The sequence below is a fragment of the Cupressus sempervirens genome, chromosome 5 (assembly GCF_028749045.1).
Source record: "Cupressus sempervirens isolate cs-2001-9-10 chromosome 5, ASM2874904v1, whole genome shotgun sequence".
In the NCBI taxonomy this organism is placed as follows: Eukaryota; Viridiplantae; Streptophyta; class Pinopsida; order Cupressales; family Cupressaceae; genus Cupressus; species Cupressus sempervirens.
Genome location: NC_143122.1, coordinates 70284688 through 70356776, shown reverse-complemented (window position 1 = coordinate 70356776; position 72089 = coordinate 70284688). Strand labels below are relative to the sequence as shown.

Below are 72089 nucleotides of genomic sequence, written 5' to 3'. Positions count from 1 at the left end.
TATGCGGTCTAGGACTGAGAATAAAAAAAGACTTCCTCTCATTGCGTGAGACTTTATTTGCAAGCCCAAGAATATTAGAGGGTTGGGTATTAAACCTATCAGAGAAATGAATAAATCCCTCCTAGCTAAACAAGGTTGGAGAGTTTTCAATGATGATAGAGATTGGAGCAAAATCTAGAATAGTAAATATCTTCAATACTCTCCCTCTCTGAATGATTTTCTATCTATTGATAACTTAGATAATGTGTCCTCCATTTGGAAAGTCATCCAAGATTCAAAGAATTCTCTAACTTAAGGTTGCAAATGGAAGTTGGTGTTAGAGTAAATAATTAATATTTAATTATTTATTCTATTTTGCTTAAGCTTACTTAGGTCATGCATTTATTTAATATTTTATATTTAATGCATGTTGTGGTTAGTTGGTGACAACACGGGAGTTTGTTCCCTTCTAGTTGTCACACTTATCTTCTACCACCTTCCAGCTTGTTCTACAAGCTTCCATGAGCTCTTTATATTCGGGCTCTCTCTCATTGTATTTTCACAACAACATCACATCATTTCTTATTGTAAATACATTTCTTCTTGTGTTTGCATTCATGGTGTCTCTCATGTCCGTTTAGGGTTTTTTGCCCGTGCTCCATGCTCTTCCCTTCTATGGCTTCTCTTTGACAGGTTTCGCATGCAGGTGATCTTGGCGTCTTCGGAGTTGGCTTTCCTCAACTTCAACATGGTATCAGAGCCTTCCTGCTGCAGCTTCGTTGAAGAAATTTTGAAGCCGTGATTTGAAGTCACAAACCCTAGTTTGTTTGTGCAATTTTTCTTCAAATTAGGGGATCAGCAAATTTTTGGAGCACTTTCAGCCCAAACGGACATCACCAATGGATCCGGAAGGCCGTTTGCAGTCAGGATTCATATAAAGCTTTTCATTTTTGGACACAGGGCAATTTTGGCAATTTTTTGAGGCCTCCAGGGTCGCTGCCGTACGGATCGTACGGACGCAGGGCTTGAGAAAAACAAAAAAAAAAAAAAAATTTGGGGCGCACCTCCGCGCAGCAGCCGCAGCAGGCAGTGCCGCTCGCGCTCCACCGCGGCCCGGCCGCTACCCTCCGCTGGCGGCTCCTCCGTGTTTGCCGCCCTACGGCCACCTCCTCCCAGCTCCGCCGCCTCCGCCCGCCGCTCCGCTCTGCGTCAACGGCTCCTGCGTCAGCGACAGTTCAGCCGTCCAGTCAGCGCTTGTCCAACTCAGTCATTTTCTGCACAGTCAGCGCCAGTCTGCGCTTGACACGTGGCACGGGCGCCACGTGGCACTTTGTCACGTGGCCCCTGCCACGTCATCCACCGTACTGCCATGTGGCATCTTGTTTTGCGGCGACGGTTGATGGGCCGTCAAATTTAAACCTCTGATTTTATGACGTCAGCATGATGTCATCGCTGCATCATCCATCCTTGCACCTCTCTTGTGGTCATTTTGGACCTACCTTTGGTTTTTTGGCCATAACTTTTGCATACAGAGGTATTTTTCCGATCTTAAAGAAGTGTCGGAAAGCTGGTTCCGAGACAAAGATTTCAATGTAGGTATTTTTTGGTTTTGATGCTTTTTTATTGCCCTTTTTTTTTGTTAAAGTCCAGAGTCCTATTTTTGACTCCGACATGCATATCTTTTGCGTCCCATGTCAGTTTTTTGAAAACTTTATATTTCTGGAAAGCTGGTTCTGTATACTTTTCAGAAAAGTAGTCCTTTTTTTTTTTTTTTGGCCTCTGCTCTTTCTATCATAGTTTTGGCATTTTTGCTCTATGGTTGATATTTTGAGTGTTTTAGGCCCGAGGATCGTTTTCCTAGCATGGTTTGCTTTCTTTTCGGCTGTACTTTCTTTTGGTTTAGCTCTTTTTTAGTTCTGATCATTGTAGCTATCATTTTGAAGCACTTTCTATTTTGCACTGAGATAAACTGTCACTTTTGCATTTTGGGAGTCACGAATGTTGTTTTGGGTCAGTTGTACTTGCATTATTTCATAAAGCACCATGGGGGGGATCTTTGTTTTTTGTTTTAGGCATTCTCCCTTTGTCAAGTGAGTGTCCCTTCCACGACATTAGCCCCATGTAGAGTCAGTTAGACTGTGTCTTTATCGGTGTTTGTACCTCTTTCCCTCTCTCCTCGTTCTTGGTTCGTTTGCAGGAGATTTTGGTTCACTTTCTCAGTTGCCTGTCATCACACCCCGTCTACATTAAGGGGGGGTTATGCTATTGTTCTAATGCATCCGTGGTTCGATGGTTTGATAGTGTGAACTATGTATTCAGTGGTTGATCCTATATACAAGGCGATTGCAGTGGCTGGCTACCTATGCATTTCGGTGAGATGGATCATCTACCATATAGACATGCTCGGTTTGTGCCTTCTTCTTCCATGGAGGTTCTTCAGATCAGCAGTTTGGCAGATTTGCGGCTTCTTCTTGCTTCAGTGATGCTGCTTTACATGATCACTTCTTGTTCCTATTTTAGGGGACAATTTCCCTAGTTGGAGACTTCTTCAGCTCTTCACTAGGTTCTTACCTCTTTTTGGGGGAGGGTTTTTCCCACGTGGTTTTCTCTCTTTCCTCACTTACAGAGGTTTCATTCTTCTTGCATTGTACTTGGGTACCTAAAATGGCCTCGTTGCCGGGACCCATTATGCATTTCATCTTTGTTTTGTGAGCTTAAGGCATTTCCCTAAGTTGCACTTAAGGGGGGGTGTTAGAGTAAATAATTAATATTTAATTATTTATTCTATTTTGCTTAAGCTTACTTAGGTCATGCATTTATTTAATATTTTATATTTAATGCATGTTGTGGTTAGTTGGTGACAACACGGGAGTTTGTTCCCTTCTAGTTGTCACACTTATCTTCTACCACCTTCCAGCTTGTTCTACAAGCTTCCATGAGCTCTTTATATTCGGGCTCTCTCTCATTGTATTTTCACAACAACATCACATCATTTCTTATTGTAAATACATTTCTTCTTGTGTTTGCATTCATGGTGTCTCTCATGTCCGTTTAGAGTTTTTTGCCCGTGCTCCATGCTCTTCCCTTCTATGGCTTCTCTTTGACAGGTTTCGCATGCAGGTGATCTTGGCGTCTTCGGAGTTGGCTTTCCTCAACTTCAACAATTGGGTGATGGTAAATTTTTTTTTTTTGGGAGGATAGCTAGTTATGGGACTCTCCCCTAATTTTTTTTATAATAATGACCAGATTATTGGGCATTGCAAAGCCACGTTTGGTGTTAAAATCAATAACTATTGGGTTAACAATAGATGTTGATGCTTCCTGAATGGGGGAGTATCTAGTATGCTCTGATTCATAAAGGACTCTTGGTAATTTGTATTGAATAGTGTCTTTGGACACACGAGCTAGTTGATGATTTGAGCAGTTGATTTGCAATTGGTATTATGATTGACACCTTTGACATTGATGTCAATGGGAGAGAAAATGTACATGAAAAACATATTGAGAGAATGTACATAAGAAATGGGAAGAGAAGAACTAGTTGAGATGGAAATGGGGGAGATTTATCCCTTTAGGGAGATTTAGAAAGATTCATGTAAGGGCGCAAAAGGAAATTCAAGTGCGTAGAAGGAAATGTAAGTGCGTAGTCAGAAGTGTAAGTGCATATGTAGCTAGAAAGTATTGTAAGTTGTTTACTGTAAACAACTATTGCTGATCCTAAAAGAAGAAGAAGAATAATACAATTTTCTAGAGGATTTCAGATTTCAAATTGATGAAGAGGAGTTGAGAAGATGACAGTAGCAGAGTACAATTTGGTATTCTTGGAACTTAGATATTTTTCATCTACATTACCATCAATACCAAAGGGGGAGATTGTTAGCATGAATTTTGATGACACTACATTGGGGGAGTATCCTAAGTATTGTAGAGTATTGATATGTTGCATTCATGATTGTATATGTCATTGATGTCAACATATTAGTAATTCTATCAGGACTGGAAGAATAGCAGTCAATAATCTTAGTATGCGTAGAAGCTGAGGATGCTTTAGATGATGCACAGTGGAGAACATGTTCTTGAGGTTGTTCTAATGATGTGGTTAAAAGGACTAAGTCTAATTCAATCGTGTATGGAAGTTACACTTGATTTACTAGAAGTAGTATAGAAACATAACATTTGTTTGAGAGTTTTTGATGTTTGCATTATATCTTTTAGCCAAGATATAATGAGTTGATTTTTAGTTAGCCAAAGACAGAAGATAGTCGTGTGATGATGCCAAGTGTGTGCAAGACATGGTTTCACATGTGTGAATTTGTGTATAGATTGTGAGTCGACAATACTATTGTAAGTAGGAGATGATTTCCACAGCTAGTCAAATTGTGATGTGAATATCAGGATTTAACTGTGTGATTTTGAGTCAAACTCCATTTATTCTCATGAGAGATGGATTCATGTTGAATCACTACTCATGAAACATGGGTCATCGAGTTTGACTCAAAATCACACAGTTAAATCCTAATATTCACATCACAATACTATTGTAATTGTGAATTAATTAATTATCTTATTTTCATTAATTGGAAAAGCCTCGAGGACAACTCCAGGAATTATTATGAAGATACGGTGTAAAGGAAAGTTGGTTTCCTTGTTTGTAAGGAGATATGGATTTAAAGGATAAATTGGAATGCAAAGTATTAGTGTGCAATACGAGAAGGAGCATAATGCTTATTGAATGCATATAAGTGATCCAAGGGATCATTGGATGTACAATATGAGATCTAGTTACAAGATCTAAAGAAGCAGAAATCTGGTTAATAGGACAGAGATAGAGGAAGGAAGTACATTTTAGTTCTATTATTCTATAAGGAATAATACAAAGATCATTTGGATAGTAGGTTCTTTGATCTTAACCTTAAAGTCATTTGGGCAGTGGGTCTAGCTATCATCCACAACTCCTAACAAGGTCGACACAACTCCTAACAGGGTCGACACAACTCCTAACAGGGTTGGGATCTCTTAACAGAGATTCAAAGTCTCCTAACAGGGACTCATATGTACTAAATGTTTTAACAAACTCCTAATAGGGTCTATCCTCTGACAAGGAATATTTATATTTGTACATCATCTTGTGGGTACTAACCCCATTGGGGTTTTCCCTTTGATCAGCGGTTTCCCTAGTTAACATATCTGGTGTTAAGTGTCTATAAGTATCTTGTTGTGGTTTCAGTTAATATTACTCATATGGTTAAGATTGTTTAAAGATAATGATTGTGATAATAGTTGGATAACAGATTCACCCCCCCTAGTTATATCAATGGACTATATATTGTAACAAGTGGTATCAGAGCTTGGTTATAGGTTTGAATCTCCTTGGGTAACGCCAAGGGGGGGGATTGTTGGACTAACTGCCAATGTTCCCCTTTAAGATTCATGACATGGCTTAACCACCGCCTATGTTCTATAAGTCTAATGGTTGTATTGGGCATTCATAGGTTGATCTTTTGGTGCAACAACAACTCTAGCTTGTAATAGGGTGGACCTTACTTCTTTCGATATCAATCTTCGCCCTATTCAACTCTATCTTTTTTCTTCTTGTATCAATCTCAACTCTAAAGACATGATCATCTGGGCTCTTCACCCGAGTGGTAATTTCAAAGTTTCTACCCTTTTTGAAGAAAAGAGAAATGATCTCCCATGGGTTAAAGCTTGGACCAAAGGTTTAACCCCTAAGATTGACATTTTCTTTTGGATTGCTCTACATAACAAAATTCTCACTATAGATAATCTGAGAAAAAGAGGGATGATCTTAACCAACTAGTGTTGTCTCTGCAGAAACGATATGGAATATGTTAACCATATTTTTCTTTATTGTTGTTGTGCTAGGGATGTTTGGAAGGCAATTTTGAATTTATGGGATATGCAATGGAATTTTTAGAAGAATCTTTTTGACAGTCTTTTAAGCTGGAGTAGCCCCTTCAAAGGAGAACATGTTTGCACCCTCTGGCAATATTCTTTTCCCCACGTCTATTGGGGCTTGTGGAAATAAATGAATGACAAAATATTTAGAGATACTAGCACCCCCTCATGGGTCATTGGTAAAAGAATTATTATAAACATAAAGGAGAATTTTATATTACATTTAGGCCCCTCTAATAATCTCAACTTGGAGCACCCTAGTCAAAGTAGTAAAGTTAAAAAGGATAACTTGAGGGAGAATGCCATTTGGTTATCCCCTCCCAATGGCTGGACAAAGGCTAATTTTGATGGTGTTTCCAAAGGGAACCCATACAAGTTTGGATATGGGGGAGTCATTAAGTATTGTAATTGCAACATCATCAGGGCTCAGGCTATTCCTCTTGGAATTACTTCTAGCCATAAAGCTGAGATGGTTAGAGCATATTATATGATCAAGCTGGCTAAGGATACTTTTTGGAGGAACCTTTAGCTGGAAGGGGACTCCAAAAATATTGTCAATATTCTTAATAATGAAAATGACCCTGCCTAGAATATTTCAAACCTTCTTTGGGAAAGCAAAGAAGACCTCAATTTTTTTCAAAAAGTGTTCATTTCTCATAACTACCATGAGACGAACATGTTGGTCAATTGGATGGCCAACTTGATAGTTCAAAGAAATGAAATTATCATGTGGACTGATCAGCTAAGCATGGATGACGATTTAAAAGCTAAGTGTAATTACAAAAGAAACATATCTTGAGAAGGGAAAAAAAAAATATTTGATATGCTCGTTGCCTCCACTTATCAAATCATCACTACTTCCATTTATTGCTTTAAATAGAACAGTTTCCATGCTTGCATGTTTGTCATAACTTCACACAGATTGTGGGTGCATTTTGGGCTTTCAAGTGGTAATATGTTGAACCTTTCTTGGGGTATTTCTCTTATCTCTCACTCACATTCTATAGTGTGGGTTTCTTTCTGTGATTATGGGAGGGGAAGTGAAAAAGTTAGAACTTGAGAAGTGCCACTAGTGGAAAAAGAATAAGGAAGTTTGGCACTAGCTCGAGAAAGGGAAGGTGACCAGCTATATCAAAAAACTTCATGGTTACAAACCTCATGTGATAGACAGTTTCTACAAAGCTTGGTTTGGTGACATAATGACACTCTATGGTAGGTAGTTTATCGTGAATGTTGATTTCATTATTGAGGTTATTGGGCTGCCTAATGAAGGTATGAGATTTTTCAAGCAAAAAAAAGCTTTGGAAGAGGTGGTCAAGTGCTTTCTCAAAAATGACTAGGAGGAAGCGAAACTAGTGATGGTTGATAACTTCTATGATCTTGCTCAAATTAAGGACATTTGGTGGGAAGTTCTTACGTGTGTGCGGATGTATTTCATTTTGGATGGTAGGGTTTCAAGGGTTCACTAATACCACTTTGTTTTTTCAAATCACTTTCATTATAAGAAAAGAATCTCCTTTCCTTACTATTTGACACATTCTCTCCTCTATGGGCTTAAAGCCCGTAAGCATAAGGATTCTAGACCTATCGTTCATGAGGGTCTTATACTTCTTATTACTAAGTTTTTTTTGAAACAACACCCCTGCTCACTTTGTTTCTAGCAACAAATAGAAAAGGGAAGGGGAAGACATTCTTGGTGGAAATGAGACTATTGGTTATTCTTAAATGAAAAACACAAATAGCTGCAAGCGAGCTCTAGCTATGGAAACAAACTTTGATCAGAGCTCAGATGATTTGAAGGATGATGCTACCCCCTTGGATGATGACTTGTCCCTTACTGTGAGTGATGGGTGTTCTTCTAAGACCAATGATACTGCTCTCAGCATGGATGATATCTCTACCCATGATTCTCCACTTTTCTCCCCCAATACTATTAGCAAGAGAGGTAAGCCCTCTTCTAATAAGGGTAAAGCTAAGGATAATGTCCCTTCCTCGAAGCATAAAAGAAAAAATAGGATTAATACTAGCCTTGAGAGGAAGGGTATTATCATTAAAGAGGACAGTGGAAAGATGGTGAATATGGAGATCTTGCATGTTAAAAATGATAGGAAGGAGAAGAGTAGTAATGACAAAGATGGGCAAATCAACTTGATTACCAATATGCTAGATACATAATGTGTTAATAACTCCCCTATTAATGATATCCTTTCCCTTGATCTAGTGTCAATGGATGCTTCTTTGGCCAAATGTGGTCATTAAGACATTAATCTTGGTATAAACAATAAGCCCAATACCCAAAACCAAGACTTTAAGGAAAAGCTAGAAAAAAATAATAATCCTAAGAATGATGATTTTGAGGGTAATAATATTGTTTAAGAATTTCTAAATAAAGCCAAAGATAGAGCTAATATTAGGATGTTGATGGACAACTGGATGTATAATGAAATTAAAAAGCTTCACTTATCTATTTCTTCCTTGCAAGAGAAGTCCCTATTTTTACAGGTTAAGTTGGATGAGGAAAGTAAGAAGTGGAGGGAGCTAGAATCTTTGGTCGAGAACATCCTAGTTAAAATTCAAGATTATGAAGCTTCCCTTAAAAATTTGATTAAGGATAGTGAGATGGGTGTTACCCCGTCCATCCTGGTTGTTGCAGCTTCTATTGGTAAAGCTTCTTAGGATGAAGCTAATTTGATTAGTCATGCACCATTGTTGGTTGGTGGTTTGAGTAGAAGAACTAGATAGAGCACTAAGAAAGTGGACCTCTAACTTTCTGTGAAGAATATTCAAGACTCTCTCAAAGAGGTTGTTGTTTTAGGCACATCTATTACTGGTGCTATTAAAGAACTAATCTAAGTTTTTTCTTGGTTTTATCTGGACTTTTGGTCCCTGTAGTTTTTTTGTTTTATGTTGGTTGTTGGTCCCTATAAAACCAATTTGACTTGGTTGCTAGTCCTTGTAAAACCAACCTTTGAATTTTACTATGATATTCTGGGTTGTTGGTCCCTATAAAACTAACTCCTAACTTTGGTTCTTTTTTGTTTGGGTTTTCAAGTCCCCTTCAAACTGCTTTTACCTAATCAAAAAATTTGTTGATCTTCATTGTAATAACCAAATCAACAAAACTAGACACTGCACAATATATTGTCTACAACAACAAATAATATGTTGACATCAATAACAAAATAGTAATATTAACATACCTCATCAATGCTCATCAAATATTTATTCAACATCTAACACTCTCCTCAATATGTACCATCAACATCTAACAATATCCCCCTTTGGCATTGGTGACAACACATGAAGTAAAAAAATGATCAATACATAGTCAAAATATATCCATTTCATCAATATGAATATCCATCTCAATAATATCTCCTCCCCATTCATAATGTATCCATATATTCCACACATATCTCTCTAAATAGAATTTTTATGTTTCACACATATCTCTCCCCCTTTGACATCAATGGTGAAGAGGATAAGGATATAAAAAAGAAGCTATCATCTAACCTCAAAATTCTAACTCATAATATATAGAACCAAACCATACAAGTTCTATACCCCCTAAGGATAAATTGCCAACACACCAATCCAAAAAATATGTCTTGATAATGCATTAGATTGATGTCATTCCAAACATCTTATTTCTAACTAGGAGGGGATATGATCCCAACTTTACGTCAAAGATACTAAAATATATCCTTCAATAAGGGATTTGTGAAAATACATGTAATCTTGTTTTTAGTAGGTACATAATCCAATCTAACTTCCTTCTCATTTACTTTGTCTCTCACTAAATGATACTTATTTAAAATATGCTCCAGCCTTGAATGATATCACATATTCTGTGAAATATCACCATGAACATGGAACAAAAACTAAGATCTTGTGAAAGTCTATGAGTTGAAAGATATGATCTTCTTAAAATGACCACCTATAGGTGAACAACTAAAAATGAAAATAATCTAAATAAGTTGCATTCAAATTTGGCTTTGAAAACTTATCAAACAATTCGTTCATGATTAAAAACTTGGAATATATATTCACAATCATGTAGACAATACAAAGAAATGTTAGAAAGTAAAGCCCACCAAGATAAGTGAGAGTTGGGGGGGGGGGGGGGTGTGAATTAGTTATCAAATCAATATTAATTTTATCAACCTTATTAAACTTCAAACATGTGATCAATATAAACAACAACCATAGGAAGATACACATACACAATAACACCAGATATGTTAACTAGGGAAACCCTTGATCGGAGGGAAAATCCTGGTGAGGATGGTACCCACAAAATGATGTACTTATATATAAGTTCCTTGTAAGAGGATGAAATTTTTTAGGAGCCAATACAATACATTAAGTACATATTAGTTCTTGTTAGGAGACTTTAAATCCTTGGATGAGATTACAACCCCGTTAGGAGTTGTAGAATGTAGAAGGACCCACTATCCAAACAACTTCAAGGGCAAGACCACCAAACTCAATATCAAATTGGTCTCTATATTATTCCTTTCATAATAATAGAAAAATAATTGATCTCTACAACTCAAATACTTGCTCTATCCTCTTACAATACCTCTTATGCACCAAAAAACTTCTCAGATCTTAATATCAGATCTGCAAACTCGAATCACAATGATCCCTTTGATTGCTTACTCACATTTATCAAATACACTTCAAATCCAATATAATACACTTATGACCAAGGAAATAATCCTTCTTTTAGTCCTCAAAATAATTCATCGAGTCAGTTTTGACGCTTTCCCAATTACAATTACAATAGAACCTCATTAAGATAACATACTGTATTACATCTTTTCAAAATTACATAATATAGTTGGCTCACAATCTTCAAAACTTATCACATGTGTGATCTCTAACTTTGTGTCTCATTAACATCATCATCGAGATGTCTTCTTTCTCTATCTAACTGCACTTTACCAGATTCTATCCTTGTTAAAAGATATAATCCAATTACCAGGAACCACTTCTTAGGAACTCTATCTACAAATTATCTTCTATAAATATTAAATAACTACTACCAATCTTTGACTTTCTACACACACTCTTAGCGACTAAATCATGACATTCTGTAGAACATGTCCCCAACTACACTTGACTTCATCTTCAATATTTGATTTGTAAGACCTCAATCTTTGTTTGCTACTCTACCAATCTTCACAGTATGCTAACATCAATGACAAGCATAGTCAAGTAGACACTCAATCCTCATACTAATGATGAAAGCCCCTATAGATATATATGACTTGACACCTAATCCTTGTACTGGGCTAACAAGCATAACAACTACTCGGTATCGATCTAGATCTTACTTTGATGTAGGGTATGAAATGGATGCTTTTGGATAAAAATTGGCTATGCTCCTAGTAATACACTGTCATGCTACCAATCTTCCCAATGCTATAACAATGCTAGGATACTCCCCCATAAGAATATCTTCAACATTCATGCTAACAAGAAATAATTAAAAACTCACGACAAACAACTAGTCAAATTGTAAAAACTCTTAGTAATTTCAGCAATTCACAACTAGGGAATTAGAATAAATTGCTAATGGAATTACAATTGCAAATTGGGCAAATAGATTCAAAAGGATTTGGAAATGCATATAGGGGATATTTGTGATGTATATAATGTACACATACACTTGGATTGCACTAATCAATCATAGGTCCTAAAATATAAGGCCTTAAAGTAGGCTATTTAAATTTTTGGAATAATGCAAAATACAAATTTACACGAAACACCTTTAACTACACATATGCAATATAGGTCAAACTAACTATTAAGAGTCAAAACTTGAAATATATACTACTTGATACACATTGAATGCATCTATAAGTTAGTATCTCATGAAAATTAGTAGAGCTCAAGATATTCAATCACAAAGTAAGCATGTTCAACTTGTTTTACATAGAAAAACATTCAGATTGACGAACTAGGTAGAATTTGCACTTTACAAAACCATTCAATCAGCAAGCTAGGGGATAGAAATGGATAGCTGAGATGAATCTAAAGATGGAAATATACCTTTCAATTTATGCAACATGAAACTTCCAAGGTATTTGAATGCTTGAAAGCAAAATTGGGGCACTCATAAAGTCTACAGATGACACCTTCACAATTTTTTTGACAGTGGTAATCTCAAGAATTTGAGACCACTAACAACCCTAATTAAATTGAATTCATTCTACTAAGAAACTCTACAAGGACAATAACTTCTAAAAGTATCAATGTATTCATTGTAGGCTCCCCTAGCTGAAGTCCCCATGCCATGATCATAGAATAATCGTTTGTGTTTATCTTATGTCTATTTGTAATTTTATTGAACATGTCCCCCAGAACAAGCGTAACCCACTTGGTGAGCCAAGCATCATAAAATATAAACATGCCATCCAATCACTTATTTGAAACCATACCATAAAATGGGCTTTTTTGCTTCGTTGCAGTGAAGGTGAACAATGTCCCCATCTCCTCTTTGTATAGCCATAACAAACCTTTCAAACTTTACTTTCCTCCAAAATTATGAGCTTTAAGTGATAAGATTTATAAATATTTTCAATCATCTCCCATAATTAAAGTCATGTCCTCTCTTAAGGCTCATTGTCTTTTGATAAGCTCATAAATATTTACTCCCTTTTCCCATACACCACTATTGTTACCAACAAGCCACTTTAGCCATTTCTAATCAACAACATAAAATGCTCATTTTAGATGTTGTGAAATTCTACAGTATTCAATATAAATGTCACCTTTATTTATAAATGTTAAAGCACAATTCAACAAAAAATCTACCTCTTTATTTCCACTCCTTTTCACATGCATTATTCTTAGCTCTTTAATCAAAGCTAAACCCTAATAAGATCTACGTACTTTTGCAAATGCCACACATCTAATGTACCCTTAATTACTACCTGAATGATATTGAGAGAGTCCCCTTCAAGATGCAATCTCCTAACCCCTAAAATCTTTGTCGCCTTGATTGCTGCTAAATCTACCTCTGCTTCTGCTACATTGTTTGTTTAATCTTCTAACATATTTCCTCCTATAGTAGTAGTATGTCCTTTCCAATGTTGAATTATAAAATGTACACTTGACGGTACTAAACTGGCCTTAGAAGCCCCAACAAAATTCAACCGCCACTACCTATTCTCCAATTTTGTCCAAACAGTAGGTTTCCAAAACACCCAACATTAAACTAACCCAATTTTACCCATTAACAAGTACAATTAGATAAATTTTTATTAATATACAAATTAACTAATTAGTTGATAGGGTTTTTTTTGGGTATAACGTCCTACATCCTCTCGTCTCATGCTTTGTTTGATGGTCAACTTCTTTTTTGCATTGCCTTTTGTTGCTAATGTTCACAAAACTTGGTGGGTTTGTCTTTATTAGTGTCCCTACAGTAATAACAAAATAAAATCAGAGATGACATTTTATGGTAAAAAAATGTTGGAGGGGACATGCTAAGTGTAAAAAAACATTAGGTGTCAATTAGTGAAAAATTGAAACCAACGTAGCACGACCTAGAATACAAAACACCTTAGGGTAATTTTAAATAGTCTTCACAACCTTCAAAACCTCATGTGACAATGACAATTTTTTGGGGAGACAATAGAGATATTGAACAATTTTTTGAGCAATTCAAAAAGGGAGAATCGCTGTGATAGCTTGTAGTAGCGCCTTAGAGATAACCAAATCCAAGTTTCGTTTACTAATCTCCTAATTTTCTCCCTTTAAATCTTGAATTTAATTTGTTTCATGAACACCTACTTCACATCTTTGCCATTGACTGTAATCTTCAATGCCTTCCATTTTGGCTTCACATTCAATTTTGGTTAATGTTTGTGATTTTGTAATTATTAATTTCTTTCCTTCGTTGGTTCATTCCATTGGCAGACATTAATATTTACTTTAGCAACAATACAATCTCAACGACTATGTCCATCAAATAGAATTAAATGACACGATATCATGATGATTTTTTCACAAACTAGTTATCCTCAAATTGTAGTCCACTGAACACATCAAAATGAAATACAAATTGCTCAAACGATAAGAATCATATATTTATTCCTCCAAATTCCAAGTATGACAAGTCTAAACAAAGATCCTTGCAACTAGAAGGTTTATATAAATCTCAGAATTAATTCAATTTCTTTGGCCTAATCGAGGCCCCCTCCCCTCTTCCTTTCACGCACTATCTTCCAGTATTACTATTTTTTCCCCACATGGTGGCTATCTGAATACTCACACCAACCTCTCCTTTTGTTCATTCATTCCAATCCTCGTTATCTTCTCAGCTACACATTTTGTCAAATTCCTTTTATCTTTTCAACTCCAAAATCACAATAAAACTTATTTTTTTCTTTTCCTTTATTTATTAATTGAATGAAATAAAAGAACATAAAACATACAACTAAATCAAGTCTAAATTTATATTTACATTAGATTGAACCAAAAAAATCTTCACCTCGATGCTCTAACAACAATACACAAATTGTCAACCTCTATTAAGGTTCTAGGAAAATGTAAGGAAACTATCACACTTAAAACACATATGATAATAAATATGCTTTTGTACTGTAGCCCTGTGTACAAAAATATTAAGAAATTTTACAATAAAAGAAAAAGATAAACCATAAAAATTGTAGAATAATTAACAACAACACAAGACATAAGGGTTGAGTTTGATTAAAATAACTCATCTTTGGTGGCATAGCTCCATGTTGAGGATGTTTAGTAAGTGTAAAATTGAGTTAATTTAACCCATGTTGTGTGAATTGAGTTAAACTAGCATAGAATAGGTTAATAAATAGGCCGAGCATAATTTCCACGTGGATTTGATGGACAAAGCTTGTATCTCATTTTATTCATTGGAAAATCATAACGGATGATATTCATATTTTGTCTAATCAAACCACTAATTATGAATAATTAAACAATAAGCTAATGTGAATTTTAATAGTATAATACATATATAGTATATCACTTATATATATTTTATTTTGTGGCAAATTGTTTTTAAATTTAAAGCTAAAAAATCTATCTTTGAGGCTTGGAATGTCGCTAATTCATGCATCAATGTCCCTTTACCCTTAAGATGTTCACTCTAAAGTGAACCCATTCAAGGTGCCTTACTAAGATTTAGAATTCACTTTTCTCATTTATCTTCAACAACATATTGCACCTCAAGCACTAATTAAACCCATTTTCAAACATATTGCAACGATAACATTTTGACTACTTATCATACTTCTAAATAAAAAAATAAAAAATAAAGAACTATACATCAAAAGCTACGTCCTTCGCAATCCTAAGCGTTTTAATAAAACGAGTATCCACCACAACATTTCTTCCTTGCCATCCATACATATCACCTTATCTAAGTTGCTCGTTCTAAAAATAAAATTTTGCCTACATCCACGACACTACCAAAAGAAAAATGCTATGGACAAACCAACCGGAAAAAATAATGTGACTGCACTTTTTACGTCACCAATTATCCCAAAACATGTATTCCTAAGTTGGTTACTATAGTTATAGACTTCATAAGATTTATTTCGTCTCTTGGGCGTTTGTCCTTGCAGTCGATACGAAAATATATTTTATTTGGTGTCGTTTTGATCTTGCATTGCTTCCCCTCAACGGGTTAGTAAAATTTCATTTGCCTAGACTCCAAATAAACTAAACAGATGATATGATCTCAGTTTCCATGTCCTCTTCCCCAACTTTGATTCACCAAACTGAAGCAAAGCTCAGTTCTCACAGCTGGGCAGCTTTACCAGTCCCATTAACATTTTTATCCCCTTCCAAGTACAGGCTATGTCTAAAACCTGGTCGTATAAACTTAACAACAAGCTCAAGACTAAGCATACATTTGGGTATACGCAGTTCGAGGTATGTACAGAATTGGAGCTATTCAAGGCTAAGAATTAGGCCTCATGGACAAAGAAGGGTTGTGGCAGAATTAGATTGGAGGCAAGAAACTCTTCTTTCTGAGGTAGGTACCAATTGCTTAATTCCCAGCTCATTTTGAATAGTGTGCGGTTGGAAAATTGTTCATGGGTATCATGTTTTTCTTCAAGTTACCTTAAATTTGCTTTGATTATGGACGTGGGTGCAAACTTTTTTGGTTCCCAAATTTTTTGTTTCCTAATTTTTTTAGAGTAGAATGTTGGATGAAGACCTGCTTATGGTTATCTGTTTTCTTTATTTCCCGATCGCGGAATCTGCATTTAATAGCTACGTTTGAATCGAAATGGGTCCAACTTGTTTCATTCTTTTTAACGGTATTTACTGTGGCGGGTGGAGAATCGCTAGCGTTTTTGAACCCTTTCTTGAAGACAAGAGATCTGTTTCCCTACTGGATGAGTCTTTACCGCAATGGGCATCTGTTGCAAGAAACAAAACAAAAGGAAAATGAAGAAGAGTAAATCAAATCATGTTCTATAATATAAAAGAAATATTCACCTGAGCAAGTTCTCACACATTGAAATGAAGAATATAGAAGAGAATTGAGAGAAGCATACGGTACACATCAGAGGGTTAAAAAAATAAAAACAATGTAGAACAATATTGAAAAATGCAATGTTTGGACACCGTGGACTTGGAGGATATCAGACATATTCCATACACATGCCTTGATTCTGAAAATGGTGACTTTATTTTCCATAACCAACCTCATTTGCACTGGGTGTTTCCATAATCGCTTATTGTGGTGAGTACATGATGGCCCTTTAGGTCTCTTGTTGCCCCCCGTTAGGTTTATCTTTATCTTTATCTTTTAGATCCTTTGGTCCCTTCAGACTCCTTGATGGACTCCGAGAACCCCTTAAAAGAAATAGAAAACAGTGAAAGATAAAGGAACTACAATTAAAATCTACTCCCAATCCCCTTTTTAAGGAATTTAGATGTACCCGTCAGTGTAATCATAAATCTCAGTTGATGATGCTCATTCTTTTAATCTGCTACAATTTTCCAAACAATTCATTTGTAGCTTTCTGTAGAGAGGAAGCACGTTTAATTAAGTTGAAGGCAGGTGTCAAGTTTGCAAGCATTATGATATACGTTTCTGAAATAACAAACATTGTTTCTGTTAACAAAAATATTTTTCAGGGACATGATGAATCTCAAAATTTTCGGATTGGACCACTTCCAGGAGATCTTGCAGAAGTCGAAGGGTTTTGTCGGATCTTTAGAGTGGCTGAGCAACTGCGCTCTGCAATAATGAATGTTCTATGCAACCCAGATACTGGAGAATGCAGTATTACATATTTATCGGGTGCAGATGATCTTATAACTAGTGATGTGCCAATATTAGAGGAGAAAGTTGTATCAGGGCTAGCTTGCATGGGTACTTTGCTTCACAGAGGGAGGCAAGATATTCTATCCGGAAGACACCTCAGTATGAGTTCTTTTCACATTACAGATAAAAACATGGATGATGACAAACTTCCACCACTTGCTACTTTCAGAGCCGAGATGAAACAGTGTTGTGCAAAGTTGCAGACTGCTCTTGATTGCTTTTTTCTTTCAACTGATCAGAAAAATACTGACATTTGGAGGAGACTGCAGAGATTAAAGAATGTATGCTATGATGCAGGCTATCCTCGCAGTGAAGGATCTCCATGTCACACGGTGTTACCGAATTGGTCTGTCGTAAATTTGTATCCTGGAAGAACTGGAAGATCAGGTGATACTGAAGAGGTAGCATTCTGGAGAGGTGGCCAGGTCACAGAGGAGGGCTTGAAATGGCTATTAGATAAAGGATATAAAGTCATTGTTGATCTAAGAGCTGAAAAGGTTGAGGATAAACAATACCAAGCTGCCATTGAGATGGCAGTTTCTTCTGGAAAGGTCCAGCTTGTGCATTTACCTGTTGAGGTTGGAAATGCACCAACAAGAGAGCAAGTTGAGCGGTTTGCAACTTTAGTTTTGAATAATAAGAGCGCGCCTCTTTATCTACATAGCCAGGAAGGAGTTTGGAGAACATCAGCCATGGTCTTGAGATGGCGAGAACTGGTTTCACACAGTAGTTCACACTTTGGCTCAGAAAGTTTGTTCAAAGTTGATGGAATGCTGCCACCATTGTCATTGAACCATGCGGACAAGGACTTTGACAGTAATTGGATAGGATCTATGAATCCCCAAGAGCCCAAATCAAAACATAATCTGAATTCTTTGACATTGGAAAATGGTTCATATTTTAAATTTAAAGGCAAAAATAGCACTTCACATGAAACTGTTCAAGCTGAATCTTCTCTATGTTTTGATAACAGCACGGGGCAAGATGGCACACAAATCATGAGTCATTCTTTTGGCTTGAATAATAAGCAAACATCAAAGCAACGGAAGGATGAAGAAGAGAGTGTCCCGAACCAGCAGAAATTGTTTTTGGAATGTAATCCATTTAAAGCTCAGATGCCACAGTGTAATGTCTTATCAAAGAGAGAGATGTCTAAATTTTTCAAGAATAGGAAATTGTCCCCAAAGACTTTTTTTGAGTCAGGAAGAAAAAGATTTAAGATTTCTTCTGAATCAATCAATACGGATATCCAGGTGGATGTAGAAAATCAAAATAATGGAATTGCTGGTGTTGCTGGACGTTGGGGTTTAGCAGCACAAGAAATCTCAAAAGCAGCTTCATCCTCTATAGATCACAGTTCTCCATCTCCAGGTGTTAGATCTATGAAAGAACACACCGACGATGGCAATAACTTGATTTCCATAGATAAAGGTGCCAATGGTACTCAATACATTAATGCCAGCAAATCAGATAATGGTAGTATTGGAGGTGGAAGATCATTACTAGAACAGAATAAAAGCCTTGTTAGACTGTCTTCAGACTCACCTCTGGAGGATAATGATGATTTGGAACCTGTTGGTGGGAACATGTGTGCTTCTGCAACTGGGGTAGTGAGAGTGCAATCAAGGAAAAAAGCGGAGATGTATCTGGTCCGTACAGATGGATTTTCCTGTACAAGGGAAAAGGTAAAAGAATCATCATTAGCATTTACACATCCTAGCACCCAACAGCAAATGCTGATGTGGAAGACACCACCCAAAACTGTCTTACTTTTAAAAAAACTAGGGCAAGAACTCATGGAAGAAGCAAAACAGGTGATTTTCTTTTGTGATTTGTAACCTGCTTCTTTAAAACTGATTTTAGTTGCATGTTTAGCATTTTGAAGGTTTATGATGTTTTGTGTTATTTTCTGCACTATTTTGTCCCTTATAAGAAAATGTTTTCAAAAAATTGATTGATTCTTTCTTTTGTGACTGTTATAGAGGGAGCTATAGCATGTGCTGTTGTATATATATGTTTTTATGCATGCCTCTAATGTGAAAGGAACTGCCTGGATATTTGGCATTGACAAAATAATTTCAAAGGATTGTGTAAATTAACCACTTTCCCACATTAACACTACTTCATTTTCCCTTTTTATTCCAGAGCATGGTTATTGTAATTTTATCAGGCGCCTTCCATTTCTATCTTTCCCACTCTTATATAGTTAAATGATCATGCACAAACTTTCCTATGTGGGTCATCCATACCCCACTTTCCAGTTACATTTTTTGTAAAAGAATGATATTTACATTAGAGCAAAGTTATTTACAACTTGTAGACCCTTCCAGCCTCACATTGGTTAAGCATCTAGTTCTTATAGGAAATAGAGTGCTTGCATGACAACTCCATTTAGACCATTTGGAGTCATTTTTAGTTAAAGCTATTTTTTTCACAGCAAAAAGCATAGGAATGCTGCACAACAGAAGGGTTTGGCTTGTAGTACATGTCTATTGTACAGAATCATTTATTTTATTTCTACATGTTTTGATTAATTTAAATAAAATTTTAGTCTTCTGATGATCATTTAAATTGTCTGCAGGGCATGCTTAGCTTCAAGCCAACTAAAAGGATTTTCTTTATAGTTTTAACTGTTTTCTACTGTGCATGTTAATCGTAGAATTATTAAGTTGCATGTAGCAGTGTGATTTAATTCAAATTAGTATAGTGTAAATGAGCATTCTTAATACATTGAAGTCTTTAGTGCATGACTTTATTTTAGTGAAGATAAGAGATCACAATTTAGATATGCATATGCATTTCAAAATCATGTTCTATTTGAAAAATATTAGTTTTTTCCCTTGGTCGGTCTCTGCATTTCCTAATTTGTGGCTAGCTAATTGTTGTGGATTGTATCCTACAGGGTGTGGTCTGTTCCTTTTCTTTGTCAATTATGCTTAGTCAGTTTGAGCATGCTATTGATAATACCTGTTTAACCTTTAATCAGATTTCATGACAGAAATTAGTAAGAATCTATTTCAACTCTTGAGAAACATGCCCTTTTGTCAATTGGTTGGAGTTGCTGGACTTATTTACAGATTAAAATCCTATATAGTTTTTTCTCAAGCTGTTTTTGAATCATTATTCTTCAGCTCTGACCTTGAATAATTATGATTCTCTAATTAGTCTAATGCCATTGACCTATGTCTCATGAATTGCTTGTTCTACACTGCTCTCTTTTTACTTTGTTCTCTCTAACTGTTTACTTCAAATAATTTTTTTTCATTACTTTTAATCCAATGATTTCCAATTCCTACTGTGATGTTTTCATATGATGAAAAGTTGACCAATTTGTACTTTTAAAAGCATGCTTCTATTTTTTGAAAATTTATGTGAAGGATTCACAAATTGTCATATTTCAGGCATTTACCTGTTTAACTGATTTAGCAAACTCTTTATGTCCATGTAGGTAGCTTCATTCCTGTATCATCAAGAGAGAATGAATGTTGTTGTGGAACCTGAACTGCATGACATCTTTGCAAGAGTCCCTGGATTTGGATTCATTCAGACCTTTTATAATCAAGACATCGGGTATAATTTTGACTTCAGCAAGATGAAGCTTTTATGATTGACTTTGTCAGGCATCGTATGTTGACAATGGTATATGTCTGGAATTTGGAAAAAAGGTGACCTGCAATTATTAATCAATTATTTGAAACCTGTCTCTTAATGCAGTAATCTTCATGAAAGAGTTGACTTTGTGGCATGTTTGGGGGGCGATGGCGTCATACTTCATGCGTCAAATTTGTTTCGTTATGCAGTACCTCCTGTAGTTTCTTTCAACCTTGGTTCTCTTGGATTTCTCACAGCACATCCTGTAATCATCAAACTGAGTAAATTCAATACAACTTAAAATTTGCATTATGCTTGGGACTATTTCCACTTTCATCTTTATGATTGTTATGCTACTGATTTTCAATTTTTATATTCAACAGTTTGAAGATTTCAAGACAGATTTGAAGGCAGTCATCCATGGAAATAATACAACAGATGGTGTTTATATTACGCTAAGAATGCGATTACGTTGTGAGATATTCCGCAATGGGAAAGCTATGCAAGGGAAAGTGTTTGATGTTCTTAATGAAGTTGTGGTTGATCGTGGTTCCAATCCTTACTTATGTAAGGTTGAATGTTATGAACGCAATCGCCTCATAACTAAAGTAAGATTTTAGGTTGCCTCCTCTACTTATGATTTTGCATAACTGTCATTTAGCTACCACTAGTGGACTAACAGTGATTTTCTTGTTGTTTTGGTAATTGAGCTATGTTTTTGGGTTTATTGACTCCTTAATCTCCTCTATTGCTAGGTTCAAGGTGATGGTGTGATAGTGGCCACCCCTACTGGAAGTACAGCCTATTCTACGTCAGCTGGGGGTTCCATGGTATAAATGTTTATCCATTACTATTAAAATTCTAGTTTTCAGAGGTACATATATGTATATAATACTATTTTGCATGAGTGGATATGTTTTCCACTTCTTAGAGCCGAAATAAGCATTATCGTTTCTAAAGAAAAGTAGCATTCTATCCGAGATAGCTGAATGCTTGCAAATGATCAATGCTACTAGAATTGTCTCTTGTCCTTGTTTCTTATCTGTAAAAATCTCAAAACTTAACACCCTTTTTAATTGTCCTGGGATCTTAAGGTATATGAAATGGCCATGTGGCATTTTGAGGATATTTTGGAGCCCATGAGGGATTGTTCTAGTTGAAACACTGTTTTTCAACAAAAAAAACTGAATTTTTTTTTAAAAAACCAGAAAGTGAATTTGTCTAATATAAATGTTCATATGTGCTTGTGTACATGCATGTTGGAGGCAGCATTTTGTGGATGCTTTTAACTCTAAGAAATACTTGTATGATTTTTTAGGGAGATTTGTCCGATTGTCACCCTTGGTTATGTGTGTGCGTGTGTATATAAAATACAGACATACAACTTATGCAGGAGCTGTTAGCATGAATGCTGATGATATTCCTTTGGGGGAGTATCCTAAGCATTGGAGAGTATTGATGTGTTGCATTCATGACTGTGTTTGTCATTGATGTCAACATAGTAGTAAGTCTGTGAGGACTAACATAGTAGCAGACAAAGATCCTAGTTGTATGGACAAGGTTTTGATTGTTTGGTGATGCACATTCATAGACATGTTCGATACAATGTCCTGATGTTAAGGATCAATGCATAAAAAGTAAGTCAAAGATGTACGGAAGATATGCCTAATTTACAGAGAGTAGTACATAGATAGAGTACCTTAGAAGTGGTTTCTGATGCTTGTATTATATCTTCTAACAGAGATAATCTGGTGATGTGTGGTCAGCCAGTGACATATGACAATCTGATGATGATGTTAGCGGATGTGCAAGCCCTAGTGTCGCAGGTGTGAGAAGTTGTATATAGTGTGAGCCAACAATGCTATTGTTATTATGAATTAATTAATTATCTTATAATAATTAATTGAGAAAGCCTCAAGGCCGACTGAAGGAATTATTTTGAAGATATGGTATAAAGGAAAGATGTTTTCCTTGTTTGTAATGTGTAGTAATCATTGTATTGAATACAAAGTGCACAAAGGAGCAGACTGTTTGGTGAATGCGAGTAAGTGATCCAAGGGATTATTGAATGCAAGATTTGTGATCTGGTTACAAGATCAGAAGGAGCAGAAGTCCAGTTGACAGGACAAAGAAAGAGGAGCAGTACTATCCATTTCTATTATTCTGCAAGGAATACTACAAAGATCATTTGAACAGTGGATTCATTGGTCTTGCCCATGAAGCTTTTTGGACAGTGGGTCCATCTGTCTTATACAACTTCTAACAGGGTTGAAATCTCCTAATAGGGATTCAAAGTCTCCTAACAGGGATTGATATGTATTGAATGTTGTTATAGACTCCTAATAGGGTCCATCCTCTAACAAGGGATATTTATATTAGTACCCCATCATGGTGGTTTTTACCTCTGATCAAGGGTTTCCCTAGTTAACATATCTGGTATTAATTGTGCATGAGTATCTTGTTGTGGTTTCTGATTATATTGTTCATATGGTTAAAGTTTAATAAGGTTGATGAATGTGATATTAGTTGGATAATTGATTCACCCCCCCCTCTCTCAGTTATATTGGTGGACTATATATTCTAATAGGAGCATCGTGGGTTGCCTTTCTATCCTGCTCATCTTTGTGCATTTTGTTAGTTATTGCCAAGTTGCAGTATTGGCCGAGTGTAGTGATTGCTGAGTGCAGTAGTGGCCGAGTTCCATGTGATGGCCGAGTTCCTGCTTTGGCTAAGTTCCTTTCAAGTGCCAAGTGAACTTGGTGGTTTTCTGATGCTCGATTTCATCTTTGACTGAGTTTGTCAGTGATTGCTTCTTAGTGAGAGCTGACTCGTTCATTTACTTTGTGTTGTGAATATAATGTAAGGATTGTGCATTGGGGTGTGTGTAGATCATTATGAGGTCGACTTTCTCTTGTGTAAGTCGAATCTTCTGTAAGCTGTTTTAGCAAGTAGAAGTAGAGGTGTTTAGGTTTAGGTTTAATAGTTTTTAGTCAGAAGTTAGAAGTGATAGGAAAGTCAGAAAGAAGAATCAAGGATCTGAGGATCGAGTTTTGAGTTTGTAATTTGTAAACTTGTTAACCGTAACCCGAAAGACCATACAACCGGGCATGTTTGCAGATAATTTGATTAATCTTTAAAGTTCTTGTTGTTTCTTCTCCCCTTGGTGTCGTTCTTTGTGTTGTTGCTTTTGTTGTGTTTACTCAACAAGGTGTTTGGATAGTTAGGTGTGCCCCTGGCCCTAATTCTCCATCCATCCTTGCATTAGGTGGTATTAGAGCTTCAGGTTTGTCCTTGAGGAGAGTGGATCTTGTAGAACCCTGATTGGTTTTTGGTTGTAGGGTGGCAGATTTGCGGATTTGATCTATAATTGGCAGAGGGTTACGATCTTGTAGGAACCTATTCGTTAAAATGTTTTGAGGCAGAGGAAATGTTGATAATGCAATATTGGACATGTTAAGACAAATTGCGGCCATATTAGATGCTGTGGAGACAACCTAGAGGAGAGTAGCACATCTTGATGATGTGAGTGATGATGAAGTAATGACACCAAACCCTAATCTAGAGCTAGAAGAAGATCAAGATGAGGAAAGATTGTTGAGAGTGTTGTCTAGGGCACATTCAAAACCTGCTTTGGAAGTTGTTCCTTATGATGGAAAGTTGGATACCAATGCTATGTTGGATTGGATCTGTAATATGGAGAAGCCCTTTGAGTTTGAAAGCACTCTTAATAATAGGAAGGTAAAGATTGCAGTCACCAGATTGAAAGGACATGCCTCATTGTGGTGGGAGCATTTGCAAACTTATAGACAGAGAAGAGGAAAAGAAAAGATCAGAACCTGGTTGAAAATGGTGAACAAGGTAAAGAAGAAGTTCCCTCCTGCTGATTACCAAGTTCGTTTGTTGAGGAAGATGCAAAATCTAAGACAAAAGGACATGGCTGTGAAGGAGTACATCGAGGAATTCTATAGATTGGACATTAGATCTGGACATGTGGATGATGAGGTGGAGAAAGTTGCAAGGTACCTGAATGGTTTGAGATTTGTAATTTAAGATGAGATAAGCTTTGTGAAAGTAGATAGTGTGGAGGCATACCAATATGCCCTAAAAGTTGAGGAGATCTTGACAAAAGAACATGAGCAAAGACAGAGAGGCAAAGGTGGTAGATTCTAGAGAGGCAGAGGTAGATCTTATGGAGAAAGTTGCAAGGTACCTGAATGGTTTGAGATTTGGAATTTAAGATGAGATAAGCTTTGTGAAATTAGATAGTGTGGAGGCATACCAATATGCCCTAAAAGTTGAGGAGATCTTGACAAAAAAGCATGAGCAAAGACAGAGAGGTAGAGGTGCTAGATTCTAGAGAGGCAGAGGTAGATCTTATGGAGAAAGTAGTAGATTTGACAATTCTACGCAAGATAAGGGTAAATTTTAATGGAAGAGTGAAGATAAAGGCAAGATTGAGCAGAAGGGTGGTAATTCTTATCGAGGGGGTACTAGTTCTTACCAAGGAAGAGGTAATTCGTAAGAGGTGGTTTTTCGTGGTAATTGTTTTGGATGTGGTGAAGAAGGGCATAGATCCTTCGAGTGTAAATAATTTGGTAAAAGTGAAATTGTAACAAAAATGTTGTAGTTCAACGTGAACCTGCGAATCATTCAAGTGATCCTGAGGCTGGAGAAAACTTGATGGTGCGAAGAATGTTGTGTAGTGATAAAGTTGATGAAGAACCTATCCTGAGGAGAAGTCTTTTCAAGACCAGATGTAAGATAGTAGGGAAGTGTTGTAAAGTAATCATTGACAATGGAAGCTTGACAAATTAGGCATCTGAGGAGCTGGTTACAAAATTGTAGTTGGAAAGATTGAGGCATCCTAAACCCTATCATGTTTCATGGATCAAGGATGAGCATAAGTTATTGGCAAGTGAACAATGTGTTGTGAAATTCAAAATTGGACACTACTTTGATTAAGTTCTGTGTGATATCATGCCTATTGATTGTTGTCACATTCTGTTGGGTAGACCTTGGCAATATGATAAACATGTTGTGCATGATGGTAGATTGAATCAATATACTATTTGGGTAAATGGAGTCAAGAACACATTATTGCCTTTGATTGAAGTTCCAGATGCGATAAATTGTACTATTGTTAGAATTTGTATGGTTAATGGGAAACAATTTGAGAAGGAGATGAAGAAGAACCAAGTTTGCTTTGCTGCAGTTCCTAGAGGGCCATTACTAAAAATAGTAACAACCGAGTGACAAAAAAAATAATGGCCAAGTGACAGAAGGTGGTAGTGGCCAAGTAACAACATAAGCTGATAGTGTTAGTCGAGTGCCAACAGAAGTTGAAAACTTGCTGAATGAGTACAAGGAGATTGCTGTAGAAGATATTCATGATGGTTTACCCCCAGTAAGGAGTATAAGTCATTGTATGGATTTTCTTAGAGCCGGTTTGCCGAATAAAGCACCATACAAATTGACACCTATTGAGAATGAAGAACTTAATAGAAAAGTGCAGGAGTTGTAGAAATGTTTGATCACAAAAATCTTGAGTCCATGTGCTGTACTTGTTGTATTGGCACCTAAGAAGAATGGAGAATGGAGAATGCGTATTGATTCTAGAGCTATTAACAAGATAACAATAAAATATAGGTTTCCTATGCCGAGGATGGATGGCAGAATGGATTGTTTGAGTGGAGTCAAATGTTTTACTGAGATTGATTTGAAGAGTGGTTATCATTAGATTAGAATCAGAGAAGGTGATCAGTGGAAGACTACTTTCAAGACAAAAGATGGTTTGTATGAGTGGTTGGTTATGCCTTTTGGTTTGACTAATGCACCAATTACTTTCATGAGGTTGATGAATGAGGTCCTAAAGAGATTTTTGAGTAAGTTTGTGATTGTTTATTTGGATGATATTTTGATATTCAGTAAGACTAAGGAAGAACATCTTGAGCACATTAGACAAGTACTACAGAGATTGAAGGAGAGATTACTGATTAATTTGAAGAAATGTTCATTCATGTAAGAAGAGATTGTGTATTTGGGATTTGTGATTTCAGCTGAAGGTTTGAGAATGGATCCTGAGAAGCTTATAGCAATCCTTGATTGGCCTACATGTGAGAATGTGGGCGAGGTAAGATCATTTCATGGTTTGACTAGTTTCTACAGAATGTTTATAAGGAATTTCAATTCTATTTGTAATGCTATGAATGAGACTATGAGAGGAGATAAAAATGATTTCAAGTGGACACATGGAGGTGATAAGAGTTTTAGATTTTGAAACAAAAGGTTGTTGGATTAGTTGATTGGTTGGACACTTTGAGATTGATAAGACATTGAGTTTTCTTAAAGACAAGTATTATTGGCCACATATGTATAAGGATGTTCAGAAATTTGTAAGGAGTTGTAGAATTTGTCAAGTTGCAAAATGAGTAAGTCAGAATACTAGATTATATACACCTATTTCTGTTCTTGAGAAACCTTGGAGTGACATCTGTATGGATTTTGTTCTTGGATTACTGAGGACAGTAAGGGGGTATGATTCTATATTTGTTGTTGTAGATAAATTTTCTAAGGTAACACGTTTTATGCCATGTAAGAAGATATTTGATGCCTTGCATGTTGGAAAACTTTTCTTCAAAGAGGAGGTTAGATTGCATGGATTACCAAGAAGTGTGATCTCTGATAGAGATAGAAAGTTTGTTGGTTATTTTTGGAGGACTGTATGGAAGAAGATTGGTACTGAGTTGAAGTTTAGTTCTACATTCCATCCATAGACAGATGGACAAATAGAGGTTGTGAATAGAAGCTTGGGTAATTTGTTGATATTTTTAGTTGAAGATAAGCTGAGTAATTGGGATATGGTATTGGGACAAGTTGAGTTTGCATATAATAATTCTGTGAATAGGAGTACTGGGAAAACACCTTTTCAAATTGTTATTAGATTGCAGCTTAGAGGAGTATCAGATTTGAGGGATATTGCTAGTGAAGAAAAGAGAAGTGCTGAAGGAGAAGTGTTTGTTGATTTTATGAAGTCTTTGCATGAGGAAGTGAAGTTGAGGTTGGAACAAAGTAATCAAAAGTATAAGGAGATTGCAAATAAGTTTAGAAGACATCATATTTTTCAAGTTGGTGATTGGGTGATGGTTCATTTGAAGAAAGGTAGATTTCTAATTGGTACATACAGTAAGTTGAAGATGAAGAAGCTTGGACCTTGTAAGATTTTGAGGAAGTTTGACAGTGGTAATGCATATGAAGTTGAGTTACTTGATGACATGGATATATCTCCTATATTAACTGTTGCTGATTTGTATCAGTATCATGAGTCAGATGATGAAGTTGTTGTACTAGATGATTATCGTAAGAAGTAGACTGAAGAAGTTGAATAGATATTGGATCAGAGAGTTAGCAAGAGAACAAGGGGAAAAGAAAAAAATTAACTATGAATATTTGGTGAAGTGGAAGAACAGACCAGTTGAAGATGTTACATGGATTTCTCAATCTGAGTTGGATTCAGCTCAGGTTGTCACACTTTCATGATTTAGGAGAATCATCTCTGTCAACTCTGGTTGTCTGATGCAGGAGCATCCTGGGCTGCCTTTCTATCCCACTCATCTTTGTGCATTCTGTCAGTGATTGTTGAGTTGCAGTTGTTGTCGAGCTCCAATATTGGCCGAGCCCAGTGATTGCCAAGTGTAGTAGTGGCCAAATTTCTTGTGATGGCTGAGTTCCTGCTTTGGCCAAGTTTTGTGGTTGTCGAGTTCCTTCTAAGTGTCGATTGAACTTGGTGGTTTTATGATGCTCGGTTCCTTCTTTGACCGAGTTTATCTATGATTGGTTCTTAGTGAGAGCCAACTTGTTCATTTAGCTTGTGTTGTGAATTTAGTGGAAGGATTGTGCATTGAGATGCTTGCATATCATTATGAGGCCGACTTTCTCTTATGTAAAGATCTAGAATCTTTTTAAAGCCATTTTGTCAAGTATAAGTAGAGGGGTCTAGGTTTAGGTTTAGCGGTTTTTAGTCAAAAGTTGGAAGAAGTGATAAGAAAGTCAGAAAGAAGAATCAAAGATTTGAGGATCGAGTTTTGAGTTTGTAATTTGTAAACTTGTTAGCCGCAACCTGAAAGGCCTCAAAACCAGGCATGTTTGCGGATAATTTGACGAATCTTTAAAGATCTTGTTGCTCGCCTTGGTGTTGTCCTCTATGTTGTTGCTTCTGTTGTGTTTACTCAACAAGGTGTTTGGATAGTTAGGTGTGCCCTTGGCCCTATTTTTCCATCCATCCCTGCATCAACAACACACACAGAGATATGGTTTGTGCATCTATTTTTCATATGCATTATATGCACATGCATTCAATATACACATACACACATATGCATGTACCTAATTTATACATCTATGTATACACACACACACACACAAAACCACGAATGTGTGGGTGTGTTTATATGTATATATTGTTTGTGTATCAATTTTTCATATACATTGCATACACACACATTTAGCATACACATACGCATATAAACAGCACATGGATTTATATTATTGTGCAGGTGTGTCACATTTCCAAGCTGTTGAAAATTGTTGTTTTCTTAACTTCAAAGTTCAAACATGCTAGAAACTTCATTTATTATTGCCTTTTATTTCTTTTATACATGGGGGTGATTGAGATCACCCGTTTAGTTCTATTTTAAAATGGATTTATAACCATTTGTGAATCTTAAAATAATGTTGGAGAAAAAGTTAGCATGGAAGGACATTGCCCTCTTCCTTGCATGCTACTGTAATTTGCATAGTCTAATTCTTTTGATTACCCACAAAGCATTTGTATGGATAATATTTTGTCAGATTGATCCTTTTTGGATTTTTTTGTAGATCATATCTTTTGATATGTCCAGGTTGGTCTAGATTATCCAATATGGCTTTTGATTGTTTGGAGCACGAGCCCTTGAAAATCAAGTGGTCAACTCTCTGATCTTAGGCAGCACATATTGTTGGTTCATGGTTGTGTTTTGACCACTAAGCTTTCAATTATTCGTGAGTGAACAAGGATTAAGAATTTGAGAATCCACGTCAACATTAGGATTTTTCTAGAAGAACTTGAAAAACACCCAAGAAATTCTTCTTCTTGTTTCAGTGAATCAATTTTTTATCTCTATAAAATTTACAGGAAGACAAAACTGCCTTAACCTCCACATTATCACAACATACTGGTGACCAGTTATCAACAAAATATAAAAGCAAAGTTGTAAAAATGGACCATACAACATTTACCCCCATGATCCAAACACAACATCTGACCAAGTAAAATAATTAAAACATTCCAATACGACTTCCTAATAATCAGATAAAGGTTTTTGGATGAAAACCAAGTTATTGTAACATTCAGCTGAAAAGGACACTTATGTTTAAACTGTAATATTAAATGTAAATGACATGTGTCACTCACATGCATTGAGGCATGAATATTCGAAAAGTTATAATTAATCATAGGAGTTTTGAAAATCTGAAGAGGCCTTAGGTTATAATGTGAAGAGTCTCTTCTATTGTTATATATTCAGCTGAAAAGGACACTCATGTTTAAATTGTAATATTAAACGTAAATGACGTGTCATTCACATGCATTGAGGCATGAATATTCAAAAAGTTTTAATTAATCATAGGAGTTTTGAGAATCTCAAGAGGCCTTAGGTTATAATGTGAAGAGTCTCTTCTATTGTTATATATTCCTATTAAGCAAAGGATATTGTACACTTGAACATTTCATTATCAATAAAGATATATTTGTGTTGTGTGGCTGGGATTTTCCCTTCATTCTCGAAGGGTTTTCCCAGGATAATCTGGTGTTCTTTGTTTCAGTTTTCTCTCTTTCTTATTGTTGGTTATCTTCATGGATTTCTGGGCTCTAGTTTTAACATGGTATTAGAGCTTGGTTGATAACATCAATAAGGATATTTTATGATTGTTTGCATGTGAGATCTTTCTTGTTAGTGGGTTTGTTTTTAATGGAGATCTTGTTTTTGTCTTCTCTTATGACGATTCTACAAACGGACAATATTAGTTATCCTTTTATCTGGATTTTAGGCATCTTCTGAAGTTATCCGTCTAAGTGAGTCTTGATGGGTTTTCATCTGGACAACCTCTCATGCTCTATTATTCTTGTTCTTAATATCGTGACATCTCTCCTTTAGCCAGTGGAGTTGTGTGTCTCATAGTAGAGGTCTCTTTATTCTCTAGCGACATTCGTCCCATTAAAGGGATTCACGAAAACTTGGATGCTGCCATTCTTTCTATGTTCTTTGCATATAGTAATATGGTAACGGTGATTGGTTTTTAATTATGACTTGGCATCCATCATTCACCGTTTCTTTGATTCTCGGGTTTCCTTTATTATTTATGCCCGTATATTTCTTATATACGTTAGCTTCGCATCCGAAGGAACATTTCTTTCATCATTGTCAGGTTGTGCAAATATGAGTAATGGTTAATTTTTGTTATTTGCTGGTAATTAATTGAAGAGTATGTTAGTAACATCTTCATAGTAAGTCATTTTTTATCGAATGAGTTTTCACGAAAATTTGTCTGTATCTTTTCGAAAGTCGAGGCTGAGTCGGAAAGTCACTCTGCTCCAACAACATTCCTCAATTTCATTTACATTGTCATTTTTGTTCCATCTTTATTCTCTCTTCCTATCTTTCTTGGTATCATCGAGTCTTTTTTGATTTCTACATGTGCCGACAATTTCACGATCACTTTGATAGAGTGTGATTCAATGGAAGGCTAGAGTCACTATTTTTTTTAACTCGCTCGGGGCTTCAACCGTTACATTATCGATGATTTAGACTCCGTGCAATCTACACGCGTTAAACTTTTGTCAATGGCTTTAACGCCAATTCTAAGGGCATTGGTATAGGATTACTTATTTTTTAGGGCTTGAACACAGTTGATGAAATTAGAAACGTCGGTACAATGGCAATCGATACAACATTGATTGTTACAATTATGTAGCGATGCTTCTTCTTATGCGCGGCTACTCTAGTAGGACTATGCCCAATTAGTATAAGGCTCGTTATTTGTAGCTTTCCTATTGGCATTATGGCAACTGATATAGTCTTAATATCAGTGTGGTATCATATGCTAGTATATTGTTCAAAGTAGATGTGGCAATTGAAAAGAAATAACTATAGTTAATTTAGAAGCTGTGTGCTCTTGAGAGGCAGATCGGTGATGATGGCAGAATTGTCCTTCCATGTTTTGACAGGGAAAGATCTCTGTTGAGGATTATTACAAGTAAACAAATTCTCAAGTTCGTTGGATTTCTTTAGATCCAGAAGCTAAGTGTCTATAGGCAGAGTGGACATGTGCAGTTCTTTGCATGAGGCATCCCATTAATCTTACACTAGTTTGGGATTCTTTAAAGGTGCATATCTTATACATGCATGCATTATTTATCTTCTCGGAGGGATGAGTATTGACATGCATGCTGTGAATACACATCATGAGAGACTAAGACTACATAAAGATACCTATTTTATAATAATTTTTATAGCTGGTTACAGTGTTTTCTTCCAGTATTTATTTCTATATATGATAGATTGTTTTACAAATCTCGCTTGATTGCAAATGGATGCAATCGGATTTTTGAGAATGTTTATTCACAGTCACATTCAGAGGGAAGTTTCCTGCATATTCTTTTGTGATATTTGCTTACAGTCTTTAGATTTTAAAATGATCAAATATTGAGGAGTAGTTTATGAGTATTTTTGTGTAAAACTCTGAGTTTTTGTGACCTCCGATTTTGATTTAAGGATGGATACTTGAGGAATGTTGACAGTGTTATTGTATTACTGTACATTCTTGACAACCCAATTTAGATTCGGAGATATCTTATAATAGGAACGACAAGCTGGGTGTAGTTGTAGTGTTCGAAGGTTATGCCGCCTCTGTGTAGGAAATATGAGATAAGTATAATGGTCACTATGGTACATGGGTACTTGGGAGTACTGTATGCATTATTTCTAGTACAATCCTTTATATAAACACTAGTTATTGATTCTACATGTTAAAGAAGATTATGTTACATCATATAAGTATTATGAGTAAAAACTTTTTATTTTGGAAAAGCATTTAAATTTATGAATTAATAAATAATCTCTCTCTCTTTAGGATGCAACAAGATAAGGATTATAACTCCAGAGGGAGATGTCGAGCTTGAGAGGGAGATTTTAGCTTCAAAGGGGGGCTTCATAATTAAGGAGTACTTATGGAATCCCCATCACTCTAATAGTTGCTTGTGATGCTTGTGGTATTTATAAAATTTGAGACTTAAATGGAATCAAATCTTAGTTTGTTATTGCCTATTTTATTCTTGTGTGAATAAATGAGATTGTAAGATCAGCTATGATAACTCTTTCACTATGCGATAGTGAACATCATGTTGAGAGAGTCCATGATGTCATCACATTGAGAGAGTCCATGATGTCATCATGTTGTGAGATTCCATGAATGAGAGTTGGATGTCATGTTGAGAGATTCCATGACAATTCACATTGAGAGAGTCCGTGAATAAAGGCTTAGATGTGTCTTACAAATCTTTTCATGTTGAGTGATTCCATGAATATGAGTAATTGTTATAGGGTTTTATGTTGAGTGATTCCATGAGTATGATTAATTATTACAGGTTTTCATGTTGAGTGATTCCATGAATATGAGTAATTGTTATAGGTTCTCATGTTGAGTGATTCCATGAATATGAGTAATTAGGGTTTCATGTTGAGTGATTCCATGAATATGATTGATTGTTACATGATTTCATGAATCTTATAGGATATATGGGATGAGGTTTTATCATCAACATTTTGATTGCAACCTTGTGTGATTGTTCAACTAAAGATCTCTCTGGCTAAGAGTGAGTGTTGAAGATGGCAGCTGCGATAGAGATCTTTATCCCTAGAAATATGAACATTATTACCATTATTGTTATGTTCAGCTGAAAAGGACACTTATGTTTAAATTGTAATATTAAATGTAAATGACATGTCATTCACATGCATTGAGACATGAATATTCGAAGAGTTATAATTAATCATAGGAGTTTTGAGAATCTCAAGAGACCTTCAGTTATAATGTGAAGAGTCTCTTCTATTGTTATATATTCGTATCAAGCAACGGATATTGTACACGTGAACATTTCATTATCAATAAAGACATATTTATGTTGTGTGGCTGGGTTTTTCCCTTCATTCTCAAAGGGTTTTCCCAGGATAATTCTGGTGTTCTTTGTTTCAGTTTTCTCTCTTTCTTATTGTTGGTTATCTTCATGGATTTGTGGGCTCTAGTTTTAACAAATATATCAGTTTTTGATATACAATAAGACAATACAAAGGATTCAGAATTTCAGAGTCCTATTTATAAATAGAATCTACAAATAGTGATACTTCACATGAATATGCTAAATTTGAGCATGAGAAACTTGTCATGTTCTCATATTAATGGTACTTTGGGTACTATATATAAAGGAGTATCAGGAACTCATGAACATCAAAGGTCATCAAGCATGTGCCTCAAATAAGCAATCTCGCAAGATGCATGAAAGAATCTGCCACATTGTCCTTTTTTCAAGATTAGATCCATGGGGAAGACCTCTAGCTTATCCTCTTTTCTTGTAGCCTAAAGGGAAGAGCAAGGGTGTTAAGTTTTGCCCAAAAAATAAAGATGAATAGTAATATGAGAGAGCAAAATAGATACAAAAGACACAAACCTTGGAAAACCCTTCCATTTGAAGGGAAAAACCCAGACACAACAAAAAAATCACTTTGTTGATAATAAAATGTTCAAGTGTGCAATGCTTTTCGCTTGATACGGTATACATAATAAATAGAGAGACTCTTTACTTTACCACTAAAGGCCCCTTCAATTTCCCAAAACATGATTCTTCATATTCCAAATGCATGCCCTATGCATGATGTATGACACATGTCTTTATATATAATATTATCTCAATTTTTATCATCGATATCTTCTTCAGTCAAAGATGACCAAAATGGTTATAACAATCATATTTCTAAAAAATAGAGATAAAGATCTTTATTGCAGCTACAAACTTCAACACTCTCTCTTAGCGAGAGAGAGATCTATAGCATGACATTTACACATAGCTTTAACAAAAAATGTCAATGATAAATTCTAATTCCATAAATTTTTATAAAAAAAAATAACATGTTATCTCAACATAACATAATTCCTGGAATCACTCTACATGAAAGACTTGCAAGAATCACAACCGACTTTCATCACAAACTTCTCAATGTGATATTGTCATGGAATCTCTCAACATGACAAGCCTGCAAGACTCTTAAATCATAGACTCTCTCAGCATGATGCTGTCATGGAATCTCTCAACATGACAAGCCTGCAAGGCTCACAACAACTTACATCACGAACTCTCTCAATGTGACGCTTGTCAAGGAATCTCTCAACATGACATTCAACTCCCATCATGAAATTTCTCAATGTGATGACATCATGGACTCTTCCTTTATGATGTTCACTATGATTTACCTCATAAGTGAAAGAGTTATCATAGTTGTCCTTCATATGAATAATCACAGTTGAGACTCTTTCCAACAAGAGTCTCAAATTTGACAATACCAAAATATTAACATGTATAAAAATGGTGGGATTCCATAAAGACTCCCTCTCAATTGAAATAACTTGATCATCTCAAGAAGAACGACAAAAAAACCTCCCTTTGAATATGTACCATTAAGGAAACATCCTTACCTCATTACTTCTTGTTGCATCCCGCAACCAAGAGAGATATTAAAACAACCATAAATATCAATGATATTTTTGACAAAAATCCATGAACTCTACAAAGATAGAATACTTATCTCTATGTCGGTGTCAAACCATAGTCCAATTTCCTAGGAAACACCTCCAAAATTCATGTGGTTAAATCCATCATCTAATGCTTCCTTCACTTTAGTGGGAGCTTCATGGCTGAACCATAAAGTAGTTGAACAATATCCTATAATCTTGCAACATATGTTATTGAACCGAATTACCCTTTTACAATTGCAATACCATATTGATTGACCACAACAAGAACACCTCGAAGTGTAAAATGAGACATCACAACATAATTAAACAATGGTCATTTATGCCATGCCTTCGACCAATTTCGAGCACATTCTTTGGCATTTTGAATGCAACAAGAATATCGTTCATGAAGTCCTCATTCGGTCCAGGGTATAATGCCCAACACCATGTCCTAAGTTTTAAATGTGTTTGAGCAAAAGAGGAACATTTACATTTGAAGAACTAAGTGACCCCACTACATTATCCCAAATGTTTGTGTGGTCAACAAGCGCAATTGTTAATTCTTGCAATCGATGTTGCCCTGATGATCAATCTCTGCGAAGGCACAACCCCTTCTTTAATGTTGTCTACTCATCTCTAAGTGTCCAAAGCTATTGCTTCCGCTCTTTTCTCCAACATCAATGAATCTTGACATCAATCCTATGCACAATTGTTATATCTGGAACTTACAGATAACGTTTGAAGATTTCTCGTCAAAATGGTCTCATTGCATGTTAATTTCAAATCGGTATGCCTACTTGTCACAAAGAATTGATGCCCATCACCAACATGCACACAATTTTTGCAATAAAATGTCAATAGAGCCGAACAACTCAACTGACAGGAGTTAAGAGACTTTCGCGACAATTAGGAAGATGAATTCCTAGCCTTCGAAGAAATTGACGTATATGAATAATATTGAAAAATAAAACTACCGATCACCAAGCAGCTAGGTAGCTCACTGAGAAAATTGACAATCCCCTCAAATGTGGTGGTGACAGTGAAGGCATTGATGATAGGCTCAATTTCAAATTTAGATCCCTATTCTACAAGATGAAGAGCTCGAATGATTTCTATCCCTATTGTCTCCGCACCTAGAACATCACGCATGGATTTCAAGATCTCTCATTGTTGTAGAGCACTCACGTATCTATTCGAATTGCAAAGAACTCGAACGTTTAAGCCAGACATATGCAACCCACGATAAAAAATAGAAATAATGAAATTGCATGAAACGAGCTATATTTGTTTGAATGAAAACGTATTTGTTCATAGTGATGGCACTTTCCTGGCAGGAAATCAATGGAATTACCTTGACATCACAAAGGTTCTATGTTTTCGATTAATGCTTTCGATCTTGACAGAATTCCCGAGTTGTGGAGAAAGCTTCATCCAGATGCTAGGCAATTTATCTACTCCTTCGCCTACCTTTTACTCAATGACATGATTGGAGGCCCTTTGTTGGCTTATGATTTCCCCATTGCTTACAATGCCCACACCGAGCCTATCATCAAGAGCATGAGCCTATCTGAGTCCATTGTAGTGGCTGTAATGCATCAAGTCGAAGTAACCATCCATGTACACCCTCACGGGCTTCTTTCTTTTCATTCGCTTTTTAAAGGGAATAAAAGCTTCAGGTGCCAAAAACACTCCCAACAATGCTATAGACACTAGAAGTGCACCCACTAAACAAGGAACTATCAATGCCATCAATATACTGTTATTGTTGCTTTTATCTGTTGATCCCATGTTTCATTTGCTCCTCCAATATTTTATTAATTTAGCTCAAATGATTTATATTGTTTTGAGGGATTTCCTTTGAGTATGTTTGGGCCAAAGCTTGATGCATGCCCACAAATATTCAACAGAGAAAGACTTGAAGTTATCTAGAGTCATTCTAGTCTTAACTTTTAATGTCTTTGTTTAAATGGCCTTTGCTTTAATGTTTGGCATAATTTGTTCTACTACGATGCATATAATGAATATAAAATCTTTTGTAGCAGCTTGCAAATGGAGTGTCATAGATGACAACAAGAATACAATAAAATATGATAGCCTTGAAGAGAACAAATGTATTGTGTTACTACACAGGATTTCAACATAATAGAGAGTATAAAACATTTTGGAATAGATACATGTGCTAGAGAAAAGAGACTACCTTAATTGATATTATCAAAGCTAGGCTTTGATACCAAGTTAAGTTTTTCCTAGAAAATAAAGATAAATAGCAATAAGAGAGAGCAAAATAGATACAAGAGACACAAAATTATCTTGGGAAAACCCTTCCACTTGAAGGGAAAACCCTAGCCACACAACAAAAAACTCACTTTATTGATAATAAAATGTTCAAGTGTACAATGCTTTTCGCTTGATGTGATATATATAACAAATAGAGAGACTCCTCACATTACCATCGAAGGTCCCTTCAATTTCCCAAAGCATGACTCCTCACGATGATGCAGAGACGAGTTTCTTAAATATTCTTCCTACATTTTTGGTCGTCGGATGACTCAAACTAATAAGGCAAGAGAGGGCGAAGAGAATAATAATAAAAACTGTAGCAACTAAAAAAAGATTCCCCTAAGGAGGCAACAGTATGTCCCCCACCATTTGCCCCATCATGAATCTCTGAAATCTTAGTTATCTATCTCCTCCAATATCTTCTTCTCAAGACTCGAACTCGGTCATCTCCATCTACTTGATATACATGCTTTGTGTTAGTGTTTCCAAAGATTCAATCTGAGCGGCATTGGAAAAATCTGCCAATTGTGAAAAGATTGATGAAGCGTTTAAAAAAAAAGGTCCACTAAGGTGAGTGCCAAGTAGATAATCGCAACCATCATAGATGAAGAGTGAAGAAACCGAAGAAGGGGACTCTTCACATAAACCTTAACTCTTGCAAGAGAGCCTCTTTATATTTATTGTGGTCTCGTATGCCGTCTACAAGAGCATCATATCTTCTAACTAAGCATATACGTAAGTACGAGCTGGAAGGTAACATGGCAGATGGATAATGATGCCAACAGCACACTAGGCCTTTACATAAGTTTTGGTATAGAAAAGATTGAACTTTGCAGCTGATAAATGCTCCAACATTCACCTAGGTTTAGAGAGTTTCTTTTTGTATGCTTTTGAGAAATGCACACTGTTACAAAGAAGTGGGTGGGACACAAAACTTGACTATAATGCGCTATGTCCTCAACAATGCACATGAAGAGTTATGGTAGCGTGATATTAGCAAAGATGTCTAGCAGTTGAATTGAAAAACTATAGATTCTTCCAAAGACAACACCAAGGGATGTTCATTGACCCCAAGCAACAATAATAACATTGTCACCTTTTAATATCAGATATAATGAAAACAAAACCCGACTCCACTTACACATGCTTCGAGAAGCATACAAACCCAACAACTCATGACTTCTATCGACAATAACCATTGTCCAAGCCAACAAACAACAATCATTCCCATCGATATTCAAATATGTCTAAACAGATACAAGTAAAGAACCAGAGACTTTCTTTTTTTCTGTTATTCAACTAGGCTCTGATACTATGTTGAATATTTGCCTAGAAATTAAGATAAATAGTAATAAGGAATAACCAAAATAGATACAAGAGTTTGCCCTGGGAAAATCCTTCCAGAATTAAAGGGAAAGACCCAGCCACGCAACAAAATTTCACATTATTGATCATAAAATGTTCAAGTGTCCAAAGCTTTTTGCTTGATGCGATATTTATAACAAATAGAGAGACTCTTACATTACAACCAAAGGTTTCTTGAATTTCCCAAAATATGACTTCATTTTCACATACATGACTCTTTGTAATTCCATGCCTCAATGCATGTCGTATGACACGTCTTTATATTTAATATTACAATTATTACTCATAAATGTCCTCTTCAGCTGAAGGTGACCATAACGATAATAATGCCCATATTTCTAGAGATAAAGATGATCATCTCTATCGCAGCTACAATCTTCAATAGAGTGTAGCTTTGGATGTAGATCACGATGTTATGAGTTGGAGATTACCTTACCTTAGACCACGTTTAATTGCTTCCTTTTAGGTATTAGTTTGATCCTTGAGGTGGGGTCAACCATGAGTTGTGGTTCCTCCTAGATCAATTTTAGCCTATTTGGACCCTATCCCACTCTATAATGTAGATTTTAACTGTTAAACCTGCAACTTAATTGTTGTCATGTGTTGAATTCATGACTAGTTCCTATTGGCAAAATGTTTAGCACTCTCCTTGGGATTAGTGACATGGGACTTTTGAAGTCACAGTCAGAGAGACCTCAAAGAGATCTGTCCAAGCTGTGCAGGAGGAGTCACATGGCAGAAACAACAAGAAATAATTGAGAGAAAGCAAGATCAGCCCTTCACATTATCAGAAATTCAATTACAACTGGCCAACAATATGTAGGCTGATGTTATAGGCATACATGCCTACTTATACAATGAAATCCTTACAATTTTCCTAAATTCAAGCTTCTGAAAGCTAATCTTCTGAGAGCTACCTATCTATGGAATACTTGCATTAATTTATACAGCTTTGCAAGCATCTAGTTAGCATAGAAAGATTACATTCTCCAAGGTGAAGAAAACATATTACAAATCATAGGTTAGGACCTAAATCATAAGGAACTCCCTCCACAAGATGTGAAATGAAGTGCAATCCAAGAGAGATGTCAGTTACAGGTATAACGACATCGAGAAATGAGCCATGAAGCTTGGCTAATCGGGAAATTGCTTTACAAGATCAGGAAACTCAAACTGGTCTTGGAATGTGTAGAACAGATAGGTCCCACCAAGAATCCACTAGATCTCAATCGTGAAGTAACAGATTGAGGTGTGAACCCAGTGAAGGTTCAACATGATGCCAGGAACATGCCACAAGGTGCACAACAGATAAAGATCCAAATTAAAGGAATGCCACAATGAGCACTAAGACTGGCAAAATAAGAATAGACAAGAACTGGCGAAAAGGAAATTTTTTTTTGGTTGATGCAAGTTTGCCATGAACCCAAGATGCTCCTGTATTAGACACCCAGGGTTATTGAAAAGTGAGCCTCTCACTTGGATGTGGCTAAATGAGAACCAAGATGATCTACCTTAGCTGGAGAAATCCATGGAGAATCTTTAACTGGCCTATCTTTCCATTTCACAAGATATTCATCGTGTTGGTTACTTGTAATGCTTCTACAAATTTTGTTATCCAAAATTTCATCAATCTCATCCAGTTACTTCTTAAGATACTGCTGCTCAACATCCAATCCATTGTCCTCACTGAAATCTGCCTCATTACACTATCTGCCTCATTATACTCATAGATTTGCAACATTGAATATAGATAATATGTCCATCTCATTTGACAACTCCACTTCATATGCTTTTCAAAATCAAATTTCCTCAAGATTCTAAACGCTCCAAACTTCCTCATCTTCAGCTTACCATATGTTCCAACAAGAAATCTCTCTTCAAATATAGCATTGCCTCATCTCCAACTTGTAATTCCTTAGTCTTCTCTTCATGTCTACTCTATCCCTTTACTTCTAATTCATGTCTTCTAGATGCTTCCTTACTTCATCATTTAATGACTTCACTTGATCTGCAAACACCTCTGCTTCTGCACTCCTCTTATCCTCATGACTGATATCCGTTAACTCTGATACTCCTTTAGGACTCATGCCTTTAACTATCTCACATGGTGTCTTCTCTTTACTCCTTTTCACTGAATTTTTATTTGCAAACTTTGCTTGTGCTAGGACTAAATCACAATTTCCAATCTTCTTTCTGACCAAACAACTCAACAAGGTACCACAGTGGAGATGAACTTACAAATACTACTTTGCAGAAGTAGTAAACCCTGTTAAAGGTTTTAGTACAAAAGGGGGGAATACATAAACACTAACGCTTACAACCTAGAGCACACTGCTCAAATACAACATGAGTGGGCTACAACCCAATTGATTACTATATAAATCGCTACAACCCCAGAGTGGACACTACAATCCAGAACTGAACTGAATAGTAGAGTCACCTATTCCTGAAAAGTTCCCGGTAAGTGCAATCTGATCAACCTGACCTTAATAATCTGTCTCTTCACATGTTTAGAAAGTCAATAATATATCATCATTTTTGCTCTCCCTATTGCTTCCAAATCAATTACAAAATCAATCTTTTGTATCCGATCTCAAGACTTGTACAAGTAGGCTCCAAAAAGTAGATAATTTATACAACAATCATAACTCAATACTCAAAGATTATACTAACCTCAACCGAAGGTGTGTATGATGTAATAAGGTCAGCTCAACTAATTTCAATCATCAAAATGATTGGATCATTGATCTGATAGGATCGCTTATCGATCCAGCAAATCTCTATTACTGTATAAATAGTTCTCTGTCAACCCAATACTCATCGTTATATCTTTCACAAATCTTAACATCATAATCTGCGATCATAGGATTATATGCATCATAACCTGTATAATCATCTTGTAATTGTGAAATGCAAGATTCTCTAGAATCTGTTCATACCGATTCAAAAACTTACCCAGTTTACTACCCGATATACTCATACTTACCTGAATTCTTCAAGCATTAACAAGTGGCCAAGAGAGAGAGTTGCTATCAATGACAACATTGAAAACATCTGTATCAGTGTCTCTTGCCAACACAACATGATGCTAGGAACATGCCACGGGGTGCGCAACTACTAAAGATCCAAACTGAAGGAACACCACAACAAACATTGAGACTAACAGGATAGGAACAAACAAGGGCTAATTGAAAGGAATTGTTTTTTGGGTTGATGCAAGATTGCCATGAATGCAAGATGCTCTTGCACTAAACTGCCTCCTGTGGATTCTATAAGTCTAGGAGTTGTATCAGGCATTGACAAGTTGATCTTTTGGTGCAACGACCACCACACTTGTAACAAGTGGTATTAGAGTTTGGTCATAGGTTCAAATCCCCTTAAGTAATGCTAAGGCAGAGATTGTCAGCAAAATGGTTAGGATTTGTGACAAGGGACTAATTGCCTTCTATGGATTTTATAAGTCTAGATGTTCTATCAGGCATTGACATGTCGATCTTTTGGTGCAACGACAACCACACTTGTAACAAGTCTTATGTTTTTGATCTTGATACTTTGCCACCCCTTTTGCCCATCCATTTTTGAGTGGACTAGGGTGCTTGACACCCTAGTCTCTCTAAAAGTGACCCAAATTCAAACGTGCGTGTTGGTCTCCATCTTTTATGATCTGGTCCTGATCTTGTTTGTTTGTAGGTTGCCAGCCTAAATTCGGAAATACCTCATGAATGCTATAAAGCAATCATTTATCATTCATAAGGACTAAGACATTCTAAGCTACATTCCATTTGATCTAGCACCATCAAGCAAGCACTTCAGATTTGAGCGTTCAGCATATTGACCAGCATGCTATAACAACCTACATTCGAGTATGATTTCTCGTTGATTATGTTTTTTACCATGTTGTTTTATTAATAGTTGGAGTACTTGTCTAAAGAGCATTGAATCACCATCATTTCCATACCTAATGTTATGTATGTCAGTTCATTATTTCCTTTATGATTTGTCTGTTTCCTTGCTAAGGATTAGCTCACTTTTTCATCAATCATACTTGTTGTCGAGGTGCGGTCACTAACACAAGATTTGATGTAGGCAAGCCCCTATAGATATCAATCTGTGCAAGTTCAGATCTGACAGTAGGGAAGGTTACAGGTGTAGTAGACTGAGACAATTTCGGGTAAGTGAAAATCCATGGACCAGGGTACCCTCCAACTGCACCTGACAGTTTTGGCTAGAACTTGATGAAACAGGTCTACAAGTCTTCCTGACTGCATTTCTGCTCCTTTTTGTCACTTTGGAGTCTTGGACACCTAGACTAGGGTTCCCTCCAACCATGTCTAACATTTTAGGCCCCAGATTTGAGCTACAAGTTTGTCTGAGTCTCTTTTCCAGATTGGGTTTACTATGTGTTTTTCAGTTCTATATTTCACTGTTATTACTGAAAGCTTTTTTTCTATCTTTGAACCTAGTTGATTCATACATGTTTCACAATTTTAATTCCATTACAACAAAGTAATGTAGTTTAAAGTGCTCATCGCTCTATCAGCACTATAGCTGAACCTGACTTGTGTTCCATTGATATGTAATGGATATTTGAGATATTAATTTATATTTTTTGGCTAGGGTCTTGTATCCACACACATCAATTAGTTACTGCTGATATTCAAATTTTTTGATTGATGTGATGAGGAAAGTCTAGAATGTGAGAATATTAACATAATATTTGTCAACCAGAATCAGATTTAATTAGAAAGATTATCATAATAATCGAGATCTGTAGTTACAATAAATTGATTTGGAATTTGGGGGTTTATCCAGGGTCCATATCAGCTTATGAGGGTTTGTGTTTTGTCTGTGATTGCATATTTGTTTGACAAGTAACATATATTGCAGAACACCATTCATTTCTGTCATCCTTTTCGGCCTCTACAATTGGTTTTCAGTATTTTTTTATCATATTAGCTCATATGTTGTTTGAGATTCATTCATTTCCTAAGGCTGTCTGGTTGGAGTCATTACACTGTGTCATGCTGGTTATTACACCAAACACATAATATAACCTATAGTGGACACTTCGTCACAGATGCACCACCATTTCATCTGAAAATCTGACAATACTCAAGGCCATCATTTTTTGTTAACAATAGTAACCATTTATATGTTTGGCTACACACCAATAACACAAACATTCAAATGCAAAGAATACCAACAATTGACTGTTGAGGAGCACCATTTTGAACATGCTGGTGGTCCACACGCACCTTGAAATACAAGGACACTGGTCGCAATGAGCAGTATGAAGCAGAAACATCGAGTAATCAATTAGAAACAAAATGAACAACAGCCGCCTATGCATCCCTAGACACATATTTGAAGCAATGCTGAAATCTACACTTCTCTAGGCTGCAACCAGGGTAGGCATTATAGGTTTTGAGGATGGAAACCCTCATAGCCAATTTGCAAGTGGATTCATATAGGATTCACAGGTATGCTAAATGTTTGGAATTTGTGGAGATTTATGTTAAAGATATTTTCAGGGTTTTTAGTATCTAGAATAGAGTTGCAGATTGAAGGATTGTTGAAAAGAACTGCAGAACAAATAATAATTGACATTTAAGTACTTTCTTAGTATGGAGTAATCTGTATAATCAAAATATTAATTTCATATTCTATTCAGATCCTGGTTATAAGCAAAATGAGTACAAGCGAAGTGCTTGGTTTATGATGTGTTTTTGGAGACTTCAGTCCTAGCCATACCTTCTGAGTTCTGTGGGATGAAATATTGACTTTCAAGATGGTTCACTGCTATGATTTGGGGTTCCCAGTACCAAATGCTATGATTTGGGGTCTCCACAATTAATATCATCATATGAATCGTTTTACCAGCATATTATTTCAGATTTGAAGAGGCCCTGCATTTATATCCAGCTTCATACATTTGTAAAATAAAATACTTTAACATGATCATTCAATGGTATATAACTTTTTCTCAGAAATATCTGAATGTTTAATGATTCATTCATAACTGAAATGGACATTGTTGTTCCTATGTGGTGCTAATAAACGTAATTTCAGTTTATGCATTGCTATTTTTATTGTCATCTCTTTAAACATTTGTCAGAACACAATTTTTCTATAGCTTTGAACGTTACAAGAACCCATGCCCAAATATGTTTCTTTTGCAGAAATGTCCCAATGACGTGGATTAGCTCTTCCATTTCCTTGATACATAGTTCACTAAATTCTAGGTAGGAAAGTAACCGGAGACTAAAAGCAAGTGCAAATTGTAAAGTTGAGATATTTCAGAGGCAAAAGCATGAAGATTCTTAGTCAAAACACATTTGGTACTGTTTGATAAGGATGGGGTAACTCATCCATCGTTTTTCATTTTTCAGATATACAGAGAACAAACTATTATAATTTTGAGATTATTTCCACAGGTATTCATGTTAGGAAATATAGCTAGATACAACTTTGTTCAATTACTTAAATTTATCAAAACAATTTAGTACAGGTCAATGAGGATGCTGACTAATGATTACACGCATTTTAATTAATATGTATTTCAACATCATTTGTGATACATGGTTTCTAAATAAGAAGCATATCTCATGACTGGATAAGAACTTTGACATTATGAACTGTTGACTTGGTGGTCAACACCTCCTTTGAGACTAGTGACATGGCTTAACCACCTCCCATGGGCCGGATTAAACCTGGCATTTATATTGGGCATTGATAGTTCGAGCTTTTGACGCAATAGCAAATGAGTCTAACAATTGGTATTAGAGCCTTGGGTCACAGGTTCGAGTCTTCCTTCAGTGCTGCTGAAAGCTTGGTTCTGACGGAGATTGTTGACATGGTGGTGAGCACCTACTTGGAGACTTGTGACATGGCTTAACTGATTCCCGTGGGCCAGGTTAAATCTGGTGTTTGTATAGGGCGTTGATCGTTCGAGCTTTTGGTGCAACAGCAAATGATTCCAACATGAACTGAGCTTTTGATTTAGCCATATAGTTAGGCATGCATGGAATATTTACTTCGTGATTCTGTTTGAGATTTTGAGCAGATGTAATGCTGGAAGTAGTGGATCTGTGATGTTTTCATTTTTCTATGGTTCACATGCACCAGATTTTAACCCTATCATTTTCAACCTCAAACTACCATAATCTACACAGTGATGGACTGCAGACAGGATGACATCAGGATTAGTATTTCTTGGAGATGTTGAGTAAACATGTTCATTATCTTGCTTCATAACCACTCTGCAGCAGTATTTTGATGTGCATTGTCATCCTTGACAAGTCAGTTTTGCTGTATTTCCAATGCTTGCTCATACTATTATGTCCTTAACTTTTTACTATACTTACCAAAACTTGAACCTTGCTCATGCATCACTATATCTCCAGCCTCAAGCCGCATACTTTTACTTCAAATACCTTAATTTAGGCAGTTGATCTTCCTAGAGTATCACATGAAAGTTAACTGTCATCTGCTACACCTTCTATACATTCCCTACACCCATCTTTCTTATATTGAAGTTGAACACATAATTTTGATCTGCACAGAAAGGCAATACTTCTATTTCCCTATATACTTCATTGGAAAACATTAAGGGTGAAAAACTCAAGGGTGTGAGATGCATCTAGTATATTTGATAAGGCACAGTTTAACAAAGATGCTGACACATCACTATCTTCAGTTTTTATTGACTTGTTTATTATTTGTTTCCAGACATGATGTTTTCCTTTGATAAGGCACAGTTTAACAAAGATGCTGACACATCACTATCTTCAGTTTTTATCGACTTGTTTATTATTTGTTTTCAGACATGATGTTTTCCTTTTTTTCAGGTGCACCCAAATGTTCCGTGCATGCTATTCACTCCAATATGCCCTCATTCACTTTCATTCCGGCCTGTGATACTACCAGATTCTTCCCAGTTTGAATTGAAGGTATATTTCCTTGCACCTCACTTTTTTGTATACCTGGATCTTCTAGTAGTTATTATTTTATAGAAGTTGATCTTGGTTGTTATTATCGTATAACGTTTATATTAACTCTAGTTTAAAAATATTTTTGTAATTAACTGGCCCCTTAGTTATACTTTTTCTATGACTAATACTAATTCCAACAAAATTAGAAGCACCAACCGAAAATTCCCATGTTAGATTGTGGTAAGCTCTCAATGTCAGGGTTATCCTCGGACTCTAAACTAAACCTCAAGGGTTCATTTGTAATGTCATTGCCTTGGTATTCCTCTTTGGGAACTAGAGGCTTTGTAGTTCATACTCTAGTGATAGAGAGATTTCATCCTCCTTTTTTATAAGATCTTGTCTCGTTTTTCAATCACAACAGTTCATTGATCTTATGCTTTCAATTTAGGTCAATTACAATAGATTGATGTCCACACATCCAATTGAGTGATGGTTCCATGGCAATATTAGTGTACAACATGCACCAAACCAAACCACATATTCTCATAGTGATTGGCTCAAGCATACAACATCCATATACAATGTGGCTGGCATCTGCTTGTGTTACACACATATAGTTGATTAGCTCTTATAAGTTTTGTAGGTATACATAGTGTTTAGCTAGGGATGTATCGCCTATACTCAAGATGGTTGGCTTGTATCCATATTGTAGGTATGCATGGTGACTAGCTCTGACATATGTCATATATACCCAAAGTCACTAGCTCAAGCACTTGATGGTTATAGACTATGTGAATAACTTAGCAACCTCACATGTGCTTGTCACCAACTAGCAAATGGTAGTTGCAAGCATCTTTTCCATCTCTTTGTTCAACACATAAGCCTGTATAGACATCCCATCTAAAAGAGGCATGTTGGTGCATTCCATATTGCATGGCATGTCCCATCCTTTTTTCCCGATCCACTGTCATATATGATGACAAGTAAGTTGTCCATACCACTAGTCACTATTATTGGTAAAGGAGTAACAACATCACAGTAGTTGAGACAAGTTTTACACAAGTTACATAAATGGGTGCTCTCACAATAGTGTCTTACAAGATTGGACATTTGAGATTAACATTCTAGATAATTTGCACTTTCTATTACTCGTAGGAACTAAATCATTAAAAATTTGAAGATGATGTGAAATAATGATTTTTGAGATTTGTGTATAGATTCTAATAGTAGCCCCCTTTGCCGTTACCTTGCCATCCCCAAATTTTGCAAAAAAATAAAATTATCATCTCCAAAACTCATCCCCCCAGCCCCTGCTGCCCCTCTGCCCCCCTGAAACTTGGGGTGCCATTGTAGATTGGTAATATTAATTTTTCAGCACATAGATATTTTCTTATAATTTTTTGTTCTATAGATTTTTTAAATTAATCTAGATATAGGTTTATTCCTTAACATAACCTTTTTGTATATATGCAAACTAAGTCTTAATATATTTTTTAAAATAAGGGTATCACTACACAATGTTAAGATATTTTCCCGTATCTTTTCTTTTGTTTGTACTAAATAAAAACCTTGAATTTTGTTGAATTTTTTTTCCTCACTAGAAATAGAAAATCAATATAACAATTAAGTCAAATACTTACAAAATAGAAAATTTAAATTACTTCATTTGATTCTCCAAAATATGAAGTAAAATGAGCAACATTTTGATGTTTGGAGGAGAGTTGATTGAGTTTTTGATTTATGGCTTGGGGGGCTCTATCCATAGGGTTTTGGTCAAAGTCATTTCGATTAAATCTCTTCAGATAAAACCTCTTAGGGCTTTAATCATTATTTTTTCTAAAAATGTGTTTTTAGAAAAAAATTATAACTACTTTAAAGTGAGACATTATTTTGGCATTACCCATTGTTGGTGTAATTAAATGTTACTAATTACACTTAAATTTACTTAGGATAATGCATTTTCATAGTAGTTGTCATGTAGACACATAGGAGTTAGCACTTTATTTGAGCATATGTTGTTGCACACCTCTCTGTGTGATACACCTTTGTACTCTTATCGTCACATTGTTGCACATACGTTCATGCAGGATAATCCACCTTTAGTGGACATGTGCTTAGTTGTTATGCTTATCTCTTGCATAACTCCTTGTCATGTTGATTGCCTTAATATACAAGGCACTTGTATGATGTATTCATCTGATTATCCATTATTGAGATCTCATTTGATCATCTCTTGGCTCTCATGTGCTTCTAGATCTTGGTGTTGCATTCATTGCCTTAGGGAAATTCTTACATGGTATCAGAGCTTGAGGCAGATTCTTACACCCATATATAGCGACCATCTAGCAATAGGAAGTAGATGTGGCGCACTACTACATGCATCTTCAAATTTGTGGTTCACTAATACTTACCTTTCAAGTATAAGGAATGTTAGTGCATCCCATACTACATCGTGGATCTCATCCTTTGTCTTAGTTTTCAGTATGAGTTGTGATGATTATAATCGATCAATCATCTCATACGACTTGTGATTCACTAAGGTGCAAGTGTCACAACATGTCACATAGGGTCTTAATAATTTTTTTAGCCCATTGAATCCTTTGTGTTGGTGAATTTCAACATCAATAGCTCCATGCCATCGACAAAAATTGGTTCAACTTGTTACGAGGTAGCCCTTGGCATCTGTTATCTATCAAGGATCGTTCTTCCTTTTCCTTTCAACACCTCCACATTCTCTCACCATTGAATGTCCACCATCATAAACCACCCACATTCCTCATTGTTATCATATGATGCAGGGTTTACTAAAAAGCTTGCCAAATTTATAGGGATTGACAATGTTACTCCCTTGATCATACTCCACTCACATTCAAATCCTCGCCTCATTTAGTTCTCAACATGGCTTCCTCATGTAGATCACCTACTTTTTCTCATGCTTACCCCACTCGTGTATTTTCACCAAGTGAGTCATTTTTATACTTTGATGGTTGTCCATACTCTCCATGCCGCTCTTCATGTGTTGCACATGCCTCATTAAAGGCATGCCACCTCCTTCACTCTTGGTCTCTGTACCCTTGTTGAATGCATGCTTCCCTCCCATAACATTTTGTTGTTGCTCTGCAATTAAGTTCCTCCTTCAATATGGCTATTGGTAGGTGTGGTGGGCACCCTTAAGTTTGTTTCTCTTCCTCCCTTTTTTGGTTATTTTATTTCACCTCTCCACAAATAAGGGATTGGACAATTATATAATTTCAGAAGATGCACTATCATCTTATCAGTCACTTCCATCTTTCCATCAGTCTAGGGATGAAATACAGTGTATCTGCCTAACTTTGTATCTAGCATAGACCAAAGTACTTTGTAGAAATTGTTCAAAAACTAGTATCTCTATTTGAAAGGATATGCTTCTGTTGCTGATGTTCGATCTGAATGTGTAGTAATGGCAGCCTTAATACTTGCCGTAGGAGATTTCCTCACCAAGCCCAAATTGTGAATCCCATATGATAAATACACTGTCTTCTGAATAGAACCAACAAATTATTGCAGACCTAGGGCTATGTCCAAACTCCTGGTTTCCCTCCTGTAACTTTGGTAATCATAGAGAACAAGCATTGAAGAGATGAAATCATAAATAAAACATAATAGCATAATCCATCTCTTCTAATTGCCCTCAGTCCATTTTATAAAGATTCTCCTTCCAAAAAGCAGCAATTCCATAAATCTTGACTCTTAGGTGACTTGACTTGAGCATTAAGTTTACCATTAACCACAAATCCCTCCAAGAGTAAATCACCAAGAAAATTCATTTACAACTTAAAGTGGCCCCACATATGTCTGAAAAATAGAATTTACGGTGTGGCCCCATGGAATAATTAAAAGAATATTTGTTGGGAATTTATCTTTTTGGCCTCTTATTTAATTAGGTATTTTGATTTTATACCCTCATTAATACCTTGGCTCCATATTGAGGACATCACATCTAAAGTGGATTCGAACATGCTCAAAACATAGGTGAGTTGTTTTTGGAGATGAGATGGTTTTCTTGCAAGAACCAAAATTGCTGTTTTTAGGAATTCATCAACCACAGAAAAAACACTGACATTACCATGTTTAGTTGTAGAGTAGCTTCAGAAGAAACATCTGGATTTTTTTTCCATGGAATCTTTTATACCAACAAAGGTGTAACAATCCTCACATTTTATGCATTGAGTTGGCAATTGCACATGATGCACTTGTTGACAGTTGATTTGAGATGTGGAAAAAAACAGCTCTTACAACACTGCCAAGGATCTTTTCCACTTAAATATGACCTACAAGCTTTGTTAAGATGAGCCTCCCAAATTGATTCCTATCTCTCTCTCTCTCTCTCTCTGTAATGTGCAAGTGCCCAAGGTAGTAGAGGATCCCATCCCGCTCAAACAATCTACAGCTATATTGGTACTTCCCTTCTTATGCTTGATGTTAAGTGGAACTGCTAAAGATAAGACCATTTATGATGCTACTCTTATTGCAACTTGTATTGATTGAGAAAGAATTTAAATGGCTTGTGATCTGTGTGGGTCACAATCTTCTTTTCCATGATCTAATGTTTCCAATGCTTACATAGATGCATAATGGCACAAAGCTGAGGATCACATGTTGGGTAGCTTATAATTGACATAATAAATGTTTCACTTTGGTATGCAATCGGATGACCATGTTGAGTGAGGATTGGTCCAAGTGCATATTTGGTGCTTTGATCTCAATGTGGAACGATTGTTGAAGATCTGGTACCACAATTACTGGTCTGGAACAAAGTTTGCTTTTCAGTAACTCAAATTTGTTTTTTTTTTGGCTGTGTGGCTGACTAAATGAACATTGCTTTGGAGTCACCTTTAGTAACTTAGTTACTGGCCAAGGTATGTTGAAAAAATGAGTACAAGTGGAAACCATTGACCTCTAAAATCTGTAGGCACTTTTGAGGAGTGGCATGGTGCTCAAGTTAAAGTCAATTTGTAAACATAACAAGATAGTGTGGTCACATTAAGACTCTACCACACTCTTCGGTCAAAACTGAGATTTACATGCATAAGTGTACCAGTTAAACCAAAAGAAAGAAAAAGGATGGCGACACCCTCACAGGAGTCGGCGCATGTTAAGGAAAAGCTGGATTTAAATCATGAACTGCCTATATATGCAAATTGTCATTTAATTACTCGATTGGCTAGAGCTTCCTTTGGTAGGCACGAGGTCACAAGGTCCAGTCTTCCCTAAGCTCACATGGTGCCAGAGGGCATGTCATGCCAGCATCACTGGTCACAAAAGTTTACCCAGCCAATTACTGAAGTCTAAAAAGAAGTTTCCATTAATTTAAGCTCAGAAATAAGTTTGCTTCTGCTCTAGATAGCAGAAAATAGCTCTTCTTTTTCGTTTTTTTGCAGGTTTGAGGGCTGACATCAGGTGCTATAGTGAAGGGTTTTCCAAGCTTTCTGCTGTGGCGCACAGTTCCAATGTCAAATCTTATCATTCAATCATCACCTATTACTTCTGTTCCATCTAATCCAATCCATACTGGCCTGAAGTTAGGATTCGGACCTTTGCAGGTCCAGGCAAGAACACAAGGCCCAGTCTCTGCATGAGTAGCTAGTTTGAGGATCTTGAATAACCAACGTGCAAAAGCAGTTCAAAGTTATATCTTACTTTAAAATTTAAATGCATGTATTACTTTTTCAATGCCAGTGTTAAGGACAATTATTGTATGTTTCTAATAGTTGAATATTTTTCAACACTGGGACTAGTTTTACACCAACCTTTTGTATTGGGTGCACAACTCTTTTCAGCTTGCTGCAACTAAATGACACAAATGTACCTGAGCTTTCTTCTGACATTGTTTCACTTTCAGTGGATACCTATACAACAATATTTGCAGGTAGAATATCTGTTGTTAACTTGTTAGCCATGCCTCATTTTGATCATCGCAAATTGACATTACCATTTATAATCGGGACACCCAATATGACTTAAAACTGCCCGAGAAGCTATTTGTTCTCAAGGTGTTTTTAATTGACATTATCTGAAAGAGACAATCTTATAAAGTCTGTCTTAATCTAGTTAAATATATAATGCTAAGAGCATCTCTTGTTCCAAACTTTTGTTGAGTACATCTTAACCAGCTCTTTCGTGCCCCAGTAAATCAGATATGATTACTTCTGATTTCATTCTGACCATAAATATTACCTATAGATACGATTAGTTCTGATTTCAGTCTGACCATAAATATTACCTATTTAGAGACTGGTTAATGCATGTTGACTGAGCTGTAAGAGAATGACAGGAAAATGTTTGCTAAGAAAAACACTTGATTTTTTAATAAATTTTTAATGCTCATTGCAAACACAATTTCTGTTTTGCATCTCAGATTCCTGATAATGCTCGAAATAATGCATGGGTATCATTTGACGGTAAGAGACGACAGCAACTCTCAAAAGGGGATTCTGTTCGCATTAGCATGAGTGAGCACCCTCTTCCAACTGTGAACAAATCTGACCAAACAAGTGACTGGTTCATGAGTCTGGTTCGCTGTTTGAACTGGAATGAGCGGCTGGAACAGAAGGTTCTCACAGTGTGATTTTGGAAAACTGCATAGCATTCAATCATTTATTCCTTGAGGAAGATGTACAACAAGCACTTTCTTCGACACAGAGATGACACAGACAAGAAGGATGACTTATTATACCAATCAGACTCTTGACGCCAGTATTTAACAGCTATATGGGCATGTATTCATTTGTACATCTTGTAAATTAAGTGTGTACCATAATAACCATTTATTATAATTTCAAATTGGTAAATATTTAATCTGTTGAGGTGGTCACTGATGAAAGGAAAACACATTTTAATTTTGCTTATTGCAAGGGGTGCTTAACATGTTTAGTAGAATTTTATTGCAGGATACCTTTGCACAGGGTTGAATGCTTGCTCTCATGTAGAATTTATCATGTATAATATTCACTCCATGGCAAGTATATGCTATTACATGACATCTCATGTATAAAGAATGATCCATATATTAGTATTGATCCAAGTGAAATAAGTCCTAAATGATTGAGTATTAGTATCATAGGTATAAGGTAATTTTAATTTGATCTACATGATTTACCATTAAGCTAGCCTACCTCAAGATCTTTTTTCCATATAGCTTACATTATTTTGAGGTGTGTAATCCTATTGTCATCTGGGTTCAAATGTGTCTATTGTGGAATATAGACGTTTTCAGTCATAACATTTTTCTTGTTTAAATGATTGCATTATTTTGAAATGCCCACTCCCTCCTTGGGGTCTGCTTCATCTCCAACGATCGTCCCTAGCTCAGGTGCTTATTACTGATAAGTAATTGGTAAATTATTTGATGTACTGATAAATGATCCAAAAGACAATTATAAAGAATTTACAAGTTTACAAGAGGATAGTTTTTAATAAGAAACTTAAGTAATTATCTTATTTGCAAAGAAATACAAATATTTTTGATTAAGGAAAGCAGGTTTTGAAGGATGCCTAAAACCTTTTACAAATCAAAATTTTTTCAATGAAGCCCGAACCAAAAGTACAATAGCCCAAGGGTGAAACAGGTCACCAACCAAAACAAGGTGACTAGGGTGGCCTCATAGATAACACAATACACTTCAACCACCAAAACAAGATTTAAATGGGAACTTGAAATCCCATGGTTACAAAAGAAATAGACAATTAGTCTTGAACCAGGTCAAACTACAAAGAACAACAGGCCAAAAGGGTAAGGAGATCCAAACAAAAGAGGTCATCCTCAAAAAGAACAGGTGAGTAGTAGGTTAAGAAAACCGAGTCTTAAGATTTACATTTCGGTCTTTATCTTTTGAGAACGTAAAGACATCAAACGATGGATTGGAGAGCTTGACCTTTTTTCTTTTTACTGTTGTCCATACATCCTCCACCTTCCTAGCAACACCACAACCAACCCCCAAAACTCTCACGAGAGGAAAAGAAACACCACCACCACATGAATTTTAGACCACAACAATAGAAGGGACAACAACACCATCTTGAGATAGAGTTGCAAGAGGGGCAACAATCGAATCAATAGTTACAACATCTGAAAGAGGGACAATTGCATTGGTCACCACCGTAGGGGCAACATTTGAACCATCAAAGACAACAACAAAATCTGCCACCAAAGAATCTTGAGAAGAGTACACCAACTCATCCCCAATAGAGGAAACTTTTTGAATCGTGTAGTGATCATCTGAAACCCCCATCCACCAAGAAGGTGACTTCTTCAATCTAAACTTTTAAGAGGAACATCGTGCAACAAGGTGGTCGGTCTTATGACATTTCCTGCATCTGAAGTGGATACCCTCATCATCAAGACGCTGCATCTAAGAGCTATTGGGAGAGGCCAACTTAATCTTTTCAGGGAGCCCCTTGGAGATGTCAATCTCCACAAGAATGTGAGCATACATCGTCCGAAACACATTGGAAGACACAGTATCAACCAACAAGAAGTCCTTGAGGGCCTCCCCCACAGCCTCTAGGACAAATTCCAGCCATAAGTGAAGGGGAAGATTTGGTAACCTAACCCATTGAGGAATCTTATTAAAAGATTTAGTCGACGGATCAAAATCTTTGTACCAAGGTTTAGCCATCAAGGGGAATCTCTCCTCTCAAGAGAAACCACGACGTAGTATGGCATTTCTATCTTCAGTAGTAGCAAATTTCACAATAAAAAAACCCCTTGCCACAGGGTAAATCTGAACTAAATTCGAAATGATCGGCTCCCAATGCATGGATATCCAAGCATGTAGATCTGACAGAGAGGGCCAAAATTTCCTAAAATGAAAAAAGTAGCAGTAGAAGAGAAGTCCACCACATATGTAGAAATCTCATCAACAATATCAGATTCTAGATCAATCATAATCGAGTCACTTACAACAATAGGCACAGCAACACGGACCCTCAAATGCACAAAGAAATACATATATTACATAAATGACCATTAAAGTAATTGGTGCAGGAGCACCTAGGCTAACCTCTACTAGTTAGTCAATTTTGGCTTGTACTTGACTCTAGCCAAGTCAAGAAGTTAGTGTAATTTGGTTGAGGACCTTAGAAGGTCTTTTTTTATGTTGGCTAGGTGAATTAGTCACTAAAACTAAGGTCACACAAATAGCCTTTGTTAGTTGTTATTTAAATTCTTAACGTTAGGAGTTAGGGAGATTGAGTCATTAATATGTCTTAGGCCTAAAAATGGTTAATGGTTATTAAATAAATATGATGATCATGAATGATCTTGGATCCTCAAAATATGTGAGGATAAGAAGCCTATAATATAGGATTAAGGCATCTATCAAAGTTGCCAAGTGTTGTAAGAATGTTGTCATAACAACATTTTGCACTTATTGCAAATATTCCATGCAACATGGATAGCCTTGGATTCCTTTGATTGTGGGAGGTTATTTTCGACCAAATAGGCCTTAGAATGGTGGAGAAGACACCTAACGGAGTGATGTCTTGAATCTCCAAGCATTGGTTGCATATTGTAAAAAAAAAAAGTTTGAGTTAATGAAGTGGCTGGAAAACTCTATTTTTGAAGTGATATTTCGGTTTTTGAAGGAACAGTCATACTTGAAGCCAAAAACGTGTTGATACAGTGGTTGAGACGTGTTCTATAGTCATTTTGAAGACTTTTTCATTTTATGTGTTAAGGGTTTAGAGTAGTTTTATCATAGTTTTCAAGTTGTTTTAGTTCAGGACTTTCTTTTGGTCACACTGTGACAGATTTTGTAAAAATGGCTCCCACATGAGTTTCAACCATGGAAACACTAAATAAGTGGTTGAATCTTCAAGTGGGGCCTCTGTACATATTGTATCTAAATTTAGGAAGCATCATGAGAAAGGAAGCTAGCTTTATGATCAGGCCCTAGGCGAGTTTGACATACTCGGTTAGAGGCTTGACAGTGAGAAATCAAATCATTTCATGTGGGGAATGGGAAGTACAGCACGTCCCCAAGAATTTTTATGGTAGTTTTCCATGTTAGTTATCCATCCTAAGCATTGGGAAGTCGTACCAGTCCATTAGGATAGGTTTTGAGCATTTTTCATCAATCCTAGACAAGCTGTCCTGGAAACTAGGCCTCTTAGCCCTGTTTCTCCTTGATATTAGGAAGGAGGTGTACGGTCACTTTGAGACCCAAAAACCTTAATGAAAGTTTTAAAACTTCCAAAAGGGTATCCAAATCAGGTTTTAGTTTTCTGAGTTGTTTGGGAAAATATTTCTAAAAAGGGGAAAAATTGACTGGTGAAGGCTACTAGAAATAGGCCTATTTTTAAGATCTCTTTTGGATGAAATCTTGAATATGATAAACCTAAGAGCCAAGAACCTTCCCAAATCAGTAAAATGGGATGGAATATGAATGAATTCAATGTGAAGAAGGTCCCCACAATGAAGTTTGAAATTTGTGATGTTTTAGTGGATTTGGCACTTAGATCCATCTAAGTGAAAGTGAGAAAGAGAACCAAAATTAAGGTGTGGATCATCCAAGGTGGAGTTTTCAAGGTGTGACTCTTGTAGTAAAGAGTGAATAGGATTTAGTTAATGATCTAATCCTATTAGGAGATCCTATAGAAGCATAGGATACTAGGAGATAAGAGAAATCTCTTGGTGGAAGTGGAAAACTAAGCCTAGGAGTTTTATCTTACACCAGTAATTAAATAATATTTTAATAACCTCCCTTAGTGGTCAATCGATCAACAAGACCAAGCTGGTCTTTGAATTTAACAAACTTATTTGGACTAAAGAGGCTTAGTGAGAATGCTTGCAATTTGATTTGTTGTTGAAACATATTGTAATTGAACTATTTTATCTTCAACCAACGGTTGAATGTAATAACAATGGACATTCACATGTTTGGTTCTTTCATGGAAGATTGGATTCTGCAAGTTTGAGAACTCCTTGATTATCAAAGAGCAAGGGAGTGAGACTTACTTGAGAAACTTGCGTACATGCAAGCATCCAATGTAGCTAAACTGCCTCACAAGTTGCCTTAATAGCACCTCGATACTCTTCTTTTGTGAAGGAGAGTGAGATTGCATGCTAATTTTTACTAGTGTAGGTGATTACACTAGATCCTAATTTGAATTCATATCGAGAGGTTGATGTCTTATCAACTGATCCCACCCAATCTAAATATGTGAACAAGTTGAGTTAGGAATCATGACTTCTAATAAATAGAAGTCCATAATTAGATGTTCCCTTAATATAACACAATACATTCTTCACTTCTACCCAATGATCAACCTAGTGGCTGTCATGAAGGTTGAAATTTAGCTCATTGCAAAAATGGGACTAGGTCTAGTGGCAGTGAGATAGATGAGACTACCCACTAGTTCTTGTAAGTGTCTTCATCAATAGGAGGAGAATACAACTTGACTGACAACTTCAGTACTTTCTACATAGACATGGTAGAAGGTTTACAATCCTACATTCAATTTTTTTTGAGTAACTTCCTGACATACTTAGACTAAAAAATAAAGATACTACCACCAGTTTACCAAACCTTAACACCTAAAGAATAATGGAGAAGCCTCAAATTTGTCACATTAAGTCATCCACATAGACAATAAGAAAGAGCAATGTTGGCAATTTGGCTAGTAGGAATTGTAAGGATGACATAGGGTTGTCATTTATGACAATACATACTTGTTATGAAGAAGACAAAACACAATACTACGTTTTGAATACTCGGGCTTAAAAAATTGTCTAAGTATAATTTAGGAAAATAATGAACAATTGGAGTATTCTCTTTTGTGCAATTTATTGGAGGAACTCAAGCCTATACACAGTTAAGGGAAGGAAGTACATGATGTAATATGCACATGGTTAAGAGCGCTCAAGGATATTCACTGTATGAATATAGTTATGACAAGTTTTTATGGTACATGTTATGCATGCAGAACAAAAAAAACTGAAGTAAAGGGATTGTTCTGATTTACCAAAACAATGACTTAACAAGTTTGGAATGACATCTTAGATGTTAACCCTCACTTAACAAAAGTTAATTCAAAAGATTTAGCAAGGTATCAAGCAACAATATTGACATGATGAATGAATTTGGTATAGAGGAAGAACCTTTTGTTTGTAAAAGGTGTGGCATTGTAATGTGATGCACATTTTTTATGATCAATATTGATGCAAACCTAATGATCGCATGATATTGTATGGATGCATGAACAACTTTGTGAAGAGAGCTACAAAGGACATCAAATATTGAAGATATTAGCAATGTTAGTAAGGTCTTTGTATAGATATCTTTTTGTATAAAGATTGTACTAGTGCATATGCATGTTTGAGAAATGAGCTCAATTTGCTACTTTTGTAACTGTAATACCAATTCTTAACAGGGTTGAATTTTTTAACAAGACCCAGTTCTCTAACAATGACATATACACTATACGGATGCAATAGACTCCTAATAGGGTTAATATCTTTCACAAGATACATTTGATTAGTAAGTCATTTTGTGGGTACCATCCTTGTTAATGTTAGCATAGTTTTAGTTAGATAAAATGCATTATATATATATATATATATATATATATATATATATATATATATCTTATTCTTTATCATGACAATAAGCAAATGTTGTTGATAATTAATAAGAGTTAAGATATATATATATCTTATTCTTTATCATGACAATAAGCAAATGTTGTTGATAATTAATAAGAGTTAAAGAGACATGTCTCCACAGAGACATGCCTCTTAAAATCATATACATATGTTTTGAGAAGGTAACTTGAAACACACAAAATCAATAAAGTGTTATTACAGTTACATAAAAGATAAAACTATCCTATTATTAACATGGTATAGAGCCAGATTGAGAAGTAGATTTCAATAAAGTATTTAAAGATTGGGAGCGTATCCATCCAAACTATTTGAATTGAGTGATATCCATAGAAGTAGAGGCATGGTCTTATCAACACTAATGGTTGTGTGTTGGTTTGAGCAGTTGAACTTGGATGATATGCCTTTGATCTGTTAAGGGATTGTGAGCAGTATTATATTAAACAAGAGAAGGCAAACAATGCCAATGGCAAATGTTTATGTATCAGACATTATAACCAAAACTAATATTTTTTATCACCATAAATAATTTTTGAAGTTGATTATAATTGATGCCAAATATTGAAAAAGTGGGGCCTTCTATTGATTCGAACTGGACCAGGACAATTTTGTTTGGTGTCCTCCATACTTGAACATGGAGTAGATTAACATCATCGCTAATGTTGAATCAAATGATAGTTAATATGTTTAGCGATGGACCTAGAGACTTGAGCGTTAAAGAAATATCAGGGAATTTATAAAATCTCAAGCGCAGTGATTAAAAGCATTCCAATAGCCAGATCCCCTATTTTCTGTGGAGTTTGCCAGGCATTTGCCATAGGAATTTTATTTTTCTTGAGCAAGTTCATAATAATCAATGTGGTAAGATTAGCATTTCAGTCAAGCAAACTTGATGGTAGATAGAAGTTCATTATATTATGTCAGTACAATAAAATAATATTGTTGATGGTGGATGGAAGTTCATTTCCATTTCTAGCGGCAATAAACAATTTTAAGAGATGTGCATAGCAAACTTGTGGCTCAAGAGTTTTATATGATTATCATATATAGAGATTGACATGATATATTGGGTCAAAGATTTCATACTAGAAAGATTAATGTATATCACATCATCCAATGGTGATTTTTGAAGAAAACTGCCCAGTGAGAATTCAAAAGGACTGAATGTATTCCGACAACGATTCAAGAAATTAATATGAGGGCTCTGATAAATATTGTGGTGCAAATATTAAATTATCACAAAGAACATTACATAGGGGAGAGGACCCACTAGTTGAGCACCCTAACTTCATGCTTCTCAAAATCTTATGTGGAAATTTCAAATCACTTCCATTTTTTTCCAGCAGCTTACTTGGCGAGTCCCCTGCTTATAACTAAGGTTTCAAAGCCACATCAGCATGCTTTTTGCCAAGGTGTCCAAAACAACCCCAAAAAAAGTGAGACCAATCATAGTGCATTAGAGACCCCCATACTTGTGCAACTGATGTGGCATCACATTATTGGTTGTTTTTTGGGGAAAAGGGACACTTTTCATTCAATTATGGGTAGTCTCACTAACAAGAACAAATTTAAAGTCACAACTATTGGTACAATCTTGTCAAAAATATTGGATATTAAATTAGTAAGTGTGGGTATTTAGTTAACAACTCCTATAACAACCATTGGAACATGCTCAGGTATTGGGTCCTCTCCCCTATAGCATCAAAAGTCATTGATTCACCCGAATGTATGGACAATCAATAGATATGCATATCTTCGATCACAAATGTTAGCACAGTGATTCGTATCATATGGGTGTCACACTTTGGAGAGATCCCACTGACTCAATAACAAATAGAATTTATTTTTGGTCAACCTTTGATTGTTGTCTCAATAAACTATACAGTCCACAAATAAATAAGACAATAAGGCAATAAGCATTGATTGCAACATACTATTGATAAACACACCATACATGATCAATGATAAAGGAATGACATTGGCATCTTGGTTAGTGGGAATTCTAGTCATTATCAAATGGTTTAAATATCACACATTAAGGCTTTGATTCTTAGACTAAAAGTTAAATTAAGGCCGGTATTGGGGGAGTGACTCGTTGTAGTTCTAGTGAAGATAAAATCTTTTTCTTAGTGCATAAGGGTGACTACACTAACAATCTCATGGAGGCTCAGACCATTATATGTTGTGGAATAGTGTTGTTTGCGGAGATGACACAAGATTATCTGTAAATTTGATTTACAAGTGGTGGTGAACTTGCTTTCTTCGCAGGAGCTTGAGGATGTTAGTTGGTAGCTGACAATTGTTGTTAATCAGACTCTTCTCTTTTGTACCTCTCTTGAGTTCATTAGGTTTACTTACATCCCTCATGAATGGAACAAAGCTGCTGATTGTTTGGCCAAATGGGCTTCTGGTCATGCTCTGGGCTAGAATATTATGGATATGGGGCAACTTCCCTTTGAGTTGTTACAAGAATTCGATGAACTTGTTGCTCAATGTAGAACTCCTTGTTGAGCTCTCCATGTTGTAATCCTTTCTGTCTTAATAATTTTTTACCCCTTTTTTTCCATAGACTAAAAGTGATAAATAGTCAAATTTGGCTTATTTTTCCAAGCTTAATTTCTTACTTAGTATGTGATGTTTAAGGATGGCTAGTAATTATAGATTATCGCATTCAAGGAACAACCACAACATGCCAAAATTCCAAAATGAACACTTTCCCTTGTCAAGCTGATTTTTTCGGAAGGAAAAGATCAAAGCCATATTCACGCACATCAACATTTAATTGCCAGTACAATAACAATTCCGATGTAGATAGAAGATGGGAAATTGGGATCTGAATTTTAGGGCAAAGCTTAGAGAGCAATTTCACCGACATTGTTAGGAAGTTCCTGAAAGATTTAAAAAGAGCAGAGTCCCCAACATGAGTGGGATAGTTGGTAGGAATAATTTCATTTGGTCAAGACAAAGGCGATGGTAGAAATATTTTCATTTGGTCAAGGCAAAGGTGAATTATGGAGTTTCTAGCCGTGCAAATCTTCAATCTGGCTTTAAAGACACTTATTAAACATTCTTGATTCTATTGCAAATAGTGCATACTCATAAATCAGGATGTGATATTGTGGAATTTGAAGATAAGAAGGTTTATGTTTGTAAAGATATGAGTGAGCGTGTTTGGTTATGGATGGTTGGTGCACCCATCCTTGAAGTTTTTCCATGGGCTCACAGGGGGATCGATTATGTAGAGCATCATGTCTAATGGACAAAGAAACTGAGCTGAAATTGAAGAAAAATTATAACTTGCAAGATTTTGGTCTCTGAAATTCATGTCTCTGTCAAGCTATGACCAAGCCGCATATATCATTTTGCGAGTCTTTGATCTTCTTCCTTGGCACAAGTGCTCAAATATGTTAACATCATAAGGAAAACTGTGACATTTCAAAACTCCTGATAGAAGTGTTATATTTTTCATTTGGAATATATGCTTGTTGCAATCTTAACATACATTTTATGGTCCCAAGGTTGCCAAGAATGTTTTGGTTAATGGAACAAGTGGGAATTTTACCATGGACGGAATAATAACTAATATTTCATTCTCATTTAAACCATCTTTAGACTGGAGATGTCAGGAAAGAGACACTATCAAAGTTCCAAAATTGAACCATTCTTAGCTGGGAGATGATTCAGAAGGGATGTCCCTCAAACAATCTAAGAAGACATTTTTGATTTGATGTATATGGACTTCCATTGAAGCAACTTGTATCAAGGATACATAGGTAAGTATTTATTATCCTTAAGTATTACATTTATCTAGTTACTGTGGTCTTTGATGTAGAGATAAACTCAACGGAAGAAAAAACAAAAGGAACCAAAACCAGAAAGAGATAAATAACAATATTCTTCTAATTGATTCATCAAATGAACAATATTTACACTTTCTCTCCTACAGATTTCTTCTCCCCATAACTTTGTATCCAAAAACTTCTATCCAAAGCAACTTCACTAAAAAAAAACCTATCCAACTCTAAACCTAAAGACTCCATTTATACAAGCTAAAACCGTCTAAGGAACATTCTAGATTATTACATAGGAAAACTAACCCTACAAGACCAAAACGACTTACATAAATATCTAGATCCTTATCTCTTGCCAAAACAACTTATAGGCTGTTCTAGAATAATATAGAATAGGGTAAAATGAGCCCACAAGGACCTGTACAAATCCCAAGATAAACTCCTCTAGTCGGCTCATGTAGAACTAACGCTCGTTAGTGACTGATTGGCATATGTACATTCTTTATTTGGGTGCTTCTACACCATACTCCCAGGGACAATAGAATCCAAGTCCCTTGGATTGGCCTTCCTCTTTCGTGCCTTCCAATTTTTTGGTATTTGTTGTTTGTATTCTTGACTAGTATACAAAACAACTGTCACATGTGCGTAAACTTTTTCCATATTCAGATAGAACTCTTGCAAACCTACAATCAATGGATTAGATGGAACCTCATTAAATATGACTGCACCAATTTGGGTTGCTTTAGGAATTGATGCATCCTTTGCTGTGATGTCTTTATGCTGCAACATCTCCATGCTTGGAGAGAAATTCATCACTATTGGAGCATCCTCTATCCTCTTAGCTTCATCACAAGTCTTCTTCCTTGCTGCTAGTATCCTTTTGATAGGCCAGACGACCTTCTTTCTTAACTTCAAATGCCATTTCTTGGTTGCATTAAGGACCATCACATCTAGCTCCTTATGAACCGTTTCATCACAATGCTCATCAACCATTTCAAGCTCTTTTCTATCTCAAGTTTCATCAAAAACATGTTGTTGCTCACCTTGTAGATCTGCATCACTATGTTCATTTGATATGTCAACATTGATCTGTACATCTGGTATATCAGCATCAATGTGATCAGGTTGTTCTTTCAACAGACAACTCTTCTCTTCCAATGTCTCAGTATAGGCTTCTATAATCTGAATTGGTTTATGCTCCAGATTTGTATTTTATTTTTCCATATTTTTTTGCAATTCCTCTTTTAGTCGCACTAAATTTTCTTCGTGCTTTCTCAGTTCCTGCGTTAGGAATTCCATTCGTTCTTTTATCTCTTGATCTATTCTGGCTTCCTCTTCTCTTTTCTTCCTTTTCTTTTCTGCTCTTTTCCTTGCTTCTTCCTTCTTCTTGTTTTGAAAATCCCAATATGAAACCCATGCATCAAATAGTATCTTTTGATCATGAGATAAATCTCCTATTCTGACCATTGTCTCCTATCCAGGTTCTCTCCACTCAACCTAGTTTTTGGCCACACTTACAAGTTCTTTCCTCAACCTGTCACAAAATCCAATTCGCCTTAGAAGCTAAAAGCTTTCCCCAAGCTTTTCCCAAGTGCCTTACGAGCTTTCCCCAAGCTCTGACACCAAAAATGATGCAGAGATAAACTCAATGGAAGCAAAAACAAAAGAAACCAGCACTGGAAAGAGATAGATAACAATATTCTTCTAATTGATTCATCAAATGAAAATTATTTACACTTTCTTTCCTACAGATTTCTTCTCCCTGTAACTTTGTATCCAAAAGCTTCTATATAGAGCAACTTCACTAAAAAAAAAAACCTATCTAGCTCTAAACTCGAAGACTCCATTTATACAAGCTAAAACAGTCTAGGGAACATTCTCAATTATTATATAGGAAAACTAACCCTACGAGACCAAAACAACTTACAAAAAGATCTAGATCCTTATCTCTTGCCAAAATAGCTTATAGATTGTTCCAGAATAATATAGAATATGGTAAAACGACCCCACAACGACCTGTACAAATCCCAAGATAAACTCCTCCAGTCAGCTCACGCAGAACTGATGCTTGGTAGTGACTGATTGGCATATGTACATTCTTTATTTGGGTGCTTCTGCACTAGTCCCTCTCTTATTTGTATTCCTATAAGAGCTATTTGCCTTGGTCTTTTCCTTTGTCTTTGAGGGTGTTCTTGCAGGAGAAGAAAAATGATAAATTAGGCATGCTAGCAAAATATTGTGTAGGACTCAATCTTATGACAGTAGCTCCAAAGTGGTTTTTGAATCTAGGATTCATTAGTCATATGTTGATCATGCTAGATGAACTAAGGTTATTGGAGCACGATATCTTATGCGGTTAGGATTATGAGTATCATTCTATAACAAGAGGGAGCTTGACATTTCATTAGAGACAATCTTGGAAAAAGAGAGGGAGTAAATGGATGATTTTCTTTATTCAAACTTTTGATGATCTTATTTGTATTGATTCAATGGGAGTAGACCATGTCGAGATGGATTCTCCAGTGACTAGAAACTATAGCATTTTAATGACTATGATTCATGGGATAAAGTTTCATGTATGTAGGCTACAATGCCTTATGCTACCAAGTTACCTAATGAACTAGGGAAACATGGCACGACTTGTTGCCAGGAGGTTAGAAGGATGATAAGGGATTCAGAGGGAGCCTGACACTTCATTTAGAGAGAACCTTGTACTAAGAGGTAAGAAAAGTTGATATTAGACTCAGAGGGAGTTTTGACACTTATTAGTAACCTTGACAAGGAGGTCAAAATGTTAGTGTTTCTTCGTGAAGAAGAATTTCAAAATGCAATCCCTTGTAATACATTCTTGTCTATGAGAGATAAGTTTGAAGTGAAAAACCTTATTCTCTGACGTGTTTCAAAGTGGATATCATGACAACACCATATGACAATATTTGTGGTTGACTTTATGTGAACTTTTGATTTCATGTGTGTATGGGCCTATCCCCTATTTATATCATGAGGAAGTGACGACTTCCAAATGATTATCACTTGTATTTAAAAAAGTTATTGGAAGGTGACGATCTTACAATAACTTAAATCATGATACACATTTTATGTAAATGTTGAAATAGATCATGAAAGACTTTATCTTGTAAATCAACAACTAAGTGTTAGATGTTATTAAATTGATGGTCTATAAGATGTTTGTGAAGATATATTATATGTATCTGGTGAATATCTTGCCTTGATATTCTAATAGGCCGTTACCGTATTGAGTATTTGGTGGATATCAATTATTGATGTTCCGATAGACCATTACTCAGAATCATTGGTGAGTATCATTTATTGATATTCTGATAGGCCAATACTCATGTTACTTAATATGATAACAAAATATTATTTGGTGAATATCATGTGTTGATGTAATGATAGGACAATATTCATAGATATCATATAAAGGAAATCTTCTGATAAAATATTTCCTTGATGTGTCATTCCTAAATATTGCTAGCGGTGAAATATTTGGCCATAAGTTTATCCTCCTTAACTGAGAGGAAGTGTTAATGTTAGTGTGGTTCCACTCAGATAAAATACTCTCTCTCTCTCTCTCTCTCTCTCTCTCTCTCTCTCTCTATATATATATATATATATATATATATATATATATATATATATATATATATATATCAATATCATGAAAATAAGCTAATATTATTGATAACTAATGAGAGTTGAAGAGACACATCTCTTAAAATCATATACATATGCTTTGAGAAGGTAATTTGAAACACACACAAAATCTACAAGTGTTATTGCAAGTTATATAAAAGACAAAACAATCATATTATTAACAATCCCCACCGGGGTTTTCCCTTGGCTAGGGTTTCCCTAGTTAACAAATAAGGGTATTATGAGTTGCATTGTATACTGATTATGTTTACTATTTTGTTTGATCATTTATGCATGCTTAAATATGTTAATAATGTCCATAGTGGGATGAAAGTTTGTAGAACACTGATTCATCCCCCCTCTGATTATTTCCTATTTCTAACAATTGGTATTAGAGCACAATTACTCATAGGAGGCCTAACAACTTGAGTAAAATCTCTATGGATATGGATTAGTTATATAAGGACCTAGAATAAGAATTTGAGGAACTTTATGTAGTCACAAAAGAAAGAGACAATCTAAAGATCAAACTTAGAGATGCATAAGATTTTATTCAAAAGTTGAAGGAATAGATTGAATCAACTAGAGTCAAATGATCAGATTAAGGATAATGATGTAATTTCTAAGCTTAAGAAGGAGAACGAGATTCTAAAAAATGAACTAGAGATCACAAATCTTAAGATGACTTTGATGGAAGATGAGAAGAAAAGTCAATCAGATTTGAGATCTAAGAATGATGTGAAATCCAAACTTACCAAGGCAACATCTGAACTTGAGACTGAAAAACTACATGTAGAACTTGAGAAGTATAACACTATTGTTAAAGGGGAGTTAACACAATAGCTTGAGAAGTTGTATTCCAACATTGAGGAGCTTGATGAGAAGATTCTGGCACAAAGACCTTTTTATGGTAAGACATGGATTGGATGTACTGAAGGAGAATCATCTAAAGAATCTGAAGCTACCGAGGAACCAAATTTAGTGAACCAACAACCTGAACAATAAGAATATCTAAACAAGGAAGTACCTAATCAATCTGAACAATCTAAGGAGTTGAAGAAACAATTTTATGGAAGATGTTTTCCATGCAATGAACTTGGTCATATGAAGCACTCCACATGTAAGTATTCTAAACCCTTTTCTGGTCATTGTTATAATTATTTTTCTTATGGACACAGGGCTAATGAATGCAGGAAATCTAGATATAACAATAATAATAAATAACAATAGAATGTATCAAAGTACTAACTATGCAGCTAGTAGACAAATTGGAGTAACACATGTAATAAGAAATGGAGTTATGTGTTATAAGTGCAATAATTTTGGACATATTGCTAGGGAATGTAGATTATAGACTAATCAATTTGGACCTAGATACGGAAACAATGTGATAGCATGTCAAATTTGCAACAATTTTGGACACAAATTTTTTTTGTAGAGTGAATAACATGAGAACACCAAGCATGATATCATAGAACATGAACTACAGAAGGAATGCAAACACCAATGTAAGAAGGAATGAACACAATAATGGAAGGCATAAGGTAAATGTGAAAGAGCAAGTGGAAAACTTCAATGAAACTTTTGTTAAGGCAAAAATACTTGCAAGTACACAAGTATGGGTTGAAAAGACAATGAAACATCTGAGAAGAAGATGAAATCAACTATAGTGGCTGATAAACCTTTATCAATCTAAGGAATCAATTCATTAGAAGAAACATGGGATATCACACGAGAAATTCATTTCACGTTGAAATGGTGACATAAAGTTTTGCACACTTAGGAGGAGCATGGAAACAATGTCTAGAAGCTACTATTGGTAGCACAAAAAATTATAAGGTCATATGTGAGCTTAAGAAAGAAATTCAATTTACTGGTTATAATATCGACTTTTGAGTTTCCACACTAACACAATTAATGCAAATCCAATTTGTGGGGAATAAAAGGACTTGATTTAAAGTATCAAGCCATCATTTGAGTGTTTGGAGCCAAGAGAAGTTTGTGGAGGAGATTGAAGAGTGATTTGAATGAGAATTGAAGTGTTTGCGAAGCAAAATTCATATGGTTTACCCTAAAGCCCTAAATCCACGATTTAAAGCTATTTATATGCATTAATGAGGATCTACTGTGAAGTCGTTTTAAATTTGTAAAATGGATCAATCTTTATTTCATGATATTATGGAAAAACCTAGATATGTTTAAGAGAACATCAATTGTAGAATTGGAAGATGACCATGTTGGGGGATTCTTGCAAATTCTTGATGGAGTAGTAATTGTGGAAGATACACAAGCATACATCCACTGTAAATTTGAAACTATAGGAGATTCAAATATTTCTAAGGAATTTGAGAACGTTTACAAATAAGAAATGAGTTTAAACACTTAGGTCAACTAAAGATTGGACGATTTCTATTTTGCCATGAGTTTGACAATGAGGAATGGACTAGAGTTATCCTAACCATAATACATTACAATAAATTTTTGTTGGGAGATCAAGTAGTTGAAATTACAAGTGACATAACCCATGAGGTGACAAGCCTAAGTAATGAGAGTGAAATTCCCATCAATGAGAAGGATGTGAAGAACATAGTGCTAGCAAACACTAAAACCAATTAGAATGTTAGAGGCATGATGTTGAGCTTGATTGAACAAGATGATGTGAGATTTATAAGTAAATTCTTAGCCTACAAGATGAGTTTAAGTTCAAGAGAAGATGAAGTCTTTGCAAGATTCATTAATGCAGCTTACAAAATGTGTGTTGAGAGAATTTAAGTCAATGTGAAATTGTGAAGAAACAACTCTTTGATAACCTGGAAAGAATCAAGAAAAATAAGTATGCAACATTTAGATTTTGGTCTCTAATAACATACTTATTCTTTCATGCCATGAAGAGATTCTCAAGTATGCCAAAGTTAGAATGAAAGAAAAGTGTACAATGGAATTATTCTAATCATAGATTAAGGGAAGAGTAAGAATACGAAAGTCTGTTGTAGAAAGATATAAGAAACATATATGCTTTATGATTGAGACTAATAGCACATGCATAGAGGCAGTTGTACCCAGAATAATGTTTCTTGACCCTTTGGGTTATGAAGTCATTGACACTAAAATAATTGAGTATTCTATAGAAATAATAAAGGTAGATGTAGATGATGATAGTGAAAAATGGGGAAGAACAAAAGAGAGATTGGTTGAGGCACTAAGATCATAGACATCCAAGGCAACATAGAAATAAGTAGAGAAAGTTGTGACGTTAAGGAGGCAAGTGTACAATGGAATCATTCTAATCATTGATTAAGGGAAGAGTAAGAATATGAAAGTCTATTGTAGAAAGATATAAGAAACATATATGCTTTATGATTGAGACTGATAGAACATGCATAGAGGTAGTTGCACCCAAAGTAATGTTTCTTGACCCTTTGGGTTATGAAGTCATTGACACTAAAATAATTGAGTATTCTATAGAAATATTAAAGGTAGATTTAGATGATGATAGTGAAAAATGGGGAACAACAGAAGAGAGATTAGATGAGGCACTACAATCACAGACATTCAAGGCAACATAGAAATAAGTAGAGAAAGTTGTGAAGTTAAGGAGACAAGGATGACTAAATAAGAGTATGCAAAAGAAGAAAAACCTCAACATAAATCAAGGTAGCAAGACAAAGTAACATATTGCTAGTGCAACCTTTATTTGTTGCACCTAGTAGTCCACCATCAGCAACACCTACCCTTGCAACACCTATCAATGTAGAACCATCTATTGAAGAAGCTAAAACATTAGCATAAAAAGAAGAGGATGTGGCAACAATAAGTTAGATGAGTGTACCCATAGTTTCAAGAAGGTCTAAAAGGACCTCACCATTAGTAACTTTTGCACTAGTCAAGGAAGAAAAGGAAGAGAAAAAGGAAGAAATTTCACCTAAGATAAAAAAAGATCAAAGAAATGGCTACTGGTCTAGGAACTAGAAAGAAATCAAAAGTTATGATGACTTATGCTAGAAGAAAGACAATAGAGTAAAAGGAAAAAAAGAGAACACCCAAGAGAATGAGAGGAAAAATTACCTCACCTAAGTCACATCCACAACCATAATAAATAGAGAGTAGTGAGAAAAAGAAAAAGAGTTGGATGCCATAAATTGGAAAAATGAATTAAATGATAATAAAGGATGGAAATCTCACTTAGTTAAACAAGTATTATGATCTATATGATCCCATGCAGAAGAGGCAGTTGGAAAATACATTGATAAGGTACATGATAGACTTTAAACAACTATTTGTACATATACATGGAAACATTCTAGAGAATTTGTATAATATATTAATTGAGAAGAAGCATGGAACCAAGGAAGATGACAAGAAGATAAGAGAGCATGTAGTTAGGAAGCTCTATGAGATTGAGAGAGATGAAGAAATGGAAGGAATATTAAAGAAGATTGCACCACTATTGAGAAAAAAAGAGAGGTCAATATTACTAATGGGAGGTGTGTATAAAGAAGTAATCAAGGAGACAGAGGAGACAATAGTAAAAGCAATGACATAATCTACTCCAGGAGTAGTAGCACCAAATGATGAGTATGATGATACTAAAGTGGATGCACCAAATGTGAAAAATGACACCACGATGATACGGGGAGCCACAATCACTATTGATACTAGCGAAGTTTCCTTTGCTAGTGTTGAGGTTGACCCTTCTACAGGACAAAAGGACCAAGAAGTTGGCAATTTGGAATCAATCCACATTGAAGAGTATATTAGTTTGGAACTAGAAGAGGATAACAAGA

At 35.7% G+C, this 72089-nt stretch overlaps 1 protein-coding gene across 2 annotated transcripts; it reads left to right on the top strand.

Moving 5' to 3' along the window:
- The first annotated feature begins 15372 nt into the window (after positions 1-15372).
- Positions 15373-54276, top strand: NADK2 (NAD kinase 2). Of its 2 annotated transcripts, none has more exons than XM_089828651.1 (8): positions 15373-15928; positions 17044-19047; positions 20682-20803; positions 20948-21089; positions 21208-21432; positions 21580-21654; positions 47137-47238; positions 53618-54276. In XM_089828651.1, the coding sequence occupies exons 1-8, from the start codon at positions 15626-15628 to the stop codon at positions 53825-53827; spliced, it is 3183 nt and encodes a 1060-aa protein (XP_089684777.1). In that variant the 5' UTR covers positions 15373-15625; the 3' UTR covers positions 53828-54276. The 2 variants fall into 2 exon arrangements, 1 of the variants encoding a protein (XP_089684777.1); XR_016364391.1 differs by having other exon boundaries at positions 15492-15928; positions 20948-21105.
- Positions 54277-72089: the final 17813 nt, after the last annotated feature.

Excerpts from the sequence above, each read along its gene's own strand:
- NADK2 (XM_089828651.1), top strand. The coding sequence starts at position 15,626 with ATGATCTCAGTTTCCATGTCCTCTTCCCCAACTTTGATTCACCAAACT. Across the intron at positions 20,804-20,947 it reads TTTTATAATCAAGACATCGG|TAATCTTCATGAAAGAGTTG; the intron begins GTATAATTTTGA and ends CTCTTAATGCAG. Across the intron at positions 47,239-53,617 it reads CTTCCCAGTTTGAATTGAAG|ATTCCTGATAATGCTCGAAA; the intron begins GTATATTTCCTT and ends TTTGCATCTCAG.